Here is a 60,948-nt window from a genome sequence, read left to right on the forward strand (position 1 = left end):
ATAAAAATGTTTGTGTAAAAATATTTTTGTATGATTTACGTGAATGACTGCTCTATTAGAGTAGTTCGATTTTATGTAAAATTTTTCGTGTAAGAAATTTTCGTACAAGTTTTGCATATGAAAATTATTTTACAACGAAAGAAAGCTAATTACGGTACAAGAAAATTTTTGAAATATTTTTAAAACTGGATAAACAGCATCACCCTACACATATTATTTCATGTGTGACAATGTAGGTGATTTTCCAAAATTTGGTCACAAATTTGTTCCAAGAATTACTTTGATATCCAGTTACTGAAACTACAGATAGTCATACACAAATAACTCTGTTATTGGGTAGGGGGTCTGGTATAAATCCTAATACATGACTAGAGGTGTGCGATGACAAATTTAGACATATCTAGATATTTCTTTTAAACTTATCTCGATTATCTAACATATCTCGATAATTGAAACAATTATTTGTTGTAGTTAACTGTCAATATTTTAACCAGTAAAGTGAGCAAATTGCAATTTGAAGAGTACAAAAAGTGAAAAATGTTAGTTTTAACAATGTTTCCAAGTGGTAGGAGAGTTGGAGCCCCATAGGAGGTGTCTACACCATCAGATATTCTTTGGTATACAAGTAATTTATGGAAGTTTACCATTTATCTAGATAAATAAACCTGTCATCCTTATCTCAATAAGTCTTACGACATCTCGATAATTGGATATATCTAGATAATCGCACACCTCTATACATGACATCACATCTTAAAGCATGCAACATTTCTAGTCCATGTGCTTAAAATCTAGCAAAGCTACGTGTACCATAATAATAGTACAACAAAAATGCAACGCTCTGACTCACCTAACCTGTCTGTCACTAAACAGGCATTACTACATGTGTCATTACATTATGTATGCTTGTGATTATACACAAGTGGCTGTTACTCGTCACAGTGCTTCCTAAGTTAACACTACCCAATGTCAAGAAACCAACCATCGTATACGTACCAGCATAATACTTGTGTGTGTTGTCTATTTGTATAGAATTGCTCATAGTCATGCTTTTAACTGTTGTAATGCTATGACCATGTCATTTCATCAAATAGATTGTACACGCGTATGGATTGAAGGTAGTGTAAGCAGTAGCACAGACTTATTAGAGTGTCAACGTACTGATGGTACATGGGGTACTGTGTGCAAGACAGGATTTCATTGGGAAACAGCTAATGCAGTATGCAAGCAGTTGGGATATGACAAGTCCTCTAATTACAAAACAGCGTAGGTTAATATTATAAAGTATATATTATTGACTAGCCTTGGGGCATGCACTTTATATCTTTAGCTGTGGTATGTGTGTTTGTCCCATACATGTAAAGTTTCAAACCAAGCTCACAGTTTCATGCTGAATTAAACACCATGTTACAGCAGGTACGCTTTGTCACTGTGTATTGAGGGAATTGTTGTGTGGGGTTTCCTACGAATTTTACAAGTATTCTGTTAAAAATGTTAGCTTTGTATGTTAGCAGGCACTGTAAAACATTTTGAATGCATGCATGTACACTTAAATATTTGAGTGGGTTGTTAAATAATTTGAGAAAGAGTATTATAACAGACAAAGTAAGTAAAAGGACCAGTGAAACTATGGCTATATAATATATATATATATATATAAATATATATATAAGAATGGCAATTCTGCTCAAGTTGATGAAGGACATAAGAACTGTGCAGTCACTTCTCTCTGTACTAAAATGCTATATATAAGCACCTGCTGTTGGATTTTTTCCAATTGTGGAGACACCGAAGAGGTCAAGTATTGATTTGTTAATTCTTCATTCATAAGTGCTGTTTTAAGTTATTTCTGCATGTAGAAAACATGGAGGGTATTGAGGTGTTCAGAAACTGGTCCAATACTTGTTTATTATTTATTCTACTGGAATAGTCAACACTTCAACATTTAATTCATCAGTCTGTAAAATACTACATGCTCTGGTAGTCAAGTATACATGTATAAAAAGTGCTAGTTAAGTTTTAAAACTGTAGAAATTGAAAATCACAAATGTTTCAACCACAAATGTTTCAAGGTTTGATTTCTTCAATGCACTGTATTGATTACGCATGTGTGATTATGGTGATGATCAAGAGTTATGCTACCAACTTACAGACGGAACAGTGGAGATTATTTATCTCAACTTCATGTTGCTGTTTGTTACACTGATTGTTCAGCTGATCCTGACAAATTCAGCCAGTGTAATCTGCAGCACTTTTGTGCTGAGCCGTGTTCTTATCTTGATTATGTCACTATCAGTTGCGGTAAGTATTTCAGTTTCTGTTTTGGTTTGAATTTGTAAATCTTATCTACATGTAATATTTAGCTAACAACGGTGATGACAATCCTACTGATGGCAGTTTTGATGATAAAACTACTCCTAGACACAGATCTACTGGAACTGTAGCCGGTACTACAATTGGAGGCCTGTCAGTTTTTGGAGTCATCTTATTGTTAGTTATTTGTCGTATCTATGTGAGGTACTCATACATTCGACGACGGAATAATAATCTGACTTTTGTTGCTACTGAACAATGACATCCAAGAGTGTTAATAGCCAGAATGAGTCGTACTACTACAGTCCCATCAGGTCCCCCACCACCTCCTCCTTACACTCCAACCCAACCCACTAATGATTATACTCCAGTTCCACCAAGAGGTTATCAACCAGTTGCTACTGATGACTACACTACTACACCAACTGCTCCATCTAGTGATGTACCATCAGAACCACCACATGAATATACTTCTAGGGTATCTACTGATGATGTCCCCCTTGTTACTCAGAGTAACTGCATTACTATAAATATGTCTGTCTGTGCCTACACTAAATATTGTGGTTGACTGACTGTGCACTTTGTAATTGACCAAGCTATATGAAATACAGCTTGATTATTATTATTATTATGACATTTTGTGGACTGACTGTCTGAAGCATGTAGTAGGTGAAACACCCCTTGAAATTATACACAGTAAAAATATATGCATATACATTATAGATTATTTTTGAAGTCAGAGTTGATCCTCCAGTAAATTTCAAAGTTGATATACCACTGTATTGTGTATGAGAACATTCTGTAACTAGCTATCAGCAGGAGTGAATCCACAAATCTTTAAGTCTGTATAAGAGAAATCAGTGTCCTAGTAGACTACTTAGAAGGGCTGCCAACTCATTGTGGCTTATTCTGCAAGCCATTCAAATTCTGAGTGAAAGCCAGTAGTTGTGGCGAGTCACAACCCATTAGATATGGTTGTCATTTATCTTCTTTGAACTGTTTTTGTTCGTAAATATATACCACCTGATAACCTGTAACAATGCTGCAATTTATCTATGGTATAGTCAAGGGCCCAACATTCAACTTTTAATCTGCTGTCCATACATTTTCCTAACCACTGATCTAGTTTTGTGGCATTTTACAGTGGGTCCTCCATTATCAGAACACCTGTGTGACAGTTCAGTTGCAAAATGTGCTAAGATACGTAAGTGAATTTGTTCAATACTGGTACCAAGACCTGTGTATACCCAACAACTGTCAGTATAGTTGCATTAGCAGTTGCACAAACGTTGCTTGTAATCTGAAATGAAAGATGGCAAATTTAATATCAGTCTGTCACATGCACCCATATATGCATCATTTGGCATAAATTTATGTAGGTAATGATTCTAAATCTCTTGAACAGCTATTTTGAGTAAACTCTCAATCAATGGAGTAACATAGGTGATATTTACCAAAAATTAATCACGTTAAATTACTGGGGTAACCAATGAAAACCCTGTTTTTCCAAAATTTATTTATATAATTGCACAGTTTTTATGATGCAATTGTTCAGGCATAACTGAAATGTAATGATGTTAAAAATCACTTGTTGATGATGGATCCTGTTAGTCATTTTACTGCCCTTTTGTAGACAAACTTTTATACATTATAGTGATAATTGTATCATATCCACATGGTAAATCTTTTGTAGTGACTATAGGCATGAGTCCTTTTAACATTTTTGTATAAAATTATAAAGAAACTTGATTTTTGTTTCATTGCAGTTGTACTGTCAAAAGGTGATAGTATGTATAGAGGTATGTTTACCTAACATTAAGTAGGTATAGCAAACTGCAAATTATAAAAAAAATTAAACCAATTTGAATTGCTAAAATAGTTTTAGTGAAGGCATAAGACCTGAATGTGCTGAAAATCCAATTCATGATTATTCTTTTAGATAATTGTATGTACATAAGCATGAAGTGTGTACATAGCTATAGTCCAGTCCATGTTGGAGACCTGTCTCACAAGTGTACCATTTGACTGCTGTTTATGTACAGCAGTTTAAGGAACATTTATACAACAGTTTTTTTTATACCTCAATCATTATATTGGTAAATCATACAGGGATCATGATAAGTGTTTAATTGCGATCATTGTACAGCCCTATAGCATTACACAAAATACCCCAATTAGAATCAATGTAGCAGCCAGCGATATTAAAACTGTATGAATGTTACAGTGTAAGACCACTTTCTATATAATCTTCTTTGTGCGAAGTTCTTGCACAAACAAAAAGGCATCTTATAACTCTAAGCGCAGTATAGACTGACTTTCCTCAGCTCACCCATTTCATATAACTAGGTCAGCTTGTAGTAATTGTTTCAAGTCAGAGTCATTTCAGGGAAGGTAATTCACCTTTGAATTTACAGTGCTCTAACCACAGACATAACGATACAGTGTGGTAGATTAATACCATTGAAAACCAATAGTGTTATAACATAAACCACACAAAATATATTTGATGATTTTGTGATCTACATCTGCAAATTAGTTTTATAGTCATCACTTTGGAATAGTCTATCATTATTACTTTAGATAACGTCTCATCATAATTATTTTTTTTGCAAGCTAGGAACTTAAGTTTTGTTTCATTCCAATTATACTATCAAGAAGTGCCTTTAGGGGTAGTGAGCAGCACAAACACGAGTTGCTGAAACAGTTTTAGTCATTAGACCAGACTGTGTTGACATGATAATCCAATCCATAATATTATTTTTAGATAATTACTCTATGGAAACATAGTCCAGTCTGATATCATGGTCCACAGTCTACAAAGTACATAGACAACAGTCTATATATCTAGTATAATATTTTTAGACATTAATAGTTTAGTCAGCTATATACAGCTACACACTGTCAGTTATAATAGTACAGTAGTAGTAATGGCTGTTACCAACCAGGATGTTGTGTTGGTAGTTAGTTTAGTACTATCACTAGTTAGTCTAGTTCTACTGTTTGGTGTGACTTGGTACTTCCAGTCATCACTGGATCTACTACAACAACAAGTAGAGTATGACCGGGAACTGTTGCTGAAGTTACAGGAACAAGTCAATGTGAGACTATGGGAAATGTGTATGCATGTAGAATAGTATACAACTTGTAATACTCTATGCATTTATTTATGTGTGAATAGCACATGGCATCACTGGAAATTTCTGGTCCTGGTTCAGTATCACCACTCATAAGGTGTATAATGTAATTATAAAAGAGTACTATTGCTAATTTGATGAAGAGTTTCTATATACTTAAGCAGCTTAATGACTTGTCACACTTGTCAGTGATTGAAGATAATGAGCTCTCACATACACGAGCACCACAAATTCTAATATGAGATAAGTACAAGGTGGAGCCAAGAAAGTTTCTGCGTAGAGAACAACATTTGCAGAAAAAAATGATATGATGGCTTGTTGCAACTGAGTGACAATCATCAACTGGACTGGCAACTTTGACTTTCCTTTATAGCAAACATGTCAGTAGATCTGTTTTTGAGATGAAATATCACTGTTACTACCACACAGCATCTTATATAGCTAGCAAGCATACGTATGCCAGCCTGTTGAGCAACACATTGCAAGCATGCCAAAAATGCATAATAGCAAGCACACATGACCCACTTTAACAACACCTAATAGCAAGCGTGCCAGTACCTTGCATAACAGTAAACAAGCCGAGTAACAAATAATAGCAAATGTGCCAGTCTCCCTCTCACTTGAGTAAAGCATGCTGGCAAGCATGCCAGTCCCTCATGCAGACTCCTTCTTGTGTAATATAATGGCAAGTGTATCAGTCTCTTTTAAGTAACACATAATAGTAAGCGTGCCAGTCCCTCTTGAGTAATAGATAATGGGAAGCATTCCAGTCCCACTTGAGTCATAACAGTAAGTGTCATAATGGCAGGTGTGCAGATAACAAATGGCCAGTATCACTTGAGTAACACATAATGGTAAGTGTACCAGTTAATGAGCTATCACAGTTGAAGATAATGAGCTATCATATACAAACACCACATTGTATAAAAGCACCTAATGATAGGTTGTGTTGTAGATACAGTGGTCTCTCACTTATCCAGCCATCAATTATCTGAATTTCCATTATCCGAACTGTGTAGGTGAGAGTATTTTGTCTGAAGTGTGTTTTCTATTGGAGTAATTAAACAGGACTTTGTATATAAATAAATGGGCTTCTATCCCAACTCTTTGATTATCTAAACACACTCAGGGCCCAATGAGTTTGGATAATAGAGGAACCACTGTATATGACCCATTAAGAAATCTGGCCTTGCTGAAAGCCACTATAGTTGCTCTGTTACTGGCTTAGTTTCTTATGCAGCTGCAGAGATTTGTTCAATTGTTCTACAAGAGTAAGCACATTTTGGCATGTGTTTGTGGTGTCTTCCTAATGAAAGGTCAGTGTAGATATTCCTATCACTTTTAGTACCATTTGGTTGAGCAGAGGTATTCAGTTAGCCTGGGCTTAAGGCTGCTGAACACACAGTAAAGGAATACCAGATAGGAGATAAATGCCTGCTCAACAAGTATAGATAGGTAAATTTAATAAATAGTCAGCAAATATACCAGTCTGCAAGCATTCATGATAGTAAGCATACAGGGCCCACTAACAACCCTAATGGATAGCAGGTGTGCTAGCCCCTCTTGAGCAACATGTAATGGTAAGTGTGCCAGTACCTCCCGAGTATCACATAATGGCAACTGTGCCACACTATTGGACAACACATAATGGCAAGTGTGCTGGTCCATCTTACAGTAACACCCCCCTTGAGTAACCAATGCATAATGGCATGTATGCCTGATCCTTTTGAGTTACATAATATACAGTGTTGGGAGTAACGCATTACATAAGTAACGCGTTAGTAATGCGTTACATAATGTTTACTTTTGTGGTAACTAAGTAATATAACAAAATACGCTATAAAAACAGGTAATATAACTCAAGTTACTTTACTTACAAATGTAATGCGTTACCTAAGTAATTTAGTTGCTGTAATGAGTCTAATATTATGCAATATAACTACTACAAGTAACAAAGTTACTAATCTCGTTAGTTATCCTCTGAGTAACTCCTAGCCACAACGAAGTAACGAAGCCTACTAAATGAAGCTTATTCACCAGCTTCTTACTTATAACCAAGATTTGCACATTGTCCAACAACGCAATCATGTCACGTGATAAAGTGGTAGTTTCACACGTGACAGCTTAAGGTTGTGGATACAAAGTAATATAATATGTAATATCATTATAGTTACTTTATTTTATGAGTAATATGTAACTGTAACTAAATAGTTCAGTTGCAAGTAATATGTAATATGTAACTAGTTACTTTTACAAAGTAACTTGCCCAACACTGATAATATGTCATTCCCTCTTCTGTTGCACATATTAATGGCGAGCATGCCAGATCCTTGTGAGTAACACATGATGGCAAGTGTGTCCAAACATCTGGAGTAACACACAATATGGCAAGCATGCCAAGTCCCTCTTGAGTAACACATGGTACAGGTATACATGACCCTCTTGAATTACAGATAGTACAAACTATACTAGTAATTCTGAATGACAATTGTGCTGACCCTCTCAAGAAACACAGTACCTCGTTACCTCGTTAGAAAAGAGAGAACAGCCATACAATAGTCACACCTCCAATGGACAGAGGTATATAAAGTTCTTTACTCATTCCTTCTTCCTCTTCAATCAAGTGGAGTTTCAGAAGTGGTAATATGAGTAAACTGCACTTGGTAGCATGATGAATTGATCCATCCCTGATTGGTCTTGCACAGCAATTGAAGTCTAGATTGCTGGAAAAGCATTTATCAAGAAATATATCTGTATGCACATCCCATTCTATCAGTTGTAATTGAACGCTACTTTGACTCATGCCACCACAGTGCTCTTGTTTGAATTGTCTCCCACATTAAATGGCAAGTATCCATTGGTTTCCCACTGTAAAATCAGGAAAGTATAGTTTTCCATGTACCTGAGCTATTCCAAAAGGTTGTCAATAATGTTATGTTTGGAAAGAGGAATTCGATGTAGCCCCTCAAGGCACCACCCAAATTTCTGCACTAGACCCACCAGTAGGCAAGCGTGCACACACAGAGCAAAACTCTAAAACACAAATATACACCATATTAACTACCCGCCTCGGGATCTGTGGGCTTGTCAGTCAGTTATGTGAGAAACAAACGCAAGTTCGGTCTGCGTTTGCACTGTCCTGGTGCTGTTTCTAACAGTTTCTAAAATAAACGCCTCCACCCAAGTCCAGGAGTTGTTCTGCTGGCGAAGAAGAGTAGGAAGGTCATAAAACATTTGTAATTCTTGACTCAAAAGCAGCTTCCCAACTCACTACGGCTTGTCTGTTGAATGTTGCTAAGTAACTAGTTGGTGGGCACCTCAATCTTATTCAAAATGTTCACCCACACTATGTTGGTGCACATGACTGCACTGTGTGCTTTTGTACATATTTCCAGATCAACAGTGCTATATGAACATAAGAAGAACCTTCTAGTTAACACTGTATAACCTGGGTTAAACTTGTATTAAACCAGGCACATGCTAAAGGCCGGCTGTGGGCATGCGCTGGTTTACTGAAATTGTTTTCATAAAAACGTCTGTCTATCTATCTACCTTAACTTCCTACCTACCTATCTATCTGGCCCAACAAAAGGGTTTGAAAAGGTAGGCTAATGGTTACTTCCTGTACAACATCAGTCACCACAACAAGTATGGTATGCCACCAATAGATCTATCATCCGATGAAACGGTCACACTACAAGGGGACTCAAGTTGCTAATTGAGAGGATGACATGCAAGACCTTTGCCCACCCCACTACGATGTTGTCATCGCAGATCATCTTTGTTCATTATTCACCAATACATTATCTAAGGCAGTACACAAACAGGGTGGGAGAGGACGAGAAAACCTAATGCAGACATGGCAAGAAACAAAGTGGACAGTAAGCTTGTATCCTAGTGAAATAATCTTTACGACCAGGAAACAGAAAACAGAAAATGTAGTTGTTCAGAGTCAAGCTAAAGTTGATGTTGTTGCTACTTCTAAAAACCAGACACTAGTTATATATATTTCAACCAAGGCTACTGTTTTGTAATAATGCAATTATGCATATTTATTGTAATTTTGATTGGTGATTTATTTTGTAATTTTCTAATTATGTTACTATGCACTACTAAGGAAGCGCATTTCAAACAAACCACTTTCAACAACTTATTATGCACAGAAATATTTTCTTAACTGTTTTATAGAGTAAGCCACCAATATTTAACCACCATGGGTTCGGACGTGATTTTTCTTCTGCAATCTTAAATTCGGCCACATGTGAAGCTCGTGCACATCAAAGAGACACCTATATCTAATGCTAAGCTATTTTTATGAACATTGAGAGCATCAACTACCGTTCAATAGTAAATAGATACATGCATGATGACTGCACCTTGATTTTTGCCCAAATAGCTACATTGCATTTACGCGTCTATGATAGTGGAAGCCTAGCTACTGCACTTGGAACACATATACACAATCCAAATCCACTCAAATGGGTTTTGACTATCCTCTCTCCTCAAAAGTTTCTCTCCAAAATGTCCAGCGCATTGGCCAGATCAAAACAATCTAATAGAATAGTCACCTATAATACAATTGGAACAGTCAGAAGGTCTGAGGGCCAAGCCCAGGTATATTCACTTCAATAAGACTGTTGATATATGTAAATTTCATTGATTGCAATGTTTAAAAGCTGATTATATGTAATAATACATTGGCTGATTGTTATATTTGAGCAATTGACTGTTCTATTAGAATATTTCAATCTGGCTAATGTCCTCAACATTTTGGAGAGAAACTTTGACATATTTTAAAGAGAGAGGATAGTAAAAACCCATTTAAGTGGATTTGGATTGTGTATATGTGTGCCAGGTGCAGTAACTAGGCTGCCATTGTCAGAGAAGTGTAAATGCAATGTAACTATTTGGGAAAAATCAAAGTGTGGTCATCGTGCATGTATCTATTTACTATTAAATGGTAACTGATGCTCTCGATGTTCATAAAAATAGCTTTGGATTTGATATAGGATGTGCACAAGCTTCATATTTAGCTGAATTTAAGATTGCACAATGGAGGTGACTTTGGAGCTTTGTGATTCACAGCCAATAAGGACTAAGCCAAATATCTGCATATATTTGGAGAATATAAGAGTTGCTCTTTCATATCAAGCACAGAAAGACTTGATCAACAAGCATTGCAAGCAGTGCCACTCAACCAATAATACGTCTGATAATTGAGAACATTCAGACAGGTCACTTTTGCAGCTTCTGCAGCCAGACGAAGAAAGCTGCAAGTCTGAAATTTTGCATGCAAGAAGTCTATGGCCTAGACCTCTCAAAAGGTACAGCAAGAGCAGGAATTTTCTTTGCAGACTTAAAGAAAAATTGTGTCCAAACCCATGGTGGTTGACACTAGTGGCCTACTCTAGTTCGTCTAGTGTTTTTTTTCTCACAAATTCTCTCTACAAAACCTCACGGCTACTCTTCATTTTGTTCACATATGTAGAGACACGCCCCTTTTCGAGTCAGAGATATGCATTTCCTAGTAGCCTAAGAGGCCTGCTACAGGTAGCTAAATACATAAAGAGCCGAATGGGAAAGTAGTTTATGAAGTTTGTAGAGAGTCGCTACACCTGTATTTCAAACTGGTAAAAAGAAACCACTTCAGTGTAAACCCTGCCTATGCTCAAGTTTAATACGGGTTTCATTTAGTGTTTAATTTTCATAAGCTGCAGCTTTTTACCACTAAAAAGATTTGCTCACGTGGGTGCATACAGACAAACATAGATTGGTAGATGCCAATATATTGAGGTACTAAGGTAGAATTTATATCTGGCAGATATTTCTGTAATGCAGTTTTCAGTTGTGCTACAGAAGCTAGACCCTTTTTCCCTTCACACAGTGCCAGGCAAAACCCACAATACATTGCATAATGTGTGCTTCAACTGGGACTTGGCCAAAAGGTGGATGTTGGAAAACCAGTCAGGCTACTGCATGGTTGATAAAATGGTTTGCTATAATATATTATGATGTACTTTAAGTTTCTGAACAATTTGCAGTAAGGTGGGAATGTATTTTAAACAAAGTGCAATTTTTCTTATGGCCTCCCAATAGAGGTTATCCGTTTGATGTCACACTAACTATTTTCTGTATAATTATAGGCTATCTTCGTGAATGCATGAGGCAAGAGTGAGTTACAAGCCGAAGAATGCTAGTGAAAATAAGAAAGCTGTGGTGCATTTGTTATGTTATCTATTGCTAAGTAATATTGTTTTGCAGCTGGAAGAAATAGGCCAGTCTATTAAACTCCAGCTGCTTGCTAGTTTGTACTGCTCAGTTAACCCAGTCCCCTTTTTTCCCACTCTTCAATTGGCTATTAATATAAGTAACTCACTCAGTGTAGCAGTTTCCCTGAGTCTCTCTTCAATTATGCATAATTGCAAAAAGTTTTATTTTCTTGCATGGGTCCCACTGATTTTTGTCTCAAAAACATGCTGTGTCTAGTAACTGTTACTAACTTAAAAAGTCGTAAATGAATAACCACTATACGAGTAATATATTTCCTGTCATTTTTAAGACTTCTGTGGACATGGTCTTTGAAGGACTTTATATTGGAACTTTTGATATGGGCTTCTAGCCACATGGCTAGGCTACATAGCTAATAAAAATTTTTAGCAGGTGCTTCCATACCTCCCTAAATCTGCCCTAGTAGGAGGGTACAAACACATACAAAATCACAGGTGCATGGCTACATCTAAAAAACTACCAAAAAATAGCATGGTTGACTAGCTAGGTACTGTGGCTAGCTACGTACACTGAACAACAAGAACTGAGACAACTAGTATAGTACTAGAGAAAAACCATTACTATTGACGTAAAAGGCATGAATAATTCAATAAATAATTAATGTGAAGTGTCCTCGGACTCACGCGACCACATAATTATAGCAAATACCTAAAATGGGCGGAGCAAGGTAAACAATAAAAATCCATATTATTAGCTATAGTATTGTACAAAACCTCACGTGGAGTTAACACAACATACCTCAGTGCTTGCCTTCGATAACTTCAGCTTCTATTATTATTATTATTTATTGTTAATCAGCAGGACCCTCCAGGGGTATAATGCTGATGTGCAATTACATGTGTACAATTTCAATTAGTTACTTAACTATATAAGTATGTACAATTACGACAAGTTACTTAATTATATACATATGTACAATTACAATAATAAACTATAAAAATATATACAATTACGATAAGTTACTTAACCATATACATAAAAGGGGCTAATTTTTGCTTAAATTCTTCAACAGTCAGTCTCAATAATCTCAGCATCTAATCTATTCCATTCTGGTACAGTTCTTGGGAGGAAGGAATATTTATATACATCAATTCTTGGTTGGTAAGGTACTAGTTTAAAGTTGTGTGAGTGTCGGGTCCGTAATACAGTAGATTTAAATGGGAGATAACAGTTCGGTATAATTAATAAATCATGTAGTACTTTATATAGTAAAACTAGTCTAGCTGATTTGCGACGTTCTTGTAGTGTAGGCCATTTCAAGTTTTCAAGGATGTTAGTGATGCTGTCTCTATTATTTCGTCTCCATGGTTGACCTGTGACAAAACGAGCAGCTCTATGTTGGACCATCTCTACTTGATTTATGTTGGTTTGGTGATATGGATCCCATATTGGGGAACAATACTCTAACTCTGAGACTAAGAACTTACCAAGCTCAATAGCTACACGCGTACCCTACACGTGTACACACTCTACTTAGTGCACACCAAAATTTTTCTCTAATTAGTGCCCACTTTGTGTTGTGACGACGATTACTGCTCTTCGTGATTGACTGGTAAGCATTGTCTCGGTCTTGTGAGTATATATATAATTGTAATAAGGTGGCGGGGACATTGCCTACAATAGTCGTGCGTAGCCACTACTTTTTTTGCATGCCGGGCGAGTGGGAAGGGGGTGACACAGAGGCACTTACTGTAGGTAGATCTGCGACCGCGGTCAAAGTGCAAGTCAAAGGTCAGGGCCACAAAAATCTTGCCAAGTCAACGGTCAAGGGTAAAATTTCCAACCCACAATCGAAAAGTACTGAAATATCCTTGCTAAGTTACCGGTCAAAGATCACATATTGAAAAAGGCTTTAGTCACAGGTCATAACAAAATGTAGACTTTGACCGCGGTTGCAGATCTACCTACAGTGAGTGCCTGTGTGTCACCCCCTTGAAAAGTAGGCATAGATCGTATGCTCTTCATACCCGTGTGAAGAATATACGATCTATAAAGTAGATCTATGAAGTAGGCTCTATCTGGATTTGTTTTTCGGACTCTTTGCTAAGGTGTGAAGGAGAACTTCAGCCACAAGGATGTTACAACTCATCAGAACACATTTTGATAAGTGCTTATATTACTTCATAGGCGGATTTGTTAAACCAGGCGCACGCCCACAGCCGGCTGTGGGCGTGCGCCTGGTTTACTGTAATTGTTTCCGTAAAAGTGTGTGTGTACCTATCTATCTGTCTACCTATGTACCTATCTACCTATGTTTGTCCGTACGCACCCACGTGAGCAAAATCGTTTAATAACGGTAAAAGCAGCTTTTACGTAAGAAGTAAAAGTGAAATGAAGTCTGTATTAAACTTCTGCACAGGTGAACTTTGCTCTGAGGTGGTTTCTTTTCGGCGGACTGAAATACGGGTGTGGTGACTTTCCTCAGACTACCTTCCCCTTGAGGTTTTCAGGCATTTAGCAACTGAAAAACAACGGTGCAGGCCTCGTACACTGCCAGGAATAGCCTATCGCTTCGAGTTGAAAGGGGGCGTATCCCTTACGTACGCGAACGAAAATGAAGAGCAGCTTTGAGGCTTTGTCGTGAGAATTTGTGGGAAAAAACACGTTAGTCACACTATAAAACAGTTTAGAAGATAGTTTTGTGCGTAATATGTTGGTTAAAGCGGTTTATTTAACAAACGCTTCCTTAGCAGTGCATAGCAACGTAATTGAACGAATTACGAATATTTCATGAATTACGAAATACGAGAAATAGCTAATTATATTATCAAACTACCCTATTGTAAAGTAGTAATACATAGTTGGTTAATTCATAGTAGTATATACTGTCTATAGTTATTCCAGATGAGTTAGCTAGCTGCTTGGCGCCTGGTTTTTAGAAGTAGCACAACATCAACTTGTTTTTCGGACTTCGCCAAGGTGTGCAAGGAGAACTTCAGCCACAAGGATGTTACAACTCATCAGAACATATTTTGATAAGCGCTTATTATGCTGTTTTCACATGGACACCCAAAAGTGGGTTCCCACATTCAACCCAGGTTCAACCCAGCTTCTGTTCACAAGCAATCATCACATGATGGTATTCATTGAGTGATAATTATCTTCTAAGCACTTTATGTATTCACCAAAAACCATAACTCGCTTTTGAAACCATATACTGAGTTAGACCCTACTGCTTTGTAGGGGAACTTGGTTATGACTTTGAGGTTCAACCTGGTTAACACTATCCCAGGTTAGCCAGAGTGTCGAATTATTGAAATCGGCTTGGCACTTATTCACACTACTGCATCTGTCACGAGTTTGATAGTGCAAGTTCAGAATAATGATTAGCTAAAACAAGTGCACAAGCTTTAGATTATTTAGGCGCTTAATAAAAAGGGACTACAATTGCAGTGAGGAAGCATAGAAGCAGCTGAAATAAGTTGTACAATGTTATAGACATCATGTTTAAGCTAGTGGGTGCTCCTTTCGCCAGGAATATTAATGCATCTTGAGCGTAACTGTCACAAAGTCTACCAGAACTACAGTACGTCGTAGCCATTTTGAAGAACAGTTAACCCTCTCACCACCACAACCGGTGGTTTCAATATATAAATGCCCATAGCATCTCATTATAAGCATTCCTTAACTTCAGTTGAGCATTTTCGTAGCTCCTGCGCTTATCATGTAGCGGCCATGCCCTAAAGTGAACGGGAACAGGGATAACCAGTCTCTCACGCACTATCACGCGGTTAGATGATGCAATCGCGTACTTTTAAAATATTGATAACAAGCATTGTAGACGATTCTTTGAAGTGATAAAGACACTACTAATGAAGAGAAACAGTAAGGAGAAGGATGATATAGGTTGGAGTGGCATGTTGCTACTTTTTTACACCTTGAAACAATTACTTTGTGTCTGTATGCACACGTGTACTTGCTCAAATGCTGGAAACCAGACTGAGAGATAATTGCTTTAGCTGTAAACAGGTTAGCAATATTTATTGTGTTATTATAAATAGTCCTAGCCTGTAAAGTAGTGAAATTTCACGTTTGATTTCACTTAGGCCGATTTTGGCACTTTGAAGTTATATAATGGTTTTGTGGTTGCTCTTGTGTAAACAGCAACTTGATAATTGAATTCCTTGTTCTATAACGAGTAAGTTGATATATAGGTTTATATGGTATGGTGTGTAAGTTATAGCAAATTAGAAGCAATGGATTGGAGGCCTCTACAAATTTGGCGGTGAGGGGGTTAAAAGAGCATAGAATATACTCACTATGTGGCCAACGGAAGTAAGTTAGATTGTTAATCTGAGTTGGCTGGCTTGGAATGTGTTCAGACTGTATCCTATCCCAAGCCAACCCATGCCAGCCCACCTCTCCTTGTTGTGCCGTGCTGGACCTGGTTCAGCATGGCTCATTTGATTCACACTGCCTTTTGTTTCGAGCCGTGCCATGCTCTACCCGGGTTTGAAGGTAGTGTGAATGGGGCGTATGGTGATCAAATGAATGTTAACCCCGGGTTGAATGTGGGTTCAACCTGGTTTAAAGTGACCATATGAAAAGGATGTAAGTCCAACACATGAACTTCCGGTTTGGACTATTCGACTAATCAGTCTATGGTCTCTTTGGGTACCAAGTTGTAAGTAAATCACACCAGCACAGATAATCCCGTTGAGGTGTTTTGATTTGTTTGTTTAAACTCTGGAATTTGAGCAAGGCCGTTCTCCATTCGAGAGTATACAACTGAATAGTTACACACGTCATAGATTTCAGAGGCATGTAGCGCTGAAGGTTTGGAAACGGAAGTGAACACGCTTACTTTTTGCATGCATTCAATGTTGAAATATGGCCAATTGTTGTAGCTGTAGTTCTGGTGATGTTACTTCTGCTGTCAACGCTAATGTTGATGAATTTGGTATGTTCTGAGTGATAAGCAGGTTTTGTCCTCCTAAATGGCTGGAATTATTTCATACTATGTGTTTACCTTTTAGATGCTCCCATATAGCCTGCTTCGAAAAGCTCTGCAACAGGTCTTGATGACCCAACATTTAAGACAAGTAAACTTTTGTAACACAACTCCATTGTCGCCACTGAAGCATGTGTACTGCACTTCTTCTCGCGTGAACTGCTGTGGGAGACTTACTGAAGAGGTATATATAGATTTAAGAGGAGCCCTAGTAACTAGGGCTATGCAGCAGTAAATTGTGGGGATCGTATTACTGTATTCATACCACAGAAACATTCACCAACCACTGAACTGTGTGTTTTTATGCAAGGCTAACTCTCCTTGTGGAACTCCAGTCCTGTACCAACACTTGACTAACCTATTGTTTCAAGGCATTGTTAAGATACAGTTATTCTGTGGCTGTTGACACTTCCAAGCAGCCTAGCTCATTGACAAACAATGAAGCCAATGCTCTGAGGTATGTGGCAGGATATGTGTGCCGTCATCTTTGAAAAAAGATTGAAGCATCTGCTTATCCACTAAAGGAGGAAATTGTACTGTGCTTGATGAACATGGTCAAAGATAAGTATGACACCTCAAGAAGCGTTTGTGAAGAATGGACTGATCTGGTTGATCGTGATGGTTTGTGGCATGTTCAGGAGAACATGTACTCCTTTTTCTTATCATTGGAAGAGGAAATATGTATGCTGCTTCCTTCTTTGTTGACCAAAGGAAAAAGAAAAGAGCGAATTGTTGAGGATCTTGTCTGCAGTGAAGATGTTCAGTTTTATTTGCTGATTGTTGGAGCTGAATTTGATGAAGAAAATCATGAATACACAGTGAACTGCTCAAAAGAATTGTGGAACTGTTCGTAACAATCAGGAGCTTCTCTTATGCTAGTGCATGGCTAGAAAAATACAAGCAAGAACATAAGAAAGGGAGTCAGAAGTCAAAAGGCCTTGGTAAAAGAATTAGTTAGGTGTTTTGAAATTACACTGCTGCTGTTGATTTTCATTAAACGTACTTTACAATAAATGTAATAAACTGAGTTAAAACACATGTTGAATTTGTTTGTTTCCTTCTTCTCTTTGGAAGTGAAATGTTCTCTGCTTTGACATCAGTTTTGTGCTTCCTGCCACAACAATTTCCTTTTTTGTATATGCCCTGCAACAGAGTTTATTACATGAGTTACATTAGTGTTCTTCAAAAATCCATCACAAATTGGGTTCTCATTAGCTTGTCCCCTCTGGCATTGGCACCTGAAAAATTAGTCTGGAGGGGTCTTGAGAAAGGCGCTTACTTAAGATATAACTAATGCCAGGAATCTTGAGGATGTAGGGGACAAGTTCCAAAAATGACCACATATAATCAATAGATAATAAATATCAAACAATCATAGTACCCACCGGTTATAGAAACTACTTGCAATGTCTCCTGGCTCAGTAGCTGCCATGCAGCATCCTTTGACTATCCACCCTTCTGCTCTGAGGATGCTTTCCATTCATCTAAGTATGGCATGAATTCATGCTCCAACCACTGTAATACGGTCATGCATATATGGAGTCTAGCATATACACCATTCTGAGAGACGCTGATCACCAGACTTAAAATATGCCTGGCTTTTGAAAATCCTTTTTAATTCCGTGTCACGTTCAAGCAATCAAAGAACCTATTACAAAGCACAAAAATTAAACAAGCACAATAATATAGCAATGTACTTGTCAAACATTTTCACAAACTTGGCTTTTTCACTTTGGACCAGCAGCTAAGGAAATTCCTACTTGCTCACTAAGCACCTATACAACAGATTGTATACAGGTTACTGTAACTGCATCTTTTACAATTACCTGTGCAGCAAGATTTACTCACATCTTTGAAAATGATGTTAAGTGGATATGTTCATGTTTCAATTTCCATACTCTTCTCATACCAAATCCAACTTCTGTGTCTTCCAAATAAAGTTTCTTCAGGTGGTCCCATGAAATACTTTTCCATTGCACTAAACTAATGTATGCATCAGTACAACAAGTACATATTTAAATGGTCATGTAATCTATGGCTTAAGTACTACCATGATCAAGTGCCTTGCACAAATATATAATTTTAAAGCTAACCTCCAATTTTCTTGATTTGCTGGCCCAACAATTCCTTAATTAGATGTGGAGATTGGAACAGAAAAATCGATTTGTACAGCAAGTATTGAAAATACATTACAGGCGCTTACTAACACGGTTGTAACTTATGAAAGGATGGACGTACTGGGCTGAAATTTCCACCATCGTTTTTGCCATGGATAGGGGAATCATTTACTGGGTAAGTTTGTCCTTTTATCACCTGTCTTCAATGGATACAAAGGTGAAATTCATGAAGAAAAATCGATCGTGTACGATCGCTTCGACGTCACGTAAACAAACGCTCATAACTTGCGAATCATTGGGTCTACTGCAACAAAATAAAGATTTTCTAACTCTTAAGTAGGTGAATAAGGTGATATCCAGCTTTTATTGTTAGTCCCTTCCTTCACTAAGAAAGAGGCATTCAAAAAATTTACAAAATTTTTTCTATAATACACAAATATTTCACCAATGCTTTATACTGGAAATTTAGGCTGTGTCGGGTTTTCGCAGATCCGGTCACAAATATAGATAACCGAGATGCATGGCTCTGGTGCATAGACATTTGACAGAACCCATCCCCCCCCTTACTGAGATTTCTGTCTTTGCCATGAATACTCCACAGCTCCTATTGCTCTGTCACATGTTAGAGAGAGCCCTTAATTGTCTTTCCATTTGAGCAATGGCTTCCCAAACTGGATCAACTAGTTGGTCACTTGTCAAGAGGAAAAATTAAAAGCCCTCACACCATACTCACTAGCATCGTGTCAGCAATGTTTGGCATTGACTGTGATTCACCATTTAAATCTTTCTCAAATATCATCAGATGGTTAGAAAACCCTATGAAGGTTCCTTCATGCTTATCATAAATCACATCTTTGATATAAATCTCGTCCAAAATCAGTGCAACATATGAGTAATTTTCTTTGGAGAAATCAACCATGTCAATCAACTGTTGATCAACTTCTGCTGAAAAAGCAACTCTAGCTAGAATTTAATGTGTGTACTCCTGCAAGGTTCTTTGTGAAGGCAAACGAATGCACCCAGATTCCCTTAGCATCTTGTATGCCCATGTTGAAAGGTGTTGCAGATAAAGACACCACTTAATGAAAATTGGGTGCCATTGACCTTGAAAGAGTATCTTTTCCTGCTCTTCCCAGAAAACTTTTTCAAATGACCCTTAAGGATACTTCTTGTACACCTTGTTTCTCCTTTTCTCCACCATATCCTTTAGATCATCATTAAATCAGGGTCCACAGTTACCCCATCATTGTTAACAGCATCATTGATCTTTGTTCTCAGTCGTGTGACCTGAGATTTCAGGCAGACATTCTCATGATGTAGCTGAGAAAAGCACACTTTTATCTTGGGACTTCTTAACACAGTATGTAGTATGACTACTGGGGTACATTCAGTCATTCTGCTAAGAGACTTGTGATGTTTAGTGCAAGCTGAGCACCTGCTTGACTTGACAGTAGAATTAAGAGCAATCTCATAATCAGCATGAAATACTGATGGACTTCGAAGTCTCTTACTATCAACTTGGGCAACCACAAATTTCTCTGCACAGTGACAAAATGATATGATACATATACCCATATAGCAGCAGAACAGATTTACAGTTAGAGACTGATACAAAATGTACACAAACTTGATGTATCCAACATAGTGCCTTTACGTAGGCTAGATAAACCAAAAAACCGGTCATCAGAGTTGCCACAGCAGGGCTGATTAGTATCCAGAAGATTAAGCAATGCTTGCAGGTTTGAGACTACGGGTGTTTGAATATTTGTGCTATGTACACACAATTTAAAAATATTTATTTGTACCTGAGAGGTATCACTTTCAGAACAGCACACTTCTCTGGGTCTACTCTATTGTTGCAGTATGTTACTACCCACGAAAGGTCTGTTCTGACAGCAACACAGAAATTGACTTTAGCAGTGGTGTCATTGCATTTTAGTTTAGACAATTTCAAAACTTGGCTATCGTCACTGTATGCAACTACAAAATTATGTATTCAATCAAAATCCAGGATTGCAATCAAAAAAATCAACGTACTATTCAATGACTCGAGTTGTTGTAATTCAGTTCTCAGATCCATAGTACTAGAAACTGTATTACTTGAAACCATACTGGTCAGTGGTTCGTACTTGTAACATTGCAGGGTCTTGACTTCCTTTCCTGTTACAAAGTCTCAAATAATGATGTCCTCTCCTATTAATCTAGTATAAAGCATCATATAAAATCACAGTGTATTACAGCAAGAGTAACAGACAATAGCTAATTGCTGGTTTAGGATTTAAGAAGAGCCTGCCTTAAATTTACTGAAGAAAAAGAGCTCTAACAATCAGTGCCAGATATTCATTAACAAAACGTGGAAAACTATCGTATAACGGGAATGATTCGTGGAAGTAAACTTTGGTGAATTTCGCGATTGTAGATGCATTTGTAAATGTTTTCTTGCAATAAAGTTTCCTACAATTAAAAAACTTTTTCATGGATCAGTTGATGCTGCATTCGTATAAGTGGGTAGCTACATGCCTTGCTACTTGCTAAACTGCTATGAGTGACGGTATTGTCAGTGAGGTGCAAGACCATGTGATTTGAATTCGAACAGAGATGCTACGTAACTTCAGTGAAAGAATCAGTGCTACTCTTGCAAGAGAAATGGGGCAAATATAATTGCAGCCCTGCGATTCACTGTGTGGGAATGGCATGTTTTGGCCTCAGTTTTAGTGCCACTCCCAAGGCTAGGCGTGCCTATTGTCCATGCTCATTATCATGATGCCTACTTCTCCAACGAAGCAGCGATCATGCATGGTTACTAGTATGCGTAATACGCAACATATCAAAGTCAAGCCACATAGTCAAGCGTTCGTAGACATGTGCCCAATTTTTAAATTACTTTATGCAATAAATCGCAAACATTTTCTCATAAATAAGGAAATAGTAGATCATTTGCAAATGTTTTCTTCCGTGAATCATTCCTGTTATAGGATATTAAATTAACTTAGTAGAAGAAATGAAAATGAGTTCAGTTACACTGCGTGCTCTACAATTCCGTTTCAACATTGACTCGTAGTGGTACTTCATTAGAATGTATTGGATCACATTTGTCATTTCCTATCCATCATCGCCTAAAATCTATTCACATACACAAGTACAAAAACAAAGCAATATACAACATAACTACACAAGCAAAACACACCATAGAATGAAAGATCATATAAATTGTTATGGAAGGAAGACAAGTTTTGAAAAAGATGACTTGGAAGGGGAAGTTGCCTTTTGACGAAAAAAATTATTGATGAAAAGATATTCTGCTGCCAAGAGTTGTGGCCAAGTGTGGGGACATTAATTTGGTGTTATTGCTTGTCGATATTCAGGGTCTCATCAGTGCTGCTGCGGCCTTCTGCCTGTCCTTTGCTAGTATAGCAAAGTTGTATCCAAACAATAGGGGAGCAGCCTCCTTGAAATCAGCATCCCTCACAAGGCTTTTCCGTTGGGAATGCATCCCTCACAAGGCTTTTCAGGTGGGAATTCATCTGAGTCAGAATGGCCTTCCTCTGGTCTATAGTGTTCTGGGCACTAACATATCCTAACAACTGTAAGGATGTTTGTATACTTCCTCAGACATTTCAACAAGCTTTGTTAATCTGATGTTTCCGCCAGTTGCATGAAGGTCCACAAACGGCTCTTCCTCTTCTTTATCACTGTTGCTTACTTCAGAACTCTTGTTAGGAGTAGCATTGTTACCGGGTTCTACGTATGTTACTGTTTTGCAAACCAGTCAGGTTATCACCACTGTATGTGGCCCCATTCTTAAACGTCTCTATCTCAGCCTATGTGGCATTGACACTACTGCACATATTGGTGATGACCTTCTTTGTCTCTTCGTCCATGAATCTCCTGTTGAACATCTCAGCATGTGTAGACTGTCGCAGCCAAACAAAACCACCAATGCATAGTGGCCCTTTGATAGGGGAACAGTCATGTTACATCATTTTAAATATTTTGTCACATGTACTTTCTGCAAAATGGCTCTGTCATATGTATTTGTGGCAATGGGCACTGTCATATGTATTTGTGCCAATGGGCTCTGTCATATGTGTTTGTGCCAAATACATGTTAATGTGAAATGGATATACAAAAACACACACAAAGAGGGGTAGTTATAAAAGCCGAAATGGAATGGAACCAATCGGGACACACCAAGTAGAAAAATTGTTTTTAACAGATTGTGCAACATTTCCAACTGTCACACAGTAACTATAATTGTGCTAGAGTCAGTTTGCTTCTACTTATAATATAAGCATGCTAAAAATTGCTCACTCAAAGTTTCTATTTAATGCCTGCCACATGGCACGTCTTAATCCATCACGTTCTGTTTAATCCTGATGTAGAATTACTTCTAAAAGGTAAAGTACTATAGTATTTTCATATTACATTTGTGTGCGAACCTTTATAGTAACAGTGAAGCTGGTTTTCTGAAGTATGACACAAACCCGTTCAAGCACACACTAATTGTTATTGTACACATGCATCATAAGTATAGTCACGTGATGTTGTAGTTTGTTTTTGTGCGTGGCAGACAATATTTGTATTCATTTAATCCGTCGACTGTGTTTGTCTTCTCTAGACCACCTACCGTGGGGTTACTGAAGTCTGCCAGCATTTGCAATGATTTTTACGAGAGTTAAACCTCACTGAGTATGTGTTAGTGAATTGTATGTTTACAATGGTTACAAAATAAAAGTTTAGTAGGGTAAATGATCATTTTTCAGCATAGGTGATTCTAAATTTGCATTTTTGCTGTGGGCATTAAATAGAAACTTGGAGTGAGCGATTTCTAGCATGCCTACAAGTACAAGAAAACTAACTCTAATACATACTGTGTGACAGTTGGAAACGGTGCACAATCTGCGAAAACGATTTTTCAAGTTGGCGCGTATTCTGGTTCCATTTTGTTCCGGCTTTTATAACTACCCCACAAAGAGTGGTTAGATGCTCTAAAGGGAGTGGTATGGACTACTGGAATAGTGGAATGATATTTTTAAGCTCAATATTTGTTTTTACATCCAGATAAGTGCAACTCCTCCCCCTTTAGTAAGCAAATATGTACGCATTGTAAAAGTACATGCGATTATAATGAAGTATCTTGTAATCATTTACAATTAGAACTATGTCCGAAGCAAAATTTAAGTCGAAAGTTTGTTGTGGTAGTGCCACATTGCACACTGAACTAAACACGGTTATAATTTTTAAATTTTTCAGACAAGTGATATAGTATTGAGTCATAGCTAAGTCGCCTTAAATCGAACACATTTCAATAATTGCTTATACTTCCTCACCACAACAACACACAGACTTCCGGTTTGGACTATTCAACAGAGCAGCCTTTGGTCTCTCTGGATACCAAGTTGCAAGTAAATCACACCAACACATTGCGAGTTATGCGCGAAACAGTAGAGCCTATCATTTATCACTCCTCAAACACCGGTACTTTTTACCGAACAGCCGTATTTCACTCAATGACCAATTTTTGAACAGTTCGCACATTCCAATGAATAACATGCTAGGGAATTACCCTGTCACTTTGAGGTTTCTATGGGATATCCAACTACCGGATAACAATCTGTGACAGAAATTTTACGGAAATTGAGTATGCCTTTCACGAGTTATTCAAGTTACACTGAAACCATAGTTGTTATAGGTGCTATCGTTTTACTCATAACTTGAGGCCTGCTGGTTCGGTTTACTTACAACTTGGTACTCAGGGAGAACAAAGACTCCTCTATTGAATGGTCCAAACTGAAAGTATGTGCGTTGTTGTGGTTAGATGTTTGTTAAAATAATTGTAATTTTGCTCGCTTCGTGCCACCGCACATCCACTAGAGCCTCTGGAGCCCTTTACCAATAGAAACCACTGAAGAAAACTGTTGTAAATGTTGTACTGGTGGTCCATACAGCTCTATAAGTCTTTAGTTAGCGTTTATTGGTTTTTATATGTTGAGTAGCTCGCCTAGTGTGTTAAGTTCGATAATACGTACTGTTCGATAATAGGCGACTTACGCTATAAGTCAAACAAGTGTTATACTGAGGAGAAGTATGCTAAAAGGCTGACTCAAGGGGAATCCTATTTATTTTCTTGCTTTAGGGGGAGCAGTTGTACTTATTTAGATGCAAAAATTAGTGATATTGAACTTTTAAAAATTCCATTCCAGTATTCCACCATTCCAGTAGTCCATTCCACTGTTTACGCACTCCCCTTCTGAAATGTAATCATGAATGCAGTATATGGTAAATCTGTCTATGTACGTGTTGAGCTGGCTATCCCACTAGGGACCTGTGAGAAGGCTAAAGCCTGTGAATTCAGGGAGTCATAAACATATAACTAAAACGTTGAAAAATACAGAAAAAAATTCCAGACCCAGTGGTGACTTGATCCCAGCAACATGCAGTCTAGGCATGTACCAAAGGAACCACAACAACTAGGATCTGTGATCTTCTGGATCGTCAAAAACATTTAATAACTCATGGATGCAATTACACATGATCTTGAAATTTTGCTGATTTGTAGTACTGCTTGACCCGCTAAAAATATTTCAAAATCTTTTTGTTCAAATTTTCAACATGATATTTTCGACCAATCAAAATTTTCACCATACATTTCCTATGTGGAAGCCATAAAAATACAGTATTCGTTACAGCCCTTTCCTGAACTTGCAATGGAGCCAAACCATACGTGTCTGTTGTTGACACCTTTGCTGTCACCACTAATCATCTGGTTGGCTGAAATGTTAACTCTCTTGAGAAAAAATCCACTTTTAATTTTTAGCTGTTTTTCAGGATCCAGCTCAACCCAACATGCATCCATAAGTATGCCATTTATATGACTTCTATTTGGGTATTGTTTGCACAAGATTGCGTTTGCATGCTGACTACATATATGCCATTATTACAAGTGTATATCATTTAGGTGATTTGAACAATTTCACAAGCACTGATTAGAGTTGCACCGATATGCATTTTTTCACATTTGCCGATACCGATTATTTGCCTATTCCTGTAACCGATATGCCGATATTTACCGATATTCTTCATTTCTTCAGAACAGAGGAGGAGGAGCAGAAAATCACCTAAAGTTTATGCGTATAAACTGCATTTGTAATGATAATGTAATCAATGTAATTAATTACGTGGGCGGCTGACTTTTACAATGTTTTACACAGTTTTGCTACTATCTCCTTTCATGGAAAAGGAAGCCAAGTAGTTATAAAACAGCTAATCAAACAGTGTTTTAGTGGGACTACAGACTCTTTGTGAAGAGTGATCAACTAATTGCGTGGGCGGCCGATAAATATACACAGCCTACTATAGCCTTGCAACCACATTTGTGCAAACAAACAAACTCAAATAGTTACAAAACAGTTACAACAAACCACTTACTGCTACATTCACCACCTTCTTTACTTTCACCTGTTCATTGTCGTCAACTTAACGATTGATTGTGGGTTTCGGTTAACCGGCAAGTTATTCCGCTTCGTAGCCGATACCGATACTTGTAAAATTAGCTAATATCGGTTGTTACCGATAATTCAACCGATTATCGGTGCAACTCTAGCACTGATTATTGTCATCAAGTTGATGGATCAACATCAAGGCAATTGTCATGAGCAGTCTCTTGTCAACCTTTTAACACTCCCTACAGAGCTATTAGTTTATATCATCTCATTTTTATCTTCACTACGTGACAGGGTAAAACTGAGATATGTCTCAAGATGGATGAGGCATGTGACTGAAGGAACACCATCACTGTGGAAGGAGTTTGTGTGGCCTTATTATGACAGTCGTGAAGAATGTAGTGTGAAGAAGGTGTTGAAGGTGTGTGGACAACATGTCAAACTATTATCCTTTCCTTACTGTAGAGTGCCATCAACACTGGTAGAGATGCTACAGTATTGTAGTAATGTACAACATCTTAGTCTACCATCAACCAAGTTAGATCCTGAACAACTAAGAAAGTCAATACATCATATGGGATGTCTGCAAACACTAGAACTAAAGGTGGACAATGAAAGGGACATTAAACAATTACTTCTTATTACTGGTCAGTTGAGAGAACTTGCAATAATTTCAGATGGTTGTGATCATCTAGAGTTGTTCAAGCTTTGGAAGGAATTAGAATTTAGGCCATCAAGTTTGAAAATTTATGCTCCAACATTGTAAGTTGGTGGACTATGCTACTCAATTTACTGATATTCCTACTGGTATTACTGCTAACTTTAGAGTGTACAACAGATATAACAAAATACCCTTAATCTTTTCACCTTCATTTCCATGTTTTCAACTCAAGGTTGAAGAATCTAGTAAAGTGACCACTACATGTGTTAAACCCAGTGACTTTGGTATATTGGGATTAGAAAAGGATTTAGCAATGATGACTGATTTTCAGTATGGTGGAAGGACAATGTATATGGTGAAGTATACGTATCATCTTGATTATGGTGTTCTAAGCAAGCTCACAGACTCTATGCACATTGTCAAACTGTGTGACCTTGTTTGTGCTACTGATTTTGATATTTCTTCCTGGTCCTCACTTCGTTCTGGTCACTTGGAACAATTAGCTATTGCTTGTCCTAATCTTCAGAGACTCAATTTGAACAGCTGCATTTGCTGTTTGGAAAGCTTACAAGGCCTGCAAGCTATTGCTAGTAATTGTTACCACCTAAAGGGACTAAACATAGGTCGTATAAGTGTTTTGAAACTTGAGAATCATATTTTATTGTGGGAAATATTGAGTGATATGAATTTGACCCACTTAACAGTGGATGTTTGTATTCTGAGATCAAAAGTTGCAAACAAGAAAGCTTTGATTTGTTTGTATCAGAAGTGTAGGACTATCAGAGGAATACAATGTGGGTATTGTAGTTGTAAGAGTTCTAGCAAATTGTCCAATAAAGATCCAGTAACTTTATCCTATTTTCCATCACTAAATTATTGCTATTGTTGTGTGTATCACAAAAAGCCTACTGTGGTGCAGGATGTGATTAATATCTGTAAGGAACTCAAATGCTTTTGGTACTCATGTGAGCGTTATCAGCTATCACTGAATGTAGCTCATAACCACAATCTACAACAGTTATGCATTAGTGCATTCCGCACTGTTGTTCCTGATGAATTTATGGCCTCAATCTCAGCTCATGGTGGACTGGTACATGTAGTTATGAATATACGATCTATGACAGCTGAAGGTATAACATCTCTTGTGAGGAATTCTCCTAAACTGATAACATTATATTTGAGTGCTGAAACTATACATCATGTGGATGTAGAAAATTTTAATGTCACTTTGAAAAAAATGTTTTGCAACCGAAGATTATTTACAGCCGGTCACTACATTTTATTTGATAATGGGAAAAGAAAATTTAGCACTGAAATGATGGAACAAGGCACAGATCTTTTACCACTTTATTAATTACGTAGATACAACTACTATAGTTGCAGCTTTATGAATTCTATACTAGTACACTTGATATTTGATTATAACATATTAACATATATTAGATCTGTAGTAACACCAACTACTTTTTGCAATTATAGTTGTACTTGACTGTGTATTTCTTAGTTAGTAGTGTTTTGTGTACAAAATAAAAGTCAGTGTGCTGTAAATAGAACATGTGTTGGAAAGCATTGATTAATATTGCTTTACAGATATTTGACCATTATTCACTGCTAATGGTGTTGAGGCATCTATATAAATCTAACAATTGTATAAGGTAAATGACAGTAATGGTTGTTACACTTTTATTTCACACATACAGATTAATTACAAAGAATGTTACTAGAAATTTGTGAGGATTAGGTTTGCTAGCAATGGTGAAACCTTATACCTGAAGATTCATGTATAGGTAACAGAGCCATGCTGTTTTAGGCACGGATTATTTTTTTGCACAGCAGTTTCTGTGTACATAGCCATTCCTAATTATATTGAAATGGTTTTACTGCAGCAGTTTCTATGTAAGTAACCATTGAAATTTCTAAATTTCAAGCACTACTATATCAAAATGGTTTGTAAGATGATCACTGTAGTAACTTAAATGAATGGTTCCTTTTATTTTTTATTTATTAAGACTTCACAGCACAAGTGCTGAAGGCCTTTAGGACACCTGACTGTCTATCTGTAGTTGTTACAGAAAGTGTGTTTGAAAAGGTGGAGAAAGGAGAGAAATAGGTTTGAGCCAATTATGCTTTGAAAATTGCCTATTATGCTTTTGAGCAGTGCTCAAAAATCCAGCCTCATTATGCTCAAAATTATGCTCTCAAAATCAAGATTATGCATATTCTCAAGAGCTGACTGTTTTATTAGAGTACACTGTAAAAATTTAGTAGTGAATTGCTCTGCCACAATACTCACTACTTTTTGCAGTGAACGTCACTACTTGGTGGTCAATGTAGTGACGTTCACTACAAAATTAGTAGTGAACGTCACTACACAAAAATAGTGAGTATTGTGGCAGACATTAGTAGTGACGTTCACTACATTTAGTAGTGACATTCACTAGTTTGTTTTTACTGTGTATATCTGCATTTCCTGACTGCTGTATTAGAGTAAGTGACTGCTGTATTAGAGTATCTCGATCTTATTTCTATAAAGTGTGAATAATCAGTCAAGAAATAGTAAAAATAATAACACTGCAAGGTTTTTGATATAAAATGCAATAATAATGTGCAGTGTGTTCATGTTGTGCAGTAATTTTGGCTCACGCATTGTACGTTTTAATTAAAATTCTTGAAAATCGTCCTATTATGCTGGCATAATGCTTGATGCTTTTGCTAGCCTATTATGCTCAAAATTATGCCGCGGCATAATTGGCGCAAGCCTAGAGAGAAAAAGACACATGGTAGTGTCTCGCACCACACCGTGCATGAGTACATTGACAGGAGAAACCGCGATATTCACGCTTATGCAGCTCTGTGATCCCTTATCTGATTGGAACCAAATTTGCTACAGAAATGCCAGCCAGGTAGCTATAGGGGAGTCTACATACCAAATTTGAAGAAAATCGCTCCAGACAATTCCGCAGATACGAGCAACCAAAATTTTATTTAATTTCTTCATTTTTCTTCTTCATTTTGCACACTTTGCAAAATGGCTATCGTTTTGTTCATCCATGTTGAGTCCATAGACACGTGCCTATAATGCACCTATCAATGTGTTTCCCCACCCCCTCTTGGGAATAAGTGGGGCTTTACAGGGGGAATTGACACACCTTGTAGAAAGATCAGCTACAAACAAGTCACCCTGCAGAGAGTTCAGCTACAAACAAGCCACCCGAGAAAGTTCAGCCACAAACAAATCACCCTGTAAAGAGTTCAGCTAAAAACAAATTACTCTGTAGAAAATTCAGCTACAAACAAATCACATCAGCTAGACACAAGTCACCCTGTAGAGAGATTAGCTATAGAAATGATTTACTCTGCATGCAGAGAGATCACCTAGAACCAAGTTACCCTGTAGAGAGATTGCTACAAACAAATCACACTGTAGAGAGATCAGCTAGAAAAAATTACCCTATAGTGTGGAGACTTCAACTATATACAAACAAATCACTCTGTAGAGAGTTCAAGTTGCCCTGCAGGGAGATTAGCTAGAAACAAGTTACATACCTTGTAGAGAGTTCAGCTAAAAACAAGTCACCTGTAGAGAGAATCGTATAGAGAGTTCAACTACAAGCAAATCATCCTGTAGAGAGTTCAGCTACATTTCAAGTCACCCAGTAGAGAGATCAGCTGCAAACAAGTTATCCTGTAGGGAATAATTAGCATGTAATAAATATATTATCTATATAATTTGTATATTTACTGATAAAATTAGAAATAGTTAAAGTATTAAAAATCAGCTTTATCTTTTTGTTCTTCCTGTGGTAAAAAACAAAAGATTGATTAGAAAACCCAATTGGGTATATAAATACAAAAAGAAGTGATATCTATTCAAAAACAGCCAAGTGGTAAAAAATGAGTGCGGCCCTCAAAAAGGCTATGGTGAAAAAAGATGTGAAATCGTTATCTCCCTGGTGGCGGCCAAGAAATGGCTGTGATGGTAGGTTAACGGTAAAAATTTTAACAATGACAATTCAGGTGAATTTGGTGCCAAAATTAAGCAGCACCAAATTCACCTTAATTGTCTTTATTAAAATTTTTACCATTAACCTACCATCACAGCCATTTCTTGGCCACCACCTTGGGTTTCAGATCTTTTTTCACCATAGCCTTTTTGAAGGCCGCACTCTTATTTGTGAGAAGAGTTTATTCAAATGCCATATATATATATTATACATACACATAATAACTACAATGTTTGCAGTACTTAAAGTATATTTACAAGTACCTAAACTCTTTAAGTACTCAATTCAAGTACATAACACTATACAGTTTGTGTCTTTTGTAAATGAAAGATAATGCATGTGATGTCTGTATTTGACAATTCTATTAGAGCACCGAAAAAATGCTCTTATAGAATCTCCAATAACTCTAATAGAACAGTCACTGCTTGCAATTATTATCTCCCATTTACTAAAATTGTACAACAGTGAATGTCAACGACAATAAATTTTATGGAGGTATAGTTTTCCTTCTTGGAATTCTTTAAAACTATTTACAACTAGGCCTGCGTCAAATATGCCAGAATAATAAAAAGCATAGTAGGCTAGAGTGCTATGCCAGCATAATGCTAGCATATTAGGTGAATATTTCAAACTATGGAGCTTAATTCCTTGTAGATCAAGAGAGCACTCAAATTAGCTCCTAGGATCGATACTCTGTAATAGAACAGTCACTTTGTAGTGAAATACTCTAATAGAGCATTCACTGATTGAAATGTTCCATGATAATTGTTAGAAATGTTGCTAACCTAGGAGCATAATGCAAGCATAATGGGAACACTGAAAGAGCATAATAGGTGGAAATTCCTGAAAGAATTTTGGGCAAAATTTTGAGCAGGTTTGACTCAGGCCTATTTAACAACCTTTCTATGTATCATGTAGCCACTAGCAGCTGTTTAATTGAAATTCTGGTATAGCAATCCTGCTGTTTAAATTGATAGTTGAAGAGAATGGTTGACAAAAAGCCTGCTGTCCTAGGGTTGGGCAAAAGATAGACTTAAAAATAGAAGTAGACCACTATTAAGGTCCAAATAAGAGATTACAGTGCTGAAGTGGATCCTCAAGTTCTCTTGTGGTAAGTAAATATTGTATTGTTCGACCAATGAAGTGATGTCATTGGGAGCAATGATAGTATTAGAAGATACTGCCAATATATCAAATCATTGAAAATGTCACTGAATTTTTTTGGTTGGGATCATCACTTATGATCAAAGATTCAGATAATTTTATGATCTTATTTTAGTAAAAGTGTTTAAAGTAATTATAAGTATTTAAATACATTAGGAAAGTATTTAATTTACAAATACATCCAGCTTCTAAACTACAAATACAATTACACATAATTTGTATTTAATTGCAATTATGTATTCATGTATTTGACCACAAGTCTGGTGGGCACAGACTACAGCCCATCGCACAACAGACCATATCTCACTACTGGAATAGATTATATCATTTTGCAACTTGTATTGTACAGCCCATTAAATATTTTATAAGGGCTGAAAATTGCACGATCATAACATGATGCCTGAGGACGATATAAAAAGTTAGGCATCACAAAAGCTTGTGGTAAATTTTATGCTCCCACATGGCCTGTTTTTGCAGATCTGGTCACATTTTCCTTATACTTGTGGCTTACTGGAAGAACCATTTTCTTCACTGTCCACTGTTTAATGTATTATGCCATAAATGCAGTGCTTAGCTTGTGCAGAAGCTTATAATGCCCCACCAATGATTTCCTCAGTTACTCTTTCCCAGAATAGATATTTGCATGTATATTCAATTATTGTTTAATGCCTTTATTTATGTGTACTTCATGGCTTTGTTATGTGGCTAGAATTAGGATGAAAGTAGGCAATATTTAGTGCATGATGCAGTGGAAGGGTGGTATATTTAGCTGAACAATTATTAATCATGCTGTTTTTTAAGTGTGCACATAATGAAATTGAAGCTAAGTATGTGATGTCCTTCACCTCCATTGAACATTGGAGGTGTGCAATGCTTAAATCTGCCATGTGCAAGCTGCCCGGGCCAGGGAATACCCATTGAAACAACTAGGTTTTTAGTAGTTAGCTTTTAATATATAAAATTCATGTATATACACATGCTATTATACAAAACTACATCAATGTCAATTTTGTGTTAGGTACATTGAATAGTGTGTGTGTGTGTGTGTTATTTATAAAAGTCATCACTGACAAGTCCTTCACGGTATTCACTATAATTGTATGTACGTTCAGGAATATCCAGTATTGCAAGGTCAATATTGTTTTGATGATCATTATTCTTTCTATAACAACATCCAATCATCTTCTCTTTCACATTGTGCAAGGTAATCACAACATTACAATGACATGTGTAAATGATAAAATGGTAGGACACAATTGTGCAAACCTGAATAAAAGCCAAACTGATCATGACATTTGTGACAGTAGAGAAAACACTACCACTACCCTGATAGGATACTACATACATTATGGTGAGGTTTAGTAGTAGTAAGAGCTCTTGAATGTTTACAAGTTTGTTTTTATTTGGATGAGTATATCCATTATATGTAGTAAGCAAAATAAGGATTATAGCTGTAAGTATTAACCTATGTTTTGCCTGGAATGCATAGAAACTGAAGAACAAGCTCCTGAAAATTAAATGTACACCAACCCAGTAATAGTATCTGTCTTTGTATGATCCTTGAAACGCATCCAGTAAAGGTTTAAATTGATTTACTATCCTGAACTGTGATAAGTATCTTGTAAACAACAAAATGATGTTGAAAGGAATTAGTAGTAAGAATAAGACAAGACATATGATGAACAATATGGTAAACTTAAAGCCAAACAATGGAACACTGGCATCGATAGACCACACTAACTGTTGATGACCACTTGGTAGTTGAGTTATGGTAGAATAAGAAAACAAGACCATTGATACAGCTCTGAGAACACTAGTGTAGGATAGCAGAAACAATGTAGCTAGTACAGGAAGAGATCTGGTATATGTCCATCGTAGTATTCTAGAGGAGTAACGACTCACTATAATAATTGAGATAGCAATGACTATGAGATAGAAGGGGAAGAACAACTGCAAGAACATCTTAGCATATCCATCCATTCCATTATAGAAACAGGTCTCAATACCCAAATCCAAGTTAACAAAAGAAATAAATACTCTGAGTGGTTTAAACACATTACTGTTTACTAGGAATACAGAGTCATTGATGCTAATGATGTTTGCATAAAATATTGTTCCATTGATAGTTCCATTAGTGACTGTGAGGTTGAGAAGATAAAGTAAGACTACCAAAACAATTCCAGCCAGTATAACTATGATAGTGATGAGAATATGTATATTAGTACAATGTATACACCTTGATGATCCAAATACCATACTAAGTGAATGTTGACACTGTGAACACAAGATATCAGTCCTGTTAAACTGACACTGTAAATCAGGATTAAGTAAATTAAGATGTGATGAGTGAGGTAGACAGTAATCCATTGGACAATTATGTGATAATAAATATTTAGTGTTATTAGAGTGATGATGAGCAGTTATCCAAGTGTTAGCAAGACGTGTGATAGTTGATTGATCAATGTAACATTTGTCAATGTGAATATTACTGTTTCTGAGATAAGGATCACAATCACAAACTCCACTTTGTAATGTAAACCCAACTGGACAAGGCAGTATTTCTATATAAAATGCTTCATAGGTGTAATATAGACAAGGTGATGCTGTTAAAAACAATTCACAAATTTCTTTAGAGTCAGTAACAATGGTGAAGTTAAAAATTTTTGAATGTTTAGTGATAGTGTTAACCAATTCAGTTTGGTGACCAATCCTACAAGCTGAAGTTGGTAGTTGTGTACTTTGTGTCTCTACATACAAAATACTGTCTTCATTATTGTATGGTACGCAAAGGTCTACTTGTAACACTTGTCCAGGATACACGGGTCCTAGTACATCAACACTACAGTTTGTTATGTTATGTGAACAGTAACATATGGTCATGTGGTGAAGTAGTTGGTGTTGATCAGCTTGCATGATTTGCTGATTTATTATTCCGGGGTTATAACCATAGAACACTGATGTATTTAGCCATCTACAGTGAGTAGCAAAAAAGTCCAATTCACAAGTTCCATGTTTTGATGATATTAAATTATTCTCAAAGGTAATCATGTAACTTGCTGTTAAAGCACATGATCTATTTTCCATTGTTTCATATTGGAATGTGCAATATGGATAAAGGTAATGGTTACTAATTTCTAATTCATGAACTATCATTGAGCGAAAACTCGCATTGTCACTAAACATAATAGTTGTGTTTTCCTTTACTTTTATATAACTTGGTTTATGTCTTATGAGAATAATTCTCATCCAGTGATTTGACGTGATTTTTATTTCTCCACTAAACTGTACCTCACAAGACTCAAATAACATTAAGTAATCAGTAATTTGAGCAGTATTATCTGAAATGATCACTGGTCCATGCAAATTGACAATAATGTGTCGCATATGCAGAACACCATAATCTGTAATATCATAAAGACTATTGGAAGCAATAGTAACAGGTCCTTCAATTGTTACATTTACTATGCATCCTCTTTTGCTACTCTTACCATCAAAATATAATAGTGGACTTCTATTATTCTCAATATTGGAACCATGTAAGGTGACTACACTTGACATCCAACAGTTTTTTATGTAAATACTTGCTGCCAATATTAAGAATTTCCAGTTTATGTTATGTTTTAAGGTGCAGTTTGTAAAATTAATTGTAATGCAATTTGTATCGAACATAATTTGAATCATTGAAAATGGTCGATAAATTAGCTCAACTTCATTATCTGTAAATATGCAGTTGTATATCCACGCTACGGCTGATGTAAAGACTACATGTAAAACAGGCTTATTCATGCTATGGAATTGAGAGTTCTTCAATATAATATATATATGTGCACCATAATTAACAAGAGCATAGTTAAAAAAAATATCCTGAGATATGTCTATCCCTCCATAACCTTTCCCAGTAATGTGTATGTTGTTCATTTCCACAATTACTACATCAGTAAAATTATAGGGACAATACATTTGTTTATACTGCAGCGAAATCAGAAAATAATGTAAGACAGATTGTTGCAATTGTGTACTTGAATTTACATTTATGTTTCTTAGAGAAGATTCTCCAATTAAATAATGAGCAGTAAGTCCAAATTCCAAGAAATTAATATATTCCAACATACAGGAAGAGCAAACAATAAGAAATAATTTGGTGGCATATTTGTAGTCTCTTTGTTGGTAACACATTCCACATTGTTTGAACGTTATGTTAGCAATCTTAACTTTGAAAGAATTTGTAATATACAAAAATGATTTATGAGAACAGAAAACTAACATTACTGGTGATGAATTATCTGTAAATTCTCCACATAATGTGAAGTTATTCAAATGTTTAAGTGTTACATTAGTAGTAACTTGATGTTCACCAGGTAAAAAGTGATATTCAACATTTGACGCAACAGGTAGTGTACCATTATTATCCAGTAAGTATTGACTGAGTGTAGCACAAGGTTGAGAAGGACAATGGACATTGGTAGGGTTATCAGGTAAGATGTAAAATACTTCTGTTGTAGTTAGTAACCATATTTGAAGTGCCACAACCATAACATACAACACTCTCTCCTTTTAAAGTATAAAAATGTCAGTACAACTCTATGTCAATGACCAACTCACCATGCTATGCACCTTGTACATGTGAAGCTCATATATGTAACATTGGGAGTTTATATGTAGCTAGCTGTACTTCTTCTCTTGCTTAAATAAAAGTTTGTAGTAGTAGTTACAGAAATTTAGCAATATATACTGTAGTTGTGATATATATTTAGTCACTGAATTGGTATAACAGTGAAACTATATATGCTGTTTGTGGTTTTGATAAGTGGTGAAATTATTGTCAACATAAAGTACCTGTATGAGCATAATATAATGTATAGTTTCATTCTGTGAGGCTAAGTGAAATATAGTGAAAATATACAATCTTGGAACAAGTGAAAAACAATATTATTATTGCAATTCACTACATTTTCATTTCAGATTTATATATATAATGCATGCTTCCTTGTGTATTACACTGTACATATATCTAATACAGATTACTGAATGTATGTACTAATTGACTTTACTGCTTACTTGCAGTTCTTTAGTTTATTACAAAGTTATGATCATTTGGATTAGCCATGAAGTTCTATAATTTTATAATATTTGCAATGGTGTAATTAATTGTCACCAAAAATCTGCAGAGGCGATGTCAAAGGTTGCATTATTATTTATCTCTTTTCCATCATAAATCTTTTAAAAGATTAGAAATGTTAGTGTTTAGTACCAGTGCACAATACATATTGCTATAAATAAGTGCTCAATAGATGCTAACTAGAGATTCTGTTTCATACATATGTTGCAGTACAACCTCACTTAATGGTCACCTCTGTAACAAGACTACCTCACTATACAGGTAGTAATCACCTCCAAACACAGCTAAGATACATTTTAATAAAAGGCCACTTCATTTTAGCAAAGGCTGATTTAGGGTGCTAAAGTACCTCTAAAACTTTTAACAGAAGCTACAGATACATTAATAATTGCATTTAATGAAAACATAAAACAAAGGAAGAGCTAAGCTTTCAATGAACAAAACTGACTTACTGTAGTCTGGGAATACCTGTCTTATTGCCTCTTATTTTAAAAGCATCGAAAAAAGTTGGTTTTAAGAATTTAGTGTGTTGTAGCTCACCAATGCTTGAAACTATGTGTACCAAATTTTCACAAGTTTTAAACCAACTTCTCACTTTCCAGAACATCCACTGTACAAGTAACTAACAGCTAAGTTTCTCACCATTTTAGATAGTTTTAACCAGGCCTGCTTTTAACTCACTGTTGACTGTATCAGGTATATAAACTCCAAAAGGAGTGGGTGGTAGGGGGAAGAAGGAGGGCAAGCGACTGTTTACAAAATTAAAGAGGAAGGTGTAGGGATGAATTAGACTGCAAGTTATGGGTAATCAGGTTTCAAAACTGGCTAAAATTAAAGGAAATGTATAGCACAAGTCTTCAACACTATGGAGCTGTACAGCCACACATAACCATCCTCTGACAGGCCAAAGCTCCATTCGGGATCCAGACCTTGGGAAAAACAGTCAGTAAAATCAGACCACTCAAGTCTAGCTGATTTTGATTGTAAAATTTGATAATTCATTTGTCTAGCTTTGTGTTCTTAGTGAATATTCAAATCTGCTGTCATGGCTGGTTTTCCCAGACCCAGTCAGATTTTAGTAGTAACCTTTAAGTTGAAGTGGCAAAACTTTACCCCTGCATAGGTGACACCAGCGGCAGAAGTATTTGATGTGCGGGGTGGGGGCTGGCCAGAGTATAAAATCTCTGGCAACAGGGGGGTGTGGTGGGCACAGCCCCCCAGAAGCTGTAACCATTTTACATGTAGCATTCAAGATGTCTCAAAGTTCACCAGAATGAATTTACAGGTAGAATTTGAAGCATTTGTACTAAACACCAATTTTTTAGTCAAAGTACAGGTGTATGTTGAACAGGCTATCATATAGTATGATAGTACTGTATAGTAGGGACCACAAAGGAGTAAGTATGGCCCACAAAAAAACACCACCCAATAAAACCAGCTTCAATTTTCCCTGACGACAATGAGACAGTACTGGTTGGGTAAAACTAAGCCCAAGCAAGCTTTCAGATCGACCCACAATATTTTCAACAAGTTGCTATGGAATTTAAAAAAAAAAATTTAACAGAAGTTTCTACTGACTGACTGCCAGACTGATGCCTTCAGACAAACATAACTCAATAACGGCTTAGGCTATGGGCTTTACTGTTTCACTGTTCGAAGTAGCTATATACTAAGTTTCTATGTACCATATCCATTGAGTTTAAATAGAGATCTCTGTGTGTTTAACATGCTGGCTTGTTTGACTCTTGTTTCTTTACTTTTCAGCGATCTCTATTCCCTTTACAATTATTTTTACACTAGTTGTATTTTGAGATCAAGTACATTGTAGATTTACACTCTCTATATAATCACTAATTAACCATGCATGGTTACACAGCCATGCAGTATTATATAGTTATACAACAACCACGAGTGCTCTGCCTGATATAAACGCACGAGCCTGAGGGCCGTCTAAATACAACTAGTGTAAAAATAATTGTAAAGGGAATAGAGATCGCTGAAAAGTAAAGAAACAAGAGTCAAACAAGCCAGCATGTTAAACACACAGAGATCTCTATTTAAACTCAATGGATATGGTGACGGCCCGAAGGCAAGTGCGTTTATATCAGGCAGAGCACGAGTACACATTGTATAACTGTTATGTACCACTCACCTAATAGGTGGGGAGAGTCTCACAAGACAGCTGTAACACTTATAAAGGCCAGGTTTCTAACATCGATTGTGGGTAACCAAGCCGGACGCTGCGATGACGTTCCCCTTGCAGTACTGCAGCCACCTGAGATATTGAAAGCTAGTACGCTATGGGTTATATCACTAACCTGCATTCACTGTTCGACTCCCATCATGTAGTGCTAAGAATGCCAGCGTAATCACTCAATCGCCATATAGACTAAGCGCCAGACTAATCGCCATAGTGATTCTCTTGAGCAAAAAAAGCAGCTAAATAGACGGTTTAAGTAAACAAAACCTAACTACTAAACGATACTAGTCTAATTCTTACTATTCATACTGGCTAAACTCAAATCTGGTGGCATGACAAAACTGGTTACCACAATCGAACGTAAAGGTTAGTATTATTTAGAATATATTAGTATTACTGAGTCATTGTCGAAGTGGACTATATACAGTTTAATCTGGGCTAAGACTAGTAAGGTGTATAAGTACATTTATATATATGTAGACTAGAGTTGTGGCCACCCGCATTGGCTTTTTCGATCACCATTGGCTGCTTGTAAACATTATACGTATTGGTGACGTTATGGCCCACAATCGACCTTTACATGTCAGGCTATAAAAGAATTCGAGTGATCTGTGAAGTGTCTTTCCACCTATTAGGTGAGATGTCGTAGTGGTCTTGGCCACCGGCACTTGAGCTATGCTGCACAAAACTGCAGCCAGTGCAATATCTGTATATTGCACTGCGGTTGGTGCATTATAACTTATAATGCACTCGTTGCGTTCTACAAAACCGCAACCAGTGCGTTATAAGTTATAATGCACTCGCTGTGGTCTGCAGCATTGCAATATACAAATTATGCCACTGGCGGTGCCTTTGAACTGCCCACGCAGAGTGGCATATTACTATATACACAAGAGTAAGTAGTGTTGTAGAATAGTAGTTAAATCCTTGAAGACAAATGTTTTTCACTGCTTGTATATTAGACATTTAGTGTACTGAAGGTTCAATAAAAGAGCAAGACTCAATAAATCCAACCATAATAACTAGGTATGCCAGTGTCAAATATTCCAGCGATATTATAACAGGGTGGAGTGTCATGTCAGCATAATGGGGGGATATTTTAAACTATGCATGGCATTGATACTCCCTAATAGAGCAGTCAGTAGTAACTGAAAACTGCAATTGAGCACTCAAATGCATTGTACATAACTCATTAGATCAATACTCTCTAATAGAACTGTCGCTTTGTAGTGAAGTACTCTAATAGAGCATTCACTGATTAAAGCATTCCAAGTAAGAAATGTTGCTAACCTAGGAGCATAATGGGAAGACTGAAGAGCATAATAGATGAAAATTTAGGAAAATTCCAGCACTTTTGGTGACATTTTCAACTCAGGTTTAATAATGTGTGTAAAAACCAAAACACCAGTAGTTCAGTTCAGTAAATAGTAACACCATGGTCCTGACATTGCTGTATAATATGTATGACTTGTTATTATAATCACAGGAAAAAAAGTGACATTTCTGGACCAAAAATCAGTATGGAAATGTACAGGAAATGTAACTGTTGAATTTACTATATCAAACCTGGAGTAAACCTGTATACCGTAAATGTCACATGTTGTGACATTTCCTAAAACATTGAAAATTTCATGTGTCTGTACATTTCCTCTGCCAAAAATTTGACGTGTTGTTAAGATTTCCTGCATGTATTCAGAAATTTGACATTTACATTAGATTTTCTTATTCAAGGACACATGGCACGCAGTGAGATTTCCTGTACTATTCAGAAATTTCAATGAGATTTCCTAAGTCAAGGACACATGGCATGTAGTGAAATTTTAGTCCAAGATTGTCACTCCTGCTGCTGTAATATCTGACTACTGTAACACTTTACAGATTAGGATAAGGTCTCGGTGTAACCTAAATGTGATATATACGGTACATTATAGAGGCCAAGGATACGTCATGTAAATTTCAAGAAATATCATATTTACTGGACATTTCCTACATTAACAGGAAATGTGGTAACCCAAACCCACAATGAAATAATACCTTGGTAATATAGGTTTCCTATACATCATGTTTTGGAAGCTCTATTAAAGTAGGTAAGCTAGCTATAGTTGTAATGTACTAATGCTGTCTGTTCCTTGCCATTTTCCATAAATGTCATGAAATGTCATGTGTCCTGAACTGGTGGAGAGGGTAATACACACTTGGCACCATACTGTCCCCCATCAATACTGTGTTTAGGAAATGTGTTGACACATGACATTTCCTAGACAGGAAATTTGCATTTTACATTGAGCATTAATTTGAGTATAATAGGCAAAATTTTGAGCAGTGCAGCATAGCATAATAGGTAAAAATTTAATAATGTGCATAATTGGTGGGTCCCTACTTGTAATAAATATGCTATGTATGTGTATAGGTAGTGTATGCAATGGGTAGATGTCAGAGGAGGTTGCAATTGGTCATGCATCATCACACATCTCGTGATCTCAAAGAAAAGTTCAGCCCATTCAACCCCAGTATTGATATAAAGTATTCTACTGCAAAAATTGATATTGATAAATTATGGTTCACAGAGCCCTTCTTTCAACTTCCCAACACTTTGTATGGTTTTTATAACAAAGAAACAAAAGCTGGATTATGCATACTTTTCATGAATGCAACAATAGTGATGCTAATTTCAGATGCCATGTTTTATTATGTAACCGCATGTCATAGTATGTCATAGGGCTAAGATGCGTAACCAACCTCCTCTGGGTAGATGAAACCTGGACGAGGCAACCTGATTATTGCAGTTAACCATCCACTATGTATATACATCTATCTTTCTTGGCTGCCTTTTTTAATTTTACAACTTTTTTCACCTTGGCCTTTTTAAAGGCTGCACGCTTATTACATCTTGGCTGTTTTGGTATGCAGATGATAATAATAATACCATACTGTTTGATAAACTCATGCCATACATAAGTCAATGGCAGTAAAGTGCACGGGCCACATGTACAAGTTAAGTGTGTAAGCTAATCTTGTACCAAACCAAACTACTTGGAAGCTGAAATATAAGCGTACATGTGAACACTATCAAACACACGACTATTATTATTATTATGATTTTGCTCCTGAAAAACACTTGTGCAAACTTAAAGTTGGCATTAAACTAAACTTTACTGATACAGCAGCTGGTGTACTGATAAGAGCTATTAGCACCTATCTATAACAAAACACTACCCATCCATTTCATGGATAGTACAGTATATCTAATCCAAAACAGCTAAGCTGTGAAAAAGTGTGTGCCCTCAAAAAGGCTATGGTGAAAAAAGATGTGAAATCTAAGGTGGCGGCCAAGAAATGGCTGTGATAGTAGGCCAATGGTAAAAATTTTAATTACGACAATTCAGGTGAATTTACGTTGCATCCTCCACTAGGATTCAGCACCAAATTTACCTGAATTGTCGTAATTAAATTTTTTGCCATTAACCTACCATCACAGCCATTTCTTGGCCGCCACCTTGGATTTCACATCTCTTTTCACCATAGCCTTTTTGAGGGCCACCAACTTTTTTTACAGCTTGGCTGTTTTGGATTAGATTTCACTTCTTTTTGTATTTGTATACCGTAAAGCCGGCCTATGGCCGGCTTTGGGGCTTTTTTAACCTATCATTTTTCTTTACCACAGGAAGAAGAAAAGATGAAGCAGATGTTAAATACTTTAAATATTTCTGAATTTATCAGTACAGTGTAAATATACAAGTTATATATATATATATATATATATATAATACATACATTTATTACAGAACTCTCTGCATGGTGGTTTCTTTGTAACTTAACACTCTACAAGGTGACTTCTTCTAGCTGATCTCTCTACAGGGTGAATTGTTTGCAGCTGAACTATCTACAAGGCAACTGGTAACTATTCTTCTAGCTGATCTGTCTACAGGGTTAGCTGAAATATCTACAAGGTAACTTCTTCTAGCTGATCTCTCTACAGTGTGATTTGTTTGTAGCTGAATTCTGCACAGGTGATTTGTTTGCAGCTGAGCTCTTTACAGAATGGTTTCTTTGTAGCTGAACTCTCTACAAGGTAACTTCTTCTAGCTGATCTTTCTACAGGGTAATTTGTTTGTAGCTGAATTTTCTACAGGGTGACTTGTTTGCAGCTGAACTCTCTAGATGGTGGTTTCTTTGTAGCTGAAATCTCTACAAGGTGAATTCTTCTAGCTGATCTTTCTACAGGGTGATTTGCTTGTAGTTGAACTTTCTACAAGGAAACTTCTTCTAACTGATCTCTGTACAGAGTGAATTGTTTGTAGCTGAACTGTCTACAAGGTAACTTCTTCTAGCTGATCTCTCTACAGGGTGATTTGTTTGTAGCTGAATTCTGTACAGGTGATTTGTTTGCAGCTGAACTCTTTACAGAATGGTTTCTTTGTAGCCGAATTCTCTACAAGGTAACTTCTTCTAGCTGATCTGTCTACTGGGTGATTTGTTTGTAGCTGAAATTTCTACAGGGTGAATTGTTTGCAGCTGAACTCTCTACATGGTGGTTTCTTTGTTGCTGAACTCTCTACAAGGTGAATTCTTCTACCTGATCTCTCTACAGGATAATTTGTTTGTAACTGAGCTCTGTACAAGGTGCTTTTTTGTAGTTCATCTCACTGCAGGTTGATTTGTTTGTAGCTGAACTCACTAAAAGGTGATTTGCTTGCAGCTGAACTCCTTACATTGTGTCTAGTTTCTAGCTGATGTTTCTACAGGGTGTTTTGTTCGTAGCTGATCTCTCTACAAGTTGATTTGTGTGTAGCTGATTTCTCTGCAGGTTGATTTATTTGTAGCCGATCTCTTTACAGGGTAATTTGTTTGTAGCTGAACTATCTATAAGATGATTTGTTTGTATATAGGTTGATTTGTTTCTAGCTGATCTCTCTACAAGTTGATTTGTTTGTTGCTGATCGCTCTAAAGGTTGATTTGTAATGTTTGTAGCTGAACTCTCTGCAAAGTGTTTTGTTTGTAGTTGATCTCTCTACAAGGTGATTTTTTGTAGCTGACCTCTCTTCAGGGTGATTTATTTCTAGCTGATCTTTTTACAGGGTGATTTTTTTGTAGCTGACCTCTCTACAGGTTGATTTGTTTGTAGCTGAACTCTCTCTACAGAGTGATTTGCTTGTAACTGAACTCCTTACAATTGTGTCTAGTTTCTAGCTGATCTCTCTACAGGGTGAGTTGTGTGTAACTGATCTCTCTACAAGCTGATTTGCTTGTAGCTGATCTCTCTACAAGTTGATTTGTTTGTTGCTGATCTCTCTAAAGGTTGATTTGTTTGTAGCTGAACTCTCTGCAAAGTGTTTTGTTTGTAGCTGATCTCTCTACAGGGTAATTTGTTTGTAGCTGAACTCTCTCCACAATGGCTTGTGTGTAGCTGAACTCTCTAGAGAGTGACTTAATTGTAGCTGAATTCTCTACAGGATGCATGACTTGTTTATAGCTGAACTCTCTTCAGTGTGACTTGTAATGTTCTGAATCTCTACAGTGATATATTTGTAGCTTAACTCTCCACAGGGTGACTTGCTTCATGCTGAACTGTCTATAAGATTAACTGTTTGCAGCTGAACTCCCTACAGAATAACTTGCAATGTAATAGAATTCTATAATGGAGTAAATAAAATAGTCGAATGCTCTATTAGGGTGACTATTCTATTAGAGCATCTGGATCTCGCATTTGCTACACGGAGTTGGCTTTCGAATCATAACTCAGTGGTTTGTAATCCGATTGTTCTGTTCTGTGCTAAGCAGTTCTTCTTTCAGTGATAGATATCCCTTTGGACTGTAGACGATCTTGAGAAAAGGTTTACGCGTCACTGCTGGTTTTATAGTGGCTGCTTCGTCCTCTTTGCTTTTTCAGGTCGTGGTGGGCTTTATTTCGACGTCGGGATGCCACGTCGGAGTGCTCGTATCCGTGGTCGTGAGGCTGCTGTATTTGCTGACGATTTCCCTTTGCAGAGTACGGAAGATTCTGAGTCTGATGGGCCGTGGTGCTGCTGTAGGGGTTGTGATGATGGCCGGCTAATGCTCTACTGTGATCAACAGCGTGAGGGATGTTTTATATGGTAAGGTAAGTAAGGGGGTTTCCGGACAGCTGCGTATTCCGGACACTTCGTTTATAATCCGCTACTGAAGGATGGAATGGAAACCAATCAGGCTATGGTTTGAGTACCTAAGTACTCCACTTGTGCGCTATAAAATACCAAAGTTTTATCTCGATAGCTTCAAGGATTACTGAGATTCGTCACGATTTGCTTGCGCATGTAGAATATTTTGTGTAGAAAACTTTCTATACGCGTATTAACAGTAGATTGAGGACATCGTTCGTAATTCTAAGCGACCATATGCACCACAGATTGTCAATCACACTATACAGTGAACGGATATACAGTTTAGAGATAGTACAACTGGATTCCAAGCCCATTACCTGCGTCGTGTCAACTTGAATGCGCAATCAACACAACCAGCAGCCCGGAGAAGCCTGCAGCAAGGATCCGCTGTGCCACATTGCTAAGTATGCTGTTTATGTGTTCAGGTAAGAGCTGGTACAGATTTCCAGGCAGTAGATCAAACGTCGCATCTTCGAAAGCATTGTAAGACAACTGCAAGGTCCGGAGCAGCATAACGCAATTCTGCTGCTAAAAAAATCGCTGCCATAAACAAAGTAACCAGCCAAACAGAACGCTATCAGCCTCTGCTGGGCCACGGCACTCAGTGGAGTGCAGCAATTCCCATAGCAATGCCAGGTACACCTACTTTTACCGGTGTCCGGAAACCCCAGCAACATAAATTTTTAGCAAATTGCAAGTTTAGGCCGTTCTTTCTCCTAGCACCCTATACTTTACCACTTACAATTTATACCACTGATAGCCTAGTTCACTGGCTACAATTCGGCACCAAGCATGTTAGAATCCGTTCTTCTCTCAAGGAGAAATAAACAATTTTCTAATACATGTACAAACTTTGTCCGGAAGCGCCCGCCCCTACCTTACCATTATGATTGTTTAGGGTTGTCACTTGCTGAGGGCCAGAGGCTGGGAACCTCCGTGGAAATGTTTGTGTGCACACACTGTAAAGATATTAATACTTTTACCCTTTCTGATTTTGATATTGTGGAACCGAGGTCAGAGCTTAGTGATTACTCTCCTTCCTTTGAGCCCTGTACTAACTTTTTGTGGAATGACATTAGTGGTGAGGAGGTCTGTAAGTTCCTTATGTCAGCATATGAGGAAATCATTCACTGGAAACCAAACATTTTTCTGATACCTTATGGGAAAACAGGTAGATCTTTTGTACAAGAGTTGGCAAGATTATATCAAGCCTTTGCTGAAGATTCTGCACTTAGTTCAATTGCACTGATGGCGTGCTCTGTGATGCAACCGTTGCTACTTCAGAAGCCATATCGGAAAAGCCGTGCTAAAGACCACTCTGCTCACCTTCTCAGAAGATTGGAAATGTGGAGCAAGGGCTCCTTTGATGCTCTCCTTAGGGAAGGGCATTGTATACAAGACCATCTCAGACGCTCGTCATCTAAAAAGAAGTCTAATGATCAATCTTGCCTCTTTGACCACCTGATGTCAGAAGGAAAGGTCAGCATGGCCCTACGTCTCCTTACAAAGAATTCTAAGGGAGGAGTACTGTCACTTGACTCTATGATTCCTTGTGGCGTGGATTCTTCTGGTGAACCTGTCCTTCGTACAGCTAGAGATGATCTATTGGAGAAACATCCCATTGGTAAACCTGCTAATACTACTACACTACTTAATCCTCCCAGTCAGGCTACTTGTTATGATCCTATTCTTTTTGAATCTTTGACAGGCGACGTTGTTAAGTGGGCATCACTTCACACTCATGGGGCAGCAGGTCCATCGGGTGTTGATGCTTACGCCTGGAGACGTATGTGTACCTCGTTCAAAGAAGCCTCTGCTGGACTATGTAAGGCTCTAGCTTCTGTCGCCTCTCGCCTCTGTACATCTCTGATAAAGGAACCTGCTGTTCTAATGCCTTTTGTGGCCTGTAGACTGATACCCCTGGACAAGTGCCCTGGTGTGCGTCCCATCGGTATTGGTGATGCATCTAGACGGATTGTGGCTAAGGCTATACTGTTTGTAATTGGTGACGATATTGTTTCTGCTGCTGGACCACTTCAGACTTGTGCAGGCCATGCTGCTGGATCGGAGGCTGCAGTTCATGCTATGAAGGAGATGTTTGGTGATAGTGAATGTGAAGCTGCTCTCTTTGTTGATGCTTCAAATGCTTTTAATCGTATCAATCGTCAAGCTGCACTACATAACATTTCAATGCTTTGTCCATCTTTTTCATTGATCCTGCAAAATACTTATGGTGCCCCAGTCTGTTTGTTTGTTGTTGGAGAGGGGGAAATTCCTTCTACTGAGGGAACAACACAGGGTGACCCCCTTGCAATGGCGTTGGCAGCGGTTCCCTTGATTAGGCGTCTCCGAATGACTGTCCCTGGTGCTTCTCAAGCTTGGTTTGCAGATGACGCTACTGCAGTTGGATCACTGTCGACTCTATCAACCTGGTGGCAGCATCTTTCATCGGTTGGACCAGACTATGGCTACTTTACGAATGCTACCAAAACAGTTCTGATTGTGAAGCCAGAACATCTCTCTTCTGCACTTACCATGTTCGCTAATACAAATATAAAGATTACTGCACATGGTCAGCGACATCTTGGTGCTGCCCTGGGTTCAAGGGAGTTTGCTGAGGAGTATGTCACAACTAAGGTTGAGTCTTGGACTGCAGACGTATCTGCTTTAGCAGAGATTGTTACTAGTAGGCCACATGCTGCTTATTGTGCATTCACCCATGGGTTGATTGGTCATTGGGTCTACTTGATGAGAACTGTTCCTGGTATTAGCTCCTTTATTCAGCCATTGGAAGATGCTATCCGTTTGCGGCTTCTTCCTTCACTCAGTGGAAGTCCTGCAGGTTCTAATACTGAACGTATCTTGTTTTCTCTTCCCTGTCGTTTTGGTGGCTTGGGTGTAGTCAATCCGACTAGCATTTGTGATTCACAGTTTGCTGCTTCTCAACAGATTACTGTTCCTTTGAAAGAACTAATCATTAAACAGTCTGTTTGTGCTCATCCCCCTGATACTCGATCCATCAAGGCTCAGGTCCATCAGAGCAGGCGTATGGCAACTAAGGAACATGCCCTGGAGATTAGGAACAGTCTCTCTACACAACTTCAAAGAACTGTTGATTTAAATAGTGAACCTGGAGCCTCTTCCTGGTTGTTAGCCCTGCCACTACAAGATCAAGGTTTCCATCTAACTAAACAGGAATTTTGGGATGCACTCCACCCACGTTATGATTGGAATTTACTGAATACTCCTAGTCACTGTGTTTGTGGTGCCAATTTTTCTACTGATCATGCCATGATATGTCGGCATGGTGGCTTAACATTCATGTGTCATAATGATTTACGTGACATCACAGTTGAGTTACTGTCTAGGGTTTGTAATGACATTGCCATCAAACCACCTCTTCAATCTCTCAGTGGAGAAGTAATTACTTCTCAATCTGCCAACCGACAAGATGATGCCAGAGCCGATATTCACGCTTGTGGATTTTGGGGGCGGCGGGAAAGTGCCTTTTTTGACATAAGGGTGTTTCATCCAAATGCACAGAGCTACCGCAGTACTTCTATTCCATCTGTATATAGACGTCATGAGCAACAGAAGAAGAGGGAGTATGGTGATCGTGTCCATGAGGTGGAGTTGGCATCTATCACTCCTTTAGTTTTCTCAACAACTGGGGGTATGGGCAGGGAAGCAGTCACTTTCTATCGCCGTTTAGCCAAGTTACTTTCCAAACAAAACACCACGACCTACAGCAGCACTCTTGCGCGGCTTCGTTGTTTGTTGTCCTTTTCTCTTTTAAGATCTGCAACTATGTGCATCCGGAGAAGCCGTTCCATCTCTTACAGATCATCTGATGCTTCCCCGGACTGGGCCTTGTAAGTGGCCCTAGGGACTTTTAATTGTCCCCATTATTGTTGTTTCAGTTGTGTCCAGCACACATGCCTTTTGTGCTGGGGTGGTAGGCGGGAAAAAAAAATTGTTCTGTACTACTGCAAAGACTTTCTATGAAGATTATTCCAGCTATACACCGATTATCAGCTCATTGCTCTAAGCGGTTTGCCTAGTAAGTGTGAAAACTAACACTTTTTTATTCATAAAAATCGATTGCGTAATTGTGACACAGGTTGGGTTTTGTGTCATATCTCCATGGTCTTTATCTCGATTCCTTTCAAACCACCAAAAGGCACTCCTACGATAGTTACTCCATCTACATAGCAATGTTTAACTCATTCCATGAAGCGGTTTACCCTGTAGGCGTGACAACATATCAATCTTGTTTTACATGAATAATCGGCCATAACTCCTGAACCATTCATCAGATTCGCACCAAATATGATGCTAGGATTCGCCTTTGGACTCCCTTTCTGTGTGCCAAATTTCAAAGCGATCGGAGTACGCATTTGCATTTTATAGCAATTTTTGCAAGTGTGCGAAAACACGAAGAAAAAAAAACCAAGAAAAAACCGAAACTGTGGCAGCTCTTATCTCAGAAATAGCTGGAGCGATTTCCTTCACATTTGGACTGTAGACTCCCCTGGCTGGCAGGCAAATCTGTAGCAAATTTGGTTCCAATCGGATAAGGGATCACCGAGATACAAAGGTGTGAAAATGACGTTTTCTTTCTTCCTGTAAATATACTCACGGTGTGGCGTGCTGGCTTCTTGGGCTGTACGACACACTACTGTGTGTCTTGATTATGTGACCAGCCCTGCCAAAATAAGGCATGTGGGAACTTTTTCAAACTTATATTGTAACTTTGTATGCACGCATGCCATCATACGATGACCGTGCAATTTGGAACTCTTATTCAACATTAAATTTTAATTGGCTTCATAACAGAATGCAAACACTGTATTCCATACTGAGATATGACCTGATGTGCATGTGAAAACATGTGGTTTTTGTACACACGCCATAGTTTTGCAGGCCTGGCAACATACAGTATGTAGAGCTATTGCTATTCTTTATTGTTTTACTTCTAATTGTAAACATGTTTAGTGTTAAATTTTACAATATAACAATACCAGACACAAATTTAATAGTGAAGTAATGATCAGTACATGTATAGTACTGGTCAAGTTAGAGGCCACACACAAAAAAATCACATGATACATTTTAATGACACTACTTGTGAACTCCACTTATACTACTATGGATTTTGCAATTCACAATTATACAGTAGTGATTTAATACTATAGCTGTCAATTTTGTCCTATAAGTGGCTCTTGGAATTCCTTGTAATTGTATGCAACTTCTGGTATTGAACTCTGCAATTCTATATGGTGTTTGGCTTTGGCAGGTTGTAGTTTGTTGATAAGATAACTATAACATCCTTCTGACCCCAAGCGTGCAACCATTTTGGTGAGATGAGTTTGAACTTGTCTAAATAATTTCATCTGGTATAGAGCCAAGATGACAAACTGTATTATGGCTATACTAACCAATGTGTTGACTGCAACGGAGTTTGATGTGGTGTACCATGAAGCTGTGAAGAGTGCTTGAAGATTAAAAAGTAACACAAGTTCATGGTAATTTTTATCCTTATGTTTGAACGGACAGTGTAAGCCAAAAATACACTCCATAATACCAATCATAAGGTTACCTATCATCATATTAGTGTTTCTATCAAGAGCTGACAATCCATAAAATACTGCTCTTAACAGTAATTGTAAACCAGTCCAATAATAGAATCTGTTCTTATATGGACCTTGATAAACATCTAGTAGTGGCTTGAAATGATTTATGTATCTGAATTGTGACAAGGTCCTTGTAAACATAAGGGTTGCATTGAATGGTAATAGTGTCAGGAATAGAACAAGACACGCAATGAACAGAATTAGGAATTTCAGTCCAAAGAGTTGAACTTCTGTATCAACTGACCACACCAGTGCAGTGTTCTTGGTTGGAAGATTAGTTATTGTGGAATAAGAGAACAAGACACTGGACACAGTATGTAATATCTTAGTATAGGACAATAGGAATAGTGTAGCAAGAACTGGCAGGGCTCTGTGAGCAGTGAGTCTCTGTATTCTAGTAGAGTATCGACTTGTTATGATGAGTAATGTAGCAATGAAGATGAGGTAAATGGGAAATATCAGTTGTAGCCACATTTTAGCATAGTCATCCATTCCATTGTAAAAACACACTTCAATGCCCAAATCAAGGTTAAGAAATGAAATTAGTACATAGACATACTTTGTCTGTTCATAACTGGGGAGGAACACTGGACTATTAATACTCACAATGTTAGCATAAAGAATTAATCCATTTATGCTTCCATCAACAACAGTAAAATTAGAAATAAAAAGAAGGAAAATAAAACCAATACCCACAAGGATGAAAGGTAACAGGAGAAATAGGTAGTAATTGGAACATCGTTTACACTGAGAAGTACCAAACACAGTACTGAGACCTTCTTTACATCTTCCACATAACACACCAGTTCTGTTAAACTGACACTGAGAGTAAGGATTGGAGAGGTTGAGGTGTGAAGAGTGAGGAAGACAATAGTCGAATGGACACTGTGAGGACACTTCATAATTGTGGCTGTTGTCTGCAATTATTTTTCCTATAATCCAACCATTAGCTGGACGCAGTATTGTTTGAAAATCTATGTTGCAGCTTTCTGCTGAAAGTATTACTGGTTTCAAAATTGGATCACACTGGCAAATTTGTAGTACTTTATTCAATGCAAATCCTAATGGACATGATGAAAATGTTATGCGGTATACATCCATGATATCATAAGATGTTTCTACCCTAGTTGATGCATCAGTTGATGCAAATGCATACATTTCTAGTTTCCCACTTAAAAACATGCTACAACTATTTCCATTCTTATACAATATACTTTTGTACTCTATCTTAGTACAAACTCCTGGAATCATCAACATGTAATCCTTGATGTTGTGACTTCTGCATGCTCTTAAGCTTTTAAGATTGTTGATATGTATTTTGACTATGTCCTCAACAACATCATTAAGGTTGACTAATACATTTAATCTAAATGTTTGTCCTGGGTAAACTGGTCCAAGCTCATCAATGGAGCAGTTGAAATGTTGGTCATCTGTACAATAGCAAATGGTATTAGGCACAAAAGTAGAAAGTTTATCTGCACTTAGTTTTATTGCCATTGAGTTGTTAACATATTGTATGATTTGTTTATTTACTTCCAAAGGATCAGTTTGTGCAAATATTGATTCGTCCATCCAATCACAATGTGATGTAGAAAACCGTTTGTTGGACAGTACCGTACCAATGTTGTCTTGTAGAACAATCGAATAGTTCAGTTGTTGGTTTTGTGGCTGAGGGATTCTGACTCCAGGTACCAACCACTGTTCATATTGGAAAATGCACAAAAAACTAAATTTGTCATGGTCATTAGCTGCATAGAACACTGCTGAAAAATTGTTTGCTATTATGTCAATTTGGTTTGCTCTACTAGAGTCATATATCCCATCACAATGCAGCAATTTGCTTGATTCAGTGAAAATGTAATGTGACTATTAATTATAATTCTACTGTTGGCTAAATATATAATAGCTACATGATTTACTATGTTAGTAAATATCACTGGTCCTATGAGCATTAGGATAATTCCTTCTACGCCTATTACAAATTTGGCATCTTTAAGCTTTGAAAATGATGTGTTATGAATATTCACTTTCAGTACAGAACTTGGTACTACTTTGTTTACATGTGTTTCAATTATAGCAGATGAGTTTATGCTAGTAAATTTGCAGTGCATTATAGAAATCAGTAATAATGCAAACCCATTTACATCTGTTATATCCATGATTCCTGGACTATGCTTATAATCTAATCAAAAACAGCCAAGCTGTAAAAAAAGGTGCGGCCCCCAAAAAGGCCATGGTGAAAAAAGATGTGAAATCCAAGGTGGCGGCCAAGAAATGGCTGTGATGGTAGGTTAATGGTTACATTTTAATAACAACAATTCAGGTGAATTTGGTGCCAAGACCAAGCGGCACAAAATTCACCTGAATTGTCGTTATTAAAATGTAACCATTAACCTACCATCACAGCCATTTCTTGGCTGCCACCTTGGATTTCACATCTTTTTTCACCATGGCCTTTTTGGGGGCCGCACCTTTTTTTACAGCTTGGCTGTTTTTGATTAGATATCACTTCTTTTTGTATTTGTATACTGCAAAGCCGGCCTATGGCTGGCTTTGGGGCTTTTTTAACCCATGTGTTTTTTTCTTACTACAGGAAGAAGAAAAGAACTTAAAGAAGAATTTTAGTACTTCAATTATTTTTTATTTTATTAGTAATTATACAAATTATATACATATATTTATTACATGCCCATTATGCCCCACAGGATATTTTTTTTGCAGCTGATCTCTCTACTGGGTGACTTGAAATGTAGCTGAACTATATACAGGATGGTTTCTTTGTAGCTGAGCTCTCTACAAGGTAACCTCTTCTAGCTGGTCTCTCTACAGGGTATTTTGTTTCTAGCTGAACTCTCTACAGGTGATTTGTTTGCAGCTAAACTCTCTACATGGTGGTGTCTTTGTAGCCGAACTCTCTACATGATGGTTTCTTTGTAGCTGAACTCTCTATAAGGTGACTTCGTCTAGCTGAACTCTCTACAGGGTGATTTTTTTGTAGCTGAACTCTCTGCAGGGTGATTTGTTTGCAGCTGAACTCTCTACATGATGGTTTCTTTGTAGCTGAACTCTCTACAAGGTGACTTCGTCCAGCTGATCTCTCTACAGGGTGATTTGTTTCTAGCTGAACTCTCCACAGGTGATTTGTTTGCAGCTAAACTCTCTACATGGTGGTTTCTTTGTAGCTGAACTCCCTACATGATGGTTTCTTTGTAGCTGAACTCTCTACAAGGTAACTTCTTCTCTACAGGGTGATTTGTTGTAGTTGAATTCTCTATAAGGTGGTTTGTATGAGGCTGAACTCTCTACATGGCGGTTTCTTTGTACCTGAACTCTCTACAGAGTGATTTGTTTGTAGCTGCACTCTCTGCATGATGGTTTCTCTGTAACTGAACACTCTACAAGGTGACTTCTTCTAGCTGATCTTTCTAAGGGGTGAATTGTTGTAGCTGAACTATCTACAAGGTAACTTCTTCTAGCTGATCTCTATACAGGGTGATTTGTTTGTAGTTGAATTCTGTACAGGTGGTTTCTTTGTAGCTGAACTCTGTACATGATGGTTTCTTTGTAGCTGAACTCTTTACAAGGTGACTTCTTCTAGCTGAACTCTCTACGGGGTAATTTCTTTGTAGCTGAACTCTCTATATGATGGTTTGTTTGTAACTGAACTCTCTACAAGGTAACTTCTTCTAGCTGATCTTTCTACTGGGTGATTTGTTTCCAGCTGAACTCTCTACATGGTGGTTTCTTTGTTGCTGAACTCTCTACAAGGTGAATTCTTCTACCTGATCTCTCTACAGGGTAATTTGTTTGTAACTGAACTCTGTACAAGTGCGTTTTTGTGGGTGATCTCACTGCAGGTTGATTTGTTTGTAGCTGAACTCACTAAAGGGTGATTTTGCTTGTAGCTGAACTCCTTGCATTGTATCTAGTTTCTAGCTGATCTCTCTACAGGGTGATTTGTTTGTAACAGATCTCTCTACAAGTTGATTTGTGTGTAGCTGATCTCTCTGCAGGTTGATTAATTTGCAGCCGATCTCTCTACAAGGTAGTTTGTTTGTAGCTGAACTGTCTATAAAGTGATTTATTTGTAGCTGATCTCTCTGCAGGTTGATTTGTTTTAGCTGAACTCTCTACAGGGTGATTTACTTGTAGCTGAACTCCTTACATTGTGTGTAGTTTCTAGCTGATCTCTCTACAGGGTGATTTGTTTGTAGCTGATCTCTCTACAAGTTGATTTGTGTGTAGCTGATCTTTCTACGGGTTGATTTGTTTGTAGCCGATCTCTCTACAGGGTAATTTGTTTGTAGCTGAACTCTGTACAAGGTGCTTTTTTGTAGGTGATCTCACTGCAGGTTGATTTGTTTGTAGCTGAACTCACTAAAGAGTGATTTGCTTGTAGCTGAACTCCTTACATTGTGTCTAGTTTCTAGCTGATCTCTCTACAGGGTGATTTGTTTGTAGCTGAACTCTCTATAAGGTGATTTGTTTGCAGCTGAACTCTCTACATGGTGGTTTCTTTGTTTGCTGAACTCTCTGCAGGGTGTTTTGCTTGTAGCTGAACTCTCTACAGGGTGATTTGTTTCTAGCTAATCTCTCTACAGGTTGATTTGTGTGTAACTGATCTCTCTACAAGCTGATTTGTTTGTAGCTGAATTCTCTGCAAAGTGTTTTGTTTATAGCTGACCTCTCTCTCTTCAGGGTGATTTGTTTCTAGCTGATCTCTCTACAGGGTGATTTTTTTGTAGCTGACCTCTCTTCAGGGTGATTTGTTTCTAGCTGATCTCTCTACAGGGTGATTTTTTTGTAGCTGACCTCTCTTCAGGGTGATTTGTTTCTAGCTGATTGCTCTGCAGGTTGATTTGCTTGTAGATGAACTCTCTATAGGGTAACTTGCTTGTAGCTGAACTCCTTACTTTGTGTCTAGTTTGTAGCTCATCTCTCTACAGGGTGATTTGTTTGTAGCTGAACTCCTTACATTGTGTGTAGTTTCTAGCTGATCTCTCTACAGGGTGATTTGTTTGTAGCTGATCTCTATACAAGTTGATTTGTGTGTAGCTGATCTCTCTGCAGGGTGATTTGTTTGTAGCCGATCTCTCTACAAGGTAATTTGTTTGTAGCTGAACTATCTATAAGGTGATTTGTATGTAGCTAATCTCTCTGCAGATTGATTTGTTTTAGCTGAACTCTGATTTGTTTTTAGCTTATCTCTGTACAGGTTGATTTGTGTGTAACTGATCTCTCTACAAGCTGATTTGTTTGTAGCTGATCACTCTGCAGGTTGATTTGTTTCTAGATGATCTCTCTACAAGGTAATTTTTTGTAGCTAACCTCTCTTCAGGGTGATTTGTTTCTAGCTGACATCTCTACAGGGTGATTTTTTGTAGCTGACCTCTCTTCAGGGTGATTTGTTTCTAGCTGATCGCTCTACAGGTTGGTTTGTTTGTAGCTGAACTCTCTACACGGTGATTTGCTTGTAGCTAAACTCCTTACATTGTGTCTAGTTTCTAGCTGATCTCTCTACAGGGTGATTTGTTTGTAGCTGATCTCTCTACAAGTTGAATTGTGTGTAGCTGATCTCTCTGCAGGTTGATTTGTTTGTAGCCGATCTCTCTACAAGGTAATTTGTTTGTAGCTGAACTGTCTAAAAGGTGATTTGTTTGTAGCTGATCTCTCTGCAGGTTGATTTGTTTTAGCTGAACTCTCTACAGGGTGATTTATTTGTAGCTGAACTCCTTACATTGTGTGTAGTTTTTAGCTGATCTCTCTACAGGGTGATTTGTTTGTAGCTGATCTCTCTACAAGTTGATTTGTGTGTAGCTGATCTCTCTGCAGGTTGATTTGTTTGTAGCCGATCTCTCTACAGGTAATCTGTTTGTAGCTGAACTCTCTATAAGGTGATTTGTTTGTAGCTGATCTCTCTGCAGGTTGATTTGTTTTAGCTGAACTCTCTACAGGGTGATTGCTTGTAGCTGAACTCCTTACATTGTGTGTAGTTTCTAGCTGACCTCTCTACAGGGTGATTTGTTTGTAGCTGATCTCTCTACAAGTTGATTTGTGTGTAGCTGATCTCTCTGCAGGTTGATTTGTTTGTAGCCGATCTCTCTACAGGTAATCTGTTTGTAGCTGAACTCTCTATAAGGTGATTTGTTTGTAGCTGATCTCTCTGCAGGTTGATTTGTTTTAGCTGAACTCTCTACAGGGTGATTGCTTGTAGCTGAACTCCTTACATTGTGTCTAGTTTCTAGCTGATGTCTCTACAGGGTGATTTTTTGTAGCTGAACTCTCTACAGGATGATTTGTTTCTAACTTATCTCTCTACAGGTAGATTTGTGTTGATTTGTTCATTGTTGATCGCTCTAAAGGTTGATTTGTTGCAGCTGAACACCCTGCAAAGTGTTTTGTTTGTAGCTGATCACTCTAAAGGGTAATTTGTTTGTAGCTGAACTCTCTCCACAGTGACTTGTGTGTAGCTGAATTCTGTGTAACTGAATTCTCTAGAGAGTGACTTAATTGTAGCTAAATTCTCTACACAGTGCATGACTTGTTTATAGCTGAACTTTCTTCAGTGTGACTTGTAATGTTCTGAATCTCTATAGTGATATATTTGCTTAACTCTCCACATGGTGATTGTCTTCTTGCTGAACTGTCTATAAGATTAACTGTTTGCAGCTGAACTCCCTACAGAATAACTTGTGATGTAATAAAATTCTATAATGGAATAAATAAACTAGCCGAATGCTCTATTAGGGTGACTGTTCTATTAGAGTATCTCGATCTCGCATTTGCTACACGGAGTTGGCTTTCGAATCATAACTCAGTGGTTTGTAATCCGATTCTTCTGTACTACTGCACGGACTTTCTATGAAGATTATTCCAGCTATACACCGATTTTCAGCTCATTGCTCTAAGCGGTTTGCCTAGTAGGCGTGAAAACTAATACTTTTTTATTCATAAAAATCGATCGCGTAATTGTGACACAGGTTGGGTTTTGTGTCATATCTCCGTGGTCTTTATCTCGATTCCTTTCAAACCACCAAAAGGCACTCCTACGATGGTTACTCCATCTACATAGCAATTTTCAACTCATTCCATGAAGCGGTTTATCCTGTAGGCGTGACAACAAATCGATCTTGTTTTACGCGAATAATCGGTCATAACTCCTGGACCATTCATCGGATGTGTACCAAAGTTGATGCTAGGATTCGCCATTGGACTCTCTTTCTGTGTGCCAAATTTCAAGGCGATCGGAGTACGCATTTGCTTGTTATAGCAATTTTTGCAAGTGTGCGAAAAGACGAAGAAGAAGAAAAAAAAAAACGAAGAAAAAAAAACGAAACTTTGGCAGCTCGTATCTCGGAAATGGCTGGAGCGATTTCCTTCAAATTTGGAATGTAGATTCCCTTGGCTGGCGGGCAACTGTGTAGCAAATTTGGTTCCAATCAGATAAGTGATCACCGAGATACAAAGGTGTGAAAATGATGTTTTCGTTCTTCCTGTCAATATACTCACGGTGTGGCGCGCCGGCTTCTTGGGCCGCACGACACACTACCGTGTGTCTTGATTACCATTGATCTTGGAGAATGAGCAATCTTGAAAGCGAATCATGTTAGCATATGGGATGTTCTGCAGAGTATTGTTATTAATTATCATAACTGCAATAACATTTTCTGTAACTGTTATACCGATTAATTCCATTTTTTCAATGTATACCATATTAGCCCCGTTGCTGGTTGTGGATGAAATATTCATTGCTTTATCTATGTACAATTTTATCTGAAATATATACAGTGTAATCAGTTGCAAGTGTTCATAGAAAAGAATTTCTATAGCTCTGCGTTGATATGAGGCGTCCCCCATGTGATTATAGTTTATTATCTCTGTTGTACTGGTACTTCTTGTCATGTTGTGGGTTATCAGTAAATGACTGGATGCGATATTGATTAAAGCATTTTGTCCTACAACATTAGCTACTACCAATCCACACTGCTGGTACTGACATATAAATAGGGAATCCAGCAACGCAATATTTGAACAGTTAAAAATCTTTAAAGCAGCAAGAGGTGCAAGTAAATCATTTTCTTGAGAAACTCCACATTTATTTACGCTTATAGATTCGAATGTTATGTTATCTGAACTGTTTATGAATACATGGACTGATTTAGTACAGTAAATGATAGTGTTGTTATTTTGGTTAATTCCTTGCAGTGTCAAGTTTTGGACATCCTGAATGACCAGGTCAGTAAGAAGGTGATGTTTACCTGGTAAGAATATTAGTTGAGTATTAGAAGTGAAGTATTTCTCAGATTCATTAAGATAGTGTTGCAGGATATTGACATCATTATTAGTATCCTGGTAGTGATTATCAGGTGCCACGTAGTATACAACACAATTTGTGGTAGATGATAAAGATGCAACTATCTGTAGTAGTAAATATATGCAATACATTTACTCTGAAGTTAAAACAAAGTTACTGCTACTAAAATCGTGTAGCCACTAGCACTCACAGGTTCAAGCTAAACCCCACATGACCACATCCGTGCTTTATATAATTTCACCTGACACAAGTCTATGGGTTGAGTACCTGAACTTGGATATAAAGCTTGGAAAACAAACGTTTTAAGTACTCATAACTGAAATTTCTACCTAAAGGAATTTTGAAACCTAAGTAAATAAAGTTTGGAAAACAACCTTTTAAGCACTCTAAATTCAATTCAAAGTTTTTACCTGAACGCATTTTGAAATTCTAAACAATCAAGTTGTACACAAGGCAGGAAAGAGATCAGCAAGAAGCTAAGTGTTGTAACTAGCAAGTTCTTCAAGTATGGTAATGTTACTTAAAGGCTGTCAAAGGAAAGTAAAGCTTTATTGAATAATAATTTAATAGTTTAACTATGCTTCCACAGTACCCCAGACCCTGTGGGTCAGTCAAAAGTATTCTATGATTGCAATATTGCACATTAACATCCCACTCATTTTGAAGGAAGACAATACAAGCAGAAAAGGAATTGTGCAGGAAATTCCCTAATTGCTTTTCTTTTTTCTCTGGCGCAATGGATTAAATAAGTCTTCATCCTTCATTTCATATGAGCATAGGCAGCAACATAAACGTGTACTCATATTTGTGGTATGTATAACTACACAATTTAACAATACTTGGAACTCCACACTTTGTTAGACATGCATTTTGTCAAATTTAAATTTTGCCAAATGCAATTTATTAAGCAAGTGCATATGCCTAGGCTATGCTCAAGCACAAAATTAATTGTATATCTTTAGATTTTCTTGTTCTAATTTAGTAGAATTGCTTAAAAAAAACAAAAACAATTACATAGTACCATCATCAATGTGCTAGTGAAGTTTGTTTGTTTGACTAACCATTTGGTTTCCTTAACTAACACAGTCATTTATACCCTCCTGGAGGAGACTGAGTGTGGCCCCGACTAGACATTGGGTGACCTGCAGTTCGATTCCTGGGGTTGGAGGGATTTTTTTCCTTACTTTGGCCCCTTTTCTGTTACACCTTTTCAGCTATAAGTCACTAAGTCCAAGTCCTTGAAATTAGGTTAGGTAATCCTAAGGCTGCAGCACATGTTGCTGTCAGACCTTCAGTGCTGGTCACTGTAAAGCATTAATACAATACAATACAATACAATACTTACTAAGACCTTATTGTGTACAATACTACAAGTTAATCAGAATACAAGTAATTAATACCAACCTACAAGACTTATGGTCATGATCAACCAAGTATATGTATATCTAATTATAGTAATCATTAGTT

General features: G+C 37.5%; 2 protein-coding genes across 5 annotated transcripts in view; both read left to right on the plus strand.

The window, feature by feature from the left end:
* Positions 1-1,449, plus strand: part of LOC136264505 (uncharacterized) — a 25,367-nt gene extending 23,918 nt beyond the window's left edge. The window contains exon 3 of the transcript XR_010705156.1: positions 1,095-1,449. The gene's annotated coding sequence lies outside the window, so the exon portion shown is untranslated. The remainder of the gene's footprint in view (positions 1-1,094) is intronic.
* Positions 1,450-13,226: 11,777 nt separating this feature from the next.
* On the plus strand, positions 13,227-60,571 carry LOC136264126 (uncharacterized). 4 transcript variants are annotated; one of them, XR_010704965.1, is made up of 5 exons: positions 13,233-13,287; positions 28,497-28,561; positions 33,187-33,278; positions 33,324-33,425; positions 59,373-60,571. XR_010704965.1 is itself a non-coding variant. In XM_066058823.1 (2 exons), the coding sequence occupies exon 2, from the start codon at positions 26,995-26,997 to the stop codon at positions 28,258-28,260; it is 1,266 nt and encodes a 421-aa protein (XP_065914895.1). In that variant the 5' UTR covers positions 13,246-13,287; positions 26,540-26,994; the 3' UTR covers positions 28,261-28,489. The 4 variants fall into 4 exon arrangements, 1 of the variants encoding a protein (XP_065914895.1); XR_010704966.1 differs by lacking the exon at positions 28,497-28,561 and having other exon boundaries at positions 13,230-13,287; XR_010704967.1 differs by lacking the exons at positions 28,497-28,561; positions 33,187-33,278; positions 33,324-33,425; positions 59,373-60,571 and adding exons at positions 23,422-23,492; positions 25,762-25,787 and having other exon boundaries at positions 13,227-13,287.
* The last annotated feature ends 377 nt before the right edge of the window (positions 60,572-60,948 follow it).

Source organism: Dysidea avara, chromosome 8 (genome assembly GCF_963678975.1).
Source record: "Dysidea avara chromosome 8, odDysAvar1.4, whole genome shotgun sequence".
NCBI classification, from domain to species: domain Eukaryota; kingdom Metazoa; phylum Porifera; class Demospongiae; order Dictyoceratida; family Dysideidae; genus Dysidea; species Dysidea avara.

Coding starts and splice junctions, on each gene's coding strand:
- LOC136264126 (XM_066058823.1), top strand. CDS start 26,995: ATGCTCCAACATTGTAAGTTGGTGGACTATGCTACTCAATTTACTGAT.